Source organism: Schistocerca cancellata, chromosome 1 (genome assembly GCF_023864275.1).
Source record: "Schistocerca cancellata isolate TAMUIC-IGC-003103 chromosome 1, iqSchCanc2.1, whole genome shotgun sequence".
Lineage (NCBI taxonomy): Eukaryota > Metazoa > Arthropoda > Insecta > Orthoptera > Acrididae > Schistocerca > Schistocerca cancellata.
The window spans coordinates 44,459,824-44,531,912 of NC_064626.1; positions in this window are offsets into that span (position 1 = coordinate 44,459,824).

Genomic DNA, 72,089 nt, shown 5'->3' on the forward strand with positions numbered 1-72,089 from the left:
TCAACATTATATGTAGAAGCTTAGCTTCCCTTGCAGCTTATTAACCTTAGGGACCAGCATTATATGTGAAAGCTTTGCTTTTCTTGTAGCACACCATGTATATTAATTTAAACCATTAACTTCACCTGTTTGTGTGTTCATGCTACTTAACAATGATGCTATTGTCTGACTACATCACGTGTCCTATGCTCTGAATATCTGCTGTCATCGGTTGGTGAGATCACGTGACATGAGCTATGACTGGTTTACAAAAGTGCACTGCAATCTCAATTTCGGTGCTTCAGAGAGTAACATGCAGTGTTTGGTGGAATTAGAATTTATACTTTCATAATTCAAAAATATGCAGCATACATGTTGGTGCACATCACAGATCTTTCAATTTTTTTTTTCCCTGAGTTTCATTTCCTAAAGTGGTGTGGAATTCTATGCCTGTGTATAAAACTATAACCATTCAAAGAATTGATAAGTTTTCAGTTCCAAGGGGAAATATACCGTTACTTAACATGGAAAAATTGTGTTTTCACCCAGGAGTAAGTGTATTTTCAACCAGGAAATCTGGGAAAAATCTGGGAATTTTTAGTGCTTCTCCACATATACACCCTGATATTAGAATTCCATGAGAAGTTAATGGCTACCACTTTGATGTCGATCAGTGAGGAGAGAGTAATGGTTGGTTCAGTGTATAAAGTAAGTGCAGCACAATAAGATTTAAGCCACTTCATTACACAGTACCTGTTATTGTATTGCATTGTTATCCAGCTGACTGTTTGATATATTTTGAAATATTGTGGAAGCCAAATGATTTAGCAGGCAACAAATTAAAAAATTTGAAGCATACTGCCTTAAATGATTTGTTGGTTTTAAGTATGCTGTAAAGCATACTATGAAAATAAGAAATTGACTTGAGTAACATGAACTGGCTGGTGTTTTGCTGCAGGTACATGTTTGTGGCATTCAGTTAATGATCACATGTGCACATGGACAAGGTCTTGATGGACGGTTCTGGACAGAAGGTCCACATGCTGGAGGAAGTGTCGGGCACTACCTGTCTCTATGGTATGACAGCACCCTGGACCGAGTCTTCATGGCAGATTTGAGGACGAACACCATAGAAAGTCTTGCCTCTAATGGTAATAATAGCTAAATTGTTATTTTAGCTGCATAAATTAGCGATAAAACTATTCTGCAGATGCAAAAGCTTTTCCACTCTCCATAGCAATACATACAGCAACCAATATCTAGAGTGAGGAGAGTCTTGTTTGCAACATTGAAATTACCTGTTTTTTATTGATCAGTGATGTGTGTTTTGCCTAATTGGAGGCACTTTCCGATTTACTGATAAGTGATAAGTTACAGATATAAATAAAACATCCCCATGAAGGAAATTTTTTTTTATTTAAATCATAGGTATGTCCAACTTTCTTAACAACATTAGCCAATCTGAAAATGCCTGTGAGTCATTGATAAGTAAAGAAAAAGTAATTTCAACATCACAGCCAAGACTGCTTTCTTCTTCTTATTTGAAGGGTGTAAAGCTGAAGATATCTTCACAGTAAATTTTGTGCAGTGAGGCTGCAAGGTTTTAATAATTTTTAGGTGTTTCCTGTGACTAAACTTCAGTCACATTTAAATCTGTGGTCTACAAACCACTGCTAATAAATGCAGGGTAAAAAGTATGTCCCATTGTACTACTTTGACATCTCCCTATAGCATTTTCATGCATGTTTGGATGGATGATTACTTAAAGGCCTCTGTACATGTTGTAATAACTAATCCGGTTCATGTGGCCATCATTGGAGAAATATGTAGAGGACTATGACATATTCTTAAATTTGTCAGCCTGTATTCTTGAAATTACTTAAGCCAGTTTTTCAGCATCTTTGGAATGCCCTTGGGTGATAAAAGTAAACCTGTAACTGTTCATGCTGCCCTTCTTTGTGTTATGTTAGTGTCCTGCTAGTGCTGTTTAGTATGGGTCCCACATAATTGAACAATATTGTAGAATGTTTCTCAAGTATTCATAAGCAGTCACTTAAGAGACAGGCCCAATTGTAAGGTACAGGGAAAGCAGTGTGTGTTAATACTATTCTGTGTCCCAAAAAAGTTTACACCAGATATCTGAAAGAGTGGGCTAGTTAAAATGTTCACTCTGGCATTGTAATTGTGTGAGACATTTGCAGTTTGTGTAAAGTGCACAGTTCTCCAGACTATGTAAGCAATTCACTGTTGCTATTAAAATCTGTAATAAGGGAATTTAGTATTTTAAGTGCCACAATTCTGTTAATCTGAAAGTTGAAGGATGTTTCAATTGGATGTAAGTAATCTTTTTGTATACCCACATGTGTAATAGGTGGTTGAAAGGACTTCAGTCATTCAGTATGAAATGGAAACACCTGCAGCTGTCTGTGTGCATTTATTTATGCACCCAGTTCTAATGTTCCCTTACACCATCTTCAGATCCCTGGACAAATGTAAATTGGGAGGAATCCAGTCTTGGGTGCAGTCCTTATGGGAGCCACAATTGAATAACTGGTGTCCATAGATCTCTGGTTTACACAGCACTATCCCTCATGAGGCACGAAGATCTTGTAATGGAACACAAAAACTGGCTATGTAAATAAAATGCAGAAGAAGGGTCTGCAGTCATTTTAATTTTCATTTCTTAAGTTAATTTGGTTGCAGTAGCAGTTGTAGAGTTGACTGATAAAGCACTGCTTATTTAGATCGTGTCATAAATATGTACCACTAAGCTGACAGTACACTGTATACTGCAGTGGTTAGATAAAAATGCTGTATATCCAGTGGATCTGTATGGGCACAATTCTGCCTTCGATACCTGTGCATCTCCTTGTCATCCTTGACAGTTTGGAGAAAATCTGTTATGGTCTGAAAATTGTACATTTTGATGTGATTCTTAGTCTTGGACTGATGTTGGGCTGTGTAGAGCTTAATTGTTCTCCCTGATGAGATGTTCAATGTGGCAAGGTCTGGGCTTATGGGCCCATTTTAATGCAGCTGGAAATGAAATCCATTTGCCTGTTCCATGAAGAAACTTGTGTAAGTGAACAGTGAAGTATGCTGTTGTAACAATGACACATGGCTTCCTTGTCATTGGCCTGAGGTTTCAACAATGTATATTTAAATAAGAATTTCCATTAATGTAGACTTCAAAAGTCAAAGTATGGTCACATCCTAGTCCACATCATGAGAGGTGGGTTCCTCTTTAACTCTTGCACATAATGGTTGCCATTTGGCCAGAAAACATCATCCCTCCTGTGTGAATTGCAATAGGTCACACTTCTGTCAGAAAATAACACCATTGAGGAAGGCATGGAATTCAGAAATTATGCCAACAGACAACTAGATGCTGCAACTTGCTGCTCTCAAGTAATTAAAACACATTTCAGCATCCTTAGATTTTCAAATATTTAATGTCGCTTGCATTGTTGGCCTCAGTACTGGTTCAGTTGACATAGTAGAAATAGATTTCATTGGCAGCTGCTCAGCTGGTTGAGCAATGGTAGTACATGTTTCCCCACCCATGTCCACCACATAAGTTGTCCCACACTGCCTGAAACTAAAGTAGGTTTATCCAAATGGAGTACAGATAGTTCTGTGTGGTCCTGCCAAAGCAGTATCTATTAGCACTTATCTTCATTTGCATTTCTGTAGGTACTTGCACACTCACACACATGGCACTAGTGACTCCTAAAGAATGTAACTGTATTGGCTCAATGTAAATGTGTTGGCTGCATAACTGAAACAGTGAAATAAGCTAGAATACAATGATGCCCAAAATGCTTCTCCTAGCCTTCAGTGTTGGCGTAGCCATTAAAGACATATAAATTAGCACGTTTGTAGAAAATCAGAAGGGGACAGGGACTTCAGATATACTAAATTGATTACATATAAGTCGTATACATTGCAGTATCTGGGAAGGTGGGCGACAGGTGAATGATTATCGTGAAGAACCAGTAGTATCAGACTGTGGGACTGGGGTTCATCTGTCATAAGATTTCTCAAAGGCTTACATTCAGTGAGCACAAGTTTACTAATATAAGGAAACTTGCACTCTTTGTACACAGGAAGCTTTGCAGAATGTGTGCTTCCTGCTGTGCTTAGACCTGCACCACTTATTAATGTTAATTTAGTACCTTATCTGCAGCGTTGCATTCTTAACAAAAGTAGGACTTGCCTAAAGATTCCGTGACTTGAAGTATCACTCTCTGCTTCACATGTAGATTAGCCTTTTAGCATCGGTTATCCTCAACATGCCTGTTTACATCCCTACTTTGATGTAACTTTTGGGGTTCCATGTATGTAGCAGAGACCCCACAACTGAAGTAAACATCAGTGTAGATTGCAAAAAGGTGAGTTGCACAATGTTATCAAAACTGTGCAGTAGGCTCTTTCTCTGATGTATTACAGGGAGTAAATCACTACAAACAAACTGGTTTTAGTTTTTCAGCAATGTTCTCTTAATGATGTGCATAATTTCCTAAATCTTTGGTTATATTTAGAAATTCTCAAAGTTCCTAATGTTCTTGCCCTTCTAGCAGTGGGCTTGCAATGTCACAGGGCCATTTCTTACTGTTCAAAATATTGATATCTTTCATATCTTTTTCATCTGAAATTAGCCTTTTGCTTCATTATCACCAATGATCTGACAAAACCGTTTTCTATTACTCTGGGAAGTCATTTTGCTAATCTCAAAAAAAAAAAAAAAAAAAAAAAAAAAAAAAAAAAAAAAAAAAAAAAAAAAAAAAAAGCCAGAAGCAGTGAGTTGTTACACACAAACTTGAAGCTTGATAGTATTTTCAGCAAGCTGTTGAACTCTTCCCTCATGCTTCAATTTTACTCATCTCATTTGAACATCTGTTAAAATTTATTCACAGTGACATTTTGAAACTACTGATAATACTACATTTGGATCCAAATTATTTTTGATTTACTACACATGGAAACAACGAAAAATTTTCCATGTGCCTATATTTTTATACTGCATTGAAAAGCCTTCATTTTCCTATGGTCAATAATCATTTTTCCCAAAAACTATATAGTCATAATTTTTATCTACAGTGTTCAAATACTAAAATGCAACTATTTCCACACTCAATTCATTAAATAGTTTTGGAGGCCTTGTTTTTCTGTTTATTAACTGTACATGTCTATTTAACTATCCGAGTTTAAAGCATACTTTCTCTAAACTTTTTGGTGAATTTTGAGAATCATGCACACTGTTGTCCCACAAAATAGTACCTATAATTTTGCCATTTCTTAGTTGTACAGTTCAGAGTTAAACTTCTTTACCTACTGTATCTGTGGAACCTACAAGTTTGCTATCTTCTATTTAATAGCTAAAATGTAGTAGATGAGTATTTTGCATATTTATAATTTTTATAATTCATGCATCTATAAATAGGAATCATGCACAAAACATGTCAACACATAATTGTCAAGACACAAATCTGTCAGAGTTGGAACCTAGCAATGAATTTGTGCACAATCTATATTTCTTCACATAACTCGTCAGTGCCCCAGAATGAAATTTTAGACATGGAGTTTTCAGAGAATTTGAAGCTGGTATTCACTATGCAGCCTATCTAAGCCTCATAATGCCAGTTTTAACACTTTAAAAACCATGTTAAGCCTCTCAGAGTATGTGAAGTACTGACCTGCCATATTTTAACTGGAAAATACTCTACACAATCCAGTCTTAGGATTAAAGCACTGACGAATGAAAGTGAACCTGTGATAAGCTATTTTACGGTGAACAAATTTCTCAAGTAGCTAATAACTTTTCAAGAACAACAACAAGAAGTATGAAATGTGAAAAGTTAGCAATATTACAACATGAATCAGAAACATTCTGCAGTATCCATGAATTTTCAGAAAGTACCTTACTAGACTCTCTTTATATAATTTTCCAGAATACTAGATCTGAAACAAGTAAATTCCTCTTACCTGTAATGTTCAACACAGACTAGTTTTGACTTTTCCAGTATGTAGACAGATGATAGTGTTGTGTGTAGTGCCATAAATGCTTTCAAATATTTGCTAAAAGTCTCAGCCAAGTTATTATGTTGAAGTCTACTGTCAATTTTTAAAGTTATCCTTAGAATCATCAGTTTGTGTCAAGTGTAAAAAAAAACAAAACTGCCTGGACTGGTGACTTTTGCCTGTTAGTGGCTACTACATTTTGCACACTTCCTGAAGGCTCTGACTTCTCCTGGAAAGCCCTACAAAAATTAAGCTAAACCTACACCAGATGTGTTAAGGCCCAGTGTAAAGAAAGCACAAAATGCTATTTCTGTTGATACAAACCATAGCTAATACAAGTAACTATAAAACCTGCAACTCAATGATATATGTGTCAAAATTGTTAACAAAATGTATTTTATTATCAAAGAGTAACGATGCCATACAAAGACATTCTTTGTAACCATGGACATCTCATTAAAATTAAAAAAGGAATTGGTTCAAAGATTGACTACTACTTTTGTCTCTGCTGTTGAAGAATTAAGCTACTTAGCTACTCTGACACACTAGGTATTGGTGTACATATTTCCTTTTGTAGTGTGTGGTCAAAAGTGAATTTCTCTTGTCCCAATTCAAAATATATTCCTTTCTGTGGAAATATTAAAGTGAAAAATAATTTAAAGTGAGGTCTGTAGAAGACTGACCATCTAACTTTCTTTTGTTGTAATGGCGCACAAGCAACCATTATGTAATACTGAATTACATATTAAATATTTGGCTTCACTTTCAAGTTAACATTATAAATACTTTGAATAAGGAAACTTCCTGGCAGATTAAAACTGTGTGCTGGACCAAGACTTGAACACAGAGCCTTTGCCTTTCACGGACAAGTGCTCTACAAACTGACCTACCCTAACACAACTCACGACCCATCCTCACAGCTTCAGTTCTGCGAGAACTTTGTCTCCTACCTTCCAATCTTCCAATAGTGAAACTTCCTGGCAGATTAAAACTGTGTGCTAGACCGAGACTCGAACACAGGGCCTTTGTCTTTTGTGGGCAAGTGCTCTACTAACTGAGCTACACAAATACAACTTGCGACCCATTCTCACCACTTCAGTTCTGCCAGAACTTTGTCTCCTACCTTCCAAACTACACAGAAGCTCTTCTGCAAACCTTGCAGAACTAGCACTCCTGGAAGAATGGATATTGCGGAAAGATGGCTTAGCCACAGCCTGGAGGATGTTTCCAGAATGAGATTTTCACTCTGCAGTGGAGTGTGTGCTAATATGAAACTTCCTCACAAATGCTTGAATACTGATAATTTTCAAGCATTAATATTTGCAAAGTTCATTTTATCAGAATTTTTATGGAATTCTGTGGGTAGATTCAACTGCAGTAGGCAACAAGGATTAGGTTTGCTTCATGATATCTTTGGGTTTACAGTTGAATTTATTTCTGTCAAGGATACACTTAACCTCAAATGATGCCAGTTAGCTATCAATAAAATTAGTTTTCATAAGTACAAATCTGTAACCTACATAGGTGGTTATATCACCTTTCTTTGCAGCAAGTAATTTAACTGGCAATAACATTAATAGTTTCATGTTACTTCTGAATATCTTTGAGTTACCACAAGTTTTGGTAATGTAATTAAACCAATACAAGCACAACTGTACCCATTTTTACTAATATTTGTGCCTGCATAGCAACTTAGACTATTATCAGCATATATGGAAACCGTATTTATGGACATGCACAATATATATGACACCAAAAGTATATTAAATATCGTTTACCTTTTTCTCAGCAATTCTAACCACATCTTACATTGAAATCAAAACCTTTTAATAGCAAAGAAGGGAGAGGGAAAATATAAGGCTCTGCTTCATGATGAGATTTATGCAGTAGTGTTCAAGGAAATGAATGGAAAAAATACTGCACACGAGACAGTATGTTTCTTTAATCCTTCAGCAATAGATCAGCAGGTCCATATTGGATGGAGGAGTGTAGGTGGATGGTGCCCCCCACTTTTGCCAATGGGTAAACCAGCCCTTTGCTACTTTATATGGCGAAAATTTTCTTATTACAGTAATTACTTTCATTGCCTCTTGGTTTAATAATTCTGAAAGGTGAGGTTTAACTCTTAGAATATTAAGTGTTCAGTCAACTTAGCATTGTTTAAATGGCCCGGACAAACAAAAAAATTATGAGCATGAGGTGCACAGGGTCGGGTATATGCCAAGCTTGTGTACATTACCAGTTTAGATACTCATCATGAAACATGATCGATGAAAATGAATGACAACTCCCTTCTTAGTGCTTTCTCACACTGATGTTGCATTCTTTAATGCTATAATCTAACTTTACTCTTACCTGAGACCTTAGCAGTAAGAAGGCATTAGTAAAATAAAAATAATTCCTCGGGGCCTTTGCCTTTCGCAGGCAAGTGCTCTACCAACTGAGCTACCCAAATACAACTCGCGACCCATCCTCACAGCTTCAGTTCTGCCAGAACTTTGTCTCCTACCTTCCAAACTTCACAGAAGCTCTTCTGCAAATCTTGCAGAACTAGCACTCCTGGAAGAATGGATATTGCGGAAACATGGCTTAGCCACAGCCTGGAGGATGTTTCCAGAATGAGATTTTCACTCTGCAGTGGAGTGTGCACTGATATGAAACTTCCTCACAGGTGCTTGAATACCGATAATTTTCAAGCATTAATATTTGAAAAGTTCATTTTATCAGAATTTTTATGGAATTCTGTGGGTAGATTCAACTGCAGTAGGCAACAAGGATTAGGTTTGCTTCACGATATCTTTGGGTTTACAGTTTAATTTATTTCTGGCAAGGATACACTTAACCTCAAATGATGCCACCTAGCTAACAATAAAATTATTTTTCATGAGGACAAATCTTTAAGCTACAAAGGTGTTTATATCACCTTTCTTCGCAGCAAGTAATTTAACTGGCAATAACATTAATAGTTTCATGCTACTTCTGAATATCTTTGAGCTAACCACAAGTTTTGCTAATGTAATTAAACCAATACAAGCACAACTGTACCCATTTTTACTAATATTTTTGCCTGCATAGTAACCTTGATTACCATCAGCATATATGTAAATCATATTTACAGACCTGCACAATATATGTGACACCAACAGTATATTAAATATCCTCTACTTTTTTCCCAACAATCCTGACCACATCTTACATTGAAATCAAAACCTTTTAATAGCAAAGAAGGGAGAGGGAAAATATAAGGCTCTGCTTCATGATGGGATTTATGCAATAGTGTTCAAGGAAAGGAATGGAATAAATACTGCACAAGAGACAGTATGTTTCTTTAATCCTTCAGAATTAGATCAGCAGGTCCATATTGGATGGAGAAGTGTAGGTGGATGGTGTCCACCACTTCTGCCAGTGGGTAAACCAGCCCTTTGCTACTTTATATGGAGAACATTTTCTTATTACAATAATTAGTTTCATTGTCTATTAGTTTAATAATTCTGAAAGGTGAGGTCTAGCTCTTAGAATATTAAGTGTTCGGTCAATTTAGCATTGTTTAAATGGCCCAGACAAACAAAAAAATTATGAACATGAGGTGCACAGGGTCGGGTATATGCCAAGCTTGTGTACATTACCAGTTTAGATACTCATCATGAAACATGATCGATGAAAATTAATGACAACTCCCTTCTTAGTGCTTTCTCACACTGACTTTGTGTTCTTTAGTGCTGTAATCTAACTTCTCCCTTATCTGAAACCTTAGCAATAAGAAGCCATTTTTGTTGTTGTTGTGGTCTTCAGTCCTGAGACTGGTTTGATGCAGCTCTCCATGCTACTCTATCCTGTGCAAGCTTCTTCATCTCCCAGTAACTACTGCAACTTACATCCTTCTGAATCTGCTTAGTGTATTCATCTCTTGGTCTCCCTCTATGATTTTTACCCTCCACGTTGCCCTCCAGTACTAAATTGGTAATCCCTTGATGCCTCAGAACATGTCCTACCAGCCGATCCCTTCTTCTAGTCAAGTTGTGCCACAAACTCCTCTTCTCCCCAATCCTGTTCAATACCTCCTCATTAGTTATGTGATCTACCCATCTAATCTTCAGCATTCTTCTGTAGCACCACATTTCAAAAGCTTCTATTCTCTTCTTGTCCACACTATTTATTGTCCACGTTTCACTTACATACATGGCTACACTCCATGCAAATACTTTCAGAAACGACTTGCTGACACTTAAATCTATACTCGATGTTAACAAATCTCTCTTATTCAGAAATACTTTCCTTGCCATTGCCAGTCTACATTTTACATCCTCTGGCAATGGCAAGGAAAGCGTTTCTGAAGAAGAGAGATTTGTTAACATCGAGTATTGTAAAATAAAAATATTTCCTGCTTCCTTATCCTGATATTGCATAATTCATTACAGAATATTAAATGTCAAAAGTTAATCATCTACTATGATCTCTTGCAGTAGGTAGTTGGGCTATTTATTTTCAGTCATTGTGCCTTTCATTTGGGTATTTACGGTCTGATTAACAGCTTTCATCCTTAGTCCCAGCACGGCAGGATGGGATGAGTATTGTATCAGTTTTTTTGTCAGTAAAGAGATAGTCAATGAAGCAAACAGTTCTGTTTATTTATGTGGTTTTGTGTGTAACATCTGTGTTTTCAGCCCTGATGTATTGCTTTTTTAAGTGATAAGTGTATAAAATGTCCTAGTAATTGAAAGGTGATATTTTTCAGTGTGAAACAGTATAGCATATTATTTCAGTGAGTTAGTCTCAGTTGCAGAAAACTGACTTCACAGTGCAAAGAATGTGTAACTGATAACAGTGAACCTGCACCATATACAAACAGTACCACTGGAACAGGTGGTGTTGAATATACAAGCTAATCATATGAAGTAATTCCTTGATATTTGGAGTCTCAAAATAGCTACATATCCCATTCGTTTTAACAACAGTACATGCATAATTTCTGACAAAACGTGAGTTGGTGTGTAAAGAAGACAAGATGGAGTACTTAGCTTGGAAAGATTGTCACAATGTAAAATGAGTAAATCAGAGGGAGTGTACATGTTTGAAGAGTTGTGTATTTAGGTTGGTCCAACCTGTGGAAGTAAAGAAGCTCAGTTCATCACTGATTAAGATTCATAAACATAGGAATTCCAAAGCCCATTTAATTACATGCAAACAAAGAAAAAAGAATGTTGTAAAGAACCTTGTAGTTGAGCAGCAGAGAGACTGTTTTTTAAAAGTACAAGGAATCCTTCACACAACATATTTTGTAGCAAAAAGCTTAGCCGTATTTGGTCTCACAAAACATTGTAGATATGCAAATTCAAAATAGTCTCCACCTGGGCAAATTACTGTTGGATCAACAGTTTACTATGCAGTGATTGTATTGCAGAAACTGAGGAAGAAGCTCTCTTCACAATATCAAAGAAGTTCCCTATGTGACAATGTATGTAATTCACTGAAGTGCAGAAAAGATATGCAGAAACAGTAAACCATGAACTTATAAATTTTCTAAGTGTTTTATAACTATTCAAGCACAAGTACAACAAGCTATTCAAATGGCATTGTACAATTGCATTGAATTGATTAAAACAAGAAATTTCCTGTAAATATCGTGTATGTGTTGTTGACAAATCAGAAAAGGAAAAATTAAACTGTGATCACAAGGCCTATAAAAACTGGTAAGATGGTCCCACTTTGCTCTTGAAATTTCTATTAGCAGCATGTGACATCTGCAAGAGTATAAAAATTTCCATTATGAATCCCTCATAGGGATGCATAATCCACATGGAAATTATTCGGACTTTCGATACTCTGGTTCTGAATTGCACGATGCATTCCACAATTGGCATTACTGTTAACCACAAACATTAGAAAATGAACGAGTGGATTAACACGTACAGTAAATCTAATAATCTCCAGTTTCCTGAAGATTTTCTGAAAAATATTATCAACTGTGTTTATTTTTGTAGAATAAATCCTTCTGATCTAACTTGAGTTGTTTTAGAGGATAATGCTGTAAGGCAGAGTAGAGAGAAAGTTTTCTAGCAGTCAGTTTCTGCCCCCAAGAAATATTTAGTGTCAGGTGGCAGAAGTTCCACATGTAGAAACACATTGTAGTAGAGTGTCAACATTTGCAGGTTTTGACGACCACATCTTCAAGAGGCTTTCAGGATCTGCAACATCAGTAGCTGCTCCGGGGCAGGATCTATTCTGGGCCATCCATGGCCAGTGCAGATTGTACTGGGCCAACAAATTCAATGTTGCTTCCAGAGTGAAGAAGATTGACCTCAGTAAGAGTGCCAAGTGGTGGATGCCGGAGCACATTTTATCTTGCCATGGCTGTTTCATTGAAACAGACATAGTATTCCATAGGCAATTGTATTTAAAGCTAAAAATGTCATACTTTAGGGGAAAATGCATTTAAAATTTTTGATAAAATTTGTTAGCCTAAAATGCAAAGTTAAAACTCACCAGGTCAATAGTCGTGTTTGTTGTAGATTTCTGTATCCTCCAGCTGAAATTTGCAGACATTCTTCATATTTCTGGTCTTGACATTTTGAGGACACTTTTCTTAGCTTCCTGCACCTGCTGGTCAAATGATATATGCATTTGTGATGTTCACCCCAGGTTCTATGCCCATACTTCTGAAAACTTTCAGCCTGCTGGCTGACCTATTGCTGAAACACATGATACCAGTTTTTGGGGGTTTGAGGCCCACAAACACTGTTACAGACAAGCATACCCACACAAAGTTATTGAAATTTTGGTTGGGAATGAGATCTCCCACACTCAGTTTTATGGAGCAAGTTTTTGTTAGCTAAGTATCTATAGATAGCTTTTAAAACATTTGCTATTGACATTGGTAGGGGTGTGATTCTGTCAATATTCATCACCAGTTAAACTAGTTCTCTAATACATCACAACTAGAGGCCTCTGGACAGAGAAAATTATGGAGATCCTCTGTTAACAGTAGCAGGAACTGCTATAAACTTTAATAAGCATGAGAGATGGGCCTCTCATGAGACTTCATGCATGTGTATGATTTATAAAAACACTCCATTCTTGGTACAATTTATTGTAATAATTATCATAATAAGTAAACACCAAATGACTTATTGATGGCTAAGCATGGAAATACTTGTATTAAGACTTGCAGTACCCTGTTTCAAGGCAAAAGTGCACTGAAAATTTCAGACATGTCATGTTTGTTGCTAATGTCATCAGTAATACTATGATGACACAGGGCACTAATATCACATGATGAGGCACTAACATAAAGAATGATGTGATTTATGTAGCTGTAGATTCTTTTACTGCTGCATGAAATTGTTTTGTTCTTAGTATTAAAACATTCTGGGACTTTATTAGCCATGTAATAAAATATGTTCTGCAATATTAAATGTTATTTATGTTTCCATCTGACTTGAGAGCAGATGATGAAATAAATACTTGGCAATCTCAGGGTGTGGGGGTAGGCAGGAACCTGAGGACAGTTTAAATTGGTGTGAGTCAAAGAAAAAGCAATAAAATTTGTATTATTCCTAGTTATGAAGTAGATTGCAGCTCCTGCAGTTGTCAGTATTAAGTGTGATGTCATATTTGCAGAATGTCTTGTGAAATGAGTGCTACCCTATTTCATATCACTAAGATCTTTACTGTATCTGCACTAGCCAGTAGGTATTTATGAAAAACTGTGCAGTTACTGAGCTGTATTGTTTCTAACAGCATATCAACCATAATCTCATTTTCTCAGTGGGATTACTCGTGTATACAGTTATTTTCAGCAGAATTGTTACTCACATTTTTGTGCACAATATTCTGACGATGTAGCCATCTTCTTCAGATGCTGGGAGTCTGGCTGTTATGTGTGCTTGGCACCTGCTCCTACTAGACTGAACTATTAAACAGGCAATACAGTCAAAAGCAAGAATGCCCTGAGATAGAAGAGATGGAGACTGAGGAAGAGAAGCCAAAAATAATTCATCTGCCTCAGGCTTTCCAAAATGTTGAAAGAGATTTGTGGAAACAAGGCATCTAGTGTATTTCCCCTCCCTTCAACTGATGGGGAGAATATGGCAAGTGCCCTAATGAAGTTTACCAAAAACTTCATTCGGCATAAGAGAAGTCAGAATAAGCAAATGCGTATTGGCTTATGTGTAGATACCTGAACGTTTCTGAGAAAATGACAGCTGGAGAGGTAATTTAAATGTCGTTAAGTGCACTAGTCTCAGCCAAAGTAGTAACACAGTAGTAAGTATTGCAGCCTGTTTCCTACTCTGGGATTGAAACCAGATTTTTTCTTTACTTCCTTATTTCTCCCCATGTCCATGAGTTACTGCACAAATCGCTATTGCATTTGGGAATACAAGTTGCATTAATTGTAAAATTAAACTGGGTTTGTGTCATGCATTTACTATACTGGGTGTTCATTTTAACTGATGACATTGAAATATCTCAAACTACGCATCAAATAATAATAAAAAAAAAAGTTATAATTCCAGTTTGTCTGAGAGGGAACATCCAATGATACCACACTCAATCTGCCACCCTGCCATGTGTGGATGGTAAGGGGCAACTTTGAAATATTCAGTGGAAACCCTAGTTTATTGCAGATTAAGCTACTGAAGCAAAATCCACATACATTTTTTCTGAAGCATTTCCTTTGTTTTGCCACAGATGGCAATGTAATCAGAGGGATAAAAATGTGTAAGTCATAATTTACAAGACGCTACACAATGGCTCTTGGATATTCAATGGCACATAGGGCCCCACCTTGATGCTGTGGCGGTAGGACAGGCCAGTATTAATTTGTAATTGGTAACCCCATTTGCAGCATCGTATTCCTCAGACATAACAAACAAGGGACTACTTGATGTGTCACCATGGCTGTGTAGCAAATTAAGATGTATCATAACAGGCAGTAACAAGCAGTTAAATGTTAGTATGGTATTTACAGGGGTTACAACCATTTTGGTCTCATAATATTACAATGAAATAAGAATGAGATGATTTATTCTTACGTTTAGTCTTCAGCAAGACTTGGAGCATTCCCTTGGATGACACTGATCACAGAAAAATTTGAAACAGATTTTGAATACCATGAGCATTGCAAGAAGCCAGGTTTGCAAGTAACATTTCTCAATATGAACTTCACTTGGGAAACATCACTAAGATTGCAAATTTCACACTTTGGCAATAAATTGACTGCAAACCATGTGTAACTTTCCTAGAAACTTCCACTTATTATTAATCTTCAGTAGAGATACACAATAGATTTTACACTGAATAATTTCAAACAATTTTATCATTGATTTATTCTTCTTCCTCAAATTCATTCACCAGACAAACATGGCAATCGGAAAACATTTATGTAGTAAACTTCTATAGGCGAGGATAGATAAATGAAGAACAAAAATAAAAATAAGTGGTGTTTCAAACACTAGGCACAAAATGTGGAGCTGTGATACTGGCCACTGTGCCACCACTTCAGTTGTACTACTTACACACTAAAAGGCACATAAAGTGCCTCAAACTTTGACTGCCATTTATTCAGTAATGGTAGACTGTCAACACATAAGTCAAGTGTGTGGTTAGTTTGACCCTCTTCAAATGGAAAAAGATTGTGGGGAAATCAAGGCATGGCACTTGGTGTGTTCTCCTCATAAGATAAAAACTGTCATTAGTAATGTTGATGATGGCCTATGTCTTCAAAATCTGGGTGTACACTGTATTCCATGATAATGTTGCATCTTTTACGTGGGGCAGATTCTCTGAACAGTCAGAAACACCAGTGATATATATGAATAAAACAGAGCAAAGGAGCTGTCACCAAGCACTGCCTTGCATGTAATTGTGGATTCAAATATGAAACCAGTATGGTGGTGTGAACAGTCGCTGGGACCGCATAGCTTAGATATTGAAACAGACATCAGAAAACCTATTACACGAGACAGAATAATCAATTTAAATGATGCTTGGTGTATGAAAGTCAGTTTATTGGTGTCAGTAGCCATAATATTCTCCAGAGTTAAAAAATGCTGAATTTGCAGTTGACAGGATCAGGATAAATAATACATATCAAATGGCATAGTGTGGATCGGGAATATAACTTTGCTACAAGTAATTGAGACCAAACAATAATTCTGTCTAGTTGGAGTCCAAGCAGTGAGTGCACAACAGCAAAGCTTTAAGCACCTGAAAGACAGCTGGGTCTATCAACGAAATACCATGCACACAGTGGAAACTTGGCAAAACACTCAGAAGTACAATTAACCATAAACATTTGTGCATAGGAACATCAATTTTGTTTTGCTTACCTTGTTTTTATCACATTTTGTCACTTGTGACTTTCTCCTTGCTAACAGATTTAATGGCATTGTCATCACAGATCCTCACTGAGCAAGTTTTGGCATTGCTCTCTGTACTTTTGGTGTGTCAAGTCGAATGTGGCTGTATCTAGTTGTTGCAGTTCCAGTTATGGCCAGGCCCATGGTTCTTTTGGTTGAGTAATACATTAGAGTTCGTTACACTTAATTTAAGCTGCATGGTGTCCAAGTGATACACAGAAATTTTTTTCATGTCTCCACTTTGGATTTGGAAGTAGGACAATATTGGAAGTGCACTGGGGTGTAATAATAAAAATTGTGGCTGTGTTAAGCCCTTCCTGCTTAACACATGTTATATTGATATCAAAATATGAGGTTGAAAACTCTTTCATGACTGATATACTACCACCCACAAAAGTAAAATTCAATTCTGCAAGTTGGTAAGGTGGAACCAAAGTCCTACAATCTTAACCAACTCCATGCTTTTGTTTGAATCTAGAGTTTTCAAAGTAAACTTTTGCTTGGTAAGTCTTATCAGCACAACAGATATAGAAGTTTAATTATGCAATATTTACTCGTAATTGATGGTACATTCAAAAACCATCCTAGTCAAACAATCCGCAATTACCAGAAAATATAGGTCAATTTAACCCCCGGTGGGATCAAGTTAAGATACAGATTTTTTAATTTTGATCTGTCTGAGCAAAAGGTAATAAGACAAAATGTTCTACTACAGCTCAATACCTATGCTTGGAAAGGAAAAATAGTACAATAATATTTCTGAAACCAACAAATTTGAAGTCCAAAATTGGTCAACTTCATTCTGTTTGACAGTACCAATGCACACTCCTAGCAATGAAAACCATGAAATACTTCACACAAATTTTCAACGGATAATTTGGAGAACACTTTGATGTAACACTTTTGCAGTACATGAAGTTCAGTGGGCATCTGCATCACAATAATCAAAATAATATGCAAGCCTGAGGCATGACTGAAGAGTAGCATTGTTTGAAAAGTCTGTGATGTAAAAGGAAACAAAATGGCTTCAGTCTTGGATGGCAGACATTTTCCAGAGCTAGAGCCACATTGCCAGACATGCTGCCCCACTTTACTACTAACAACCATCCATAGATCCATACTCGGCCAATCACATTTTTTTCAGTTCATAAAGCTTCTCACTAAATACCAGACAGATACGTCCAATTATTCAAAAGCTATATGGTGTGGCAGGTGGCAGTTGATGCTAAATAATGAAAAGTGTAAGGTGATCCACATGAGTTCCAAAAGAAATCCGTTGGAATTCGATTACTCGATAAATAGTACAATTCTCAAGGCTGTAAATTCAACTGAGTACCTGGGTGTTAAAATTATGAACCACTTCAGTTGGAAAGACCACATAGATAATATTGTGGGGGAGGCAAGCCAAAGGTTGTGTTTCATTGGCAGGACACTTAGAAGATGCAGCATGTCCACTAAGGAGACACTTTCACTACACTTGTTTGTCCTCTGTTGGAATATTGCTGCGCGGTGTGGGATCCTTACCAGGTGGGATTGACATGACATTGAAAGGGTGCAAAAAAGGGAAGCTCGTTTTGTGTTATCACATAATAGGGAAGAGAGTGTAATAGATATGAGACATGAGTGGGATGGAAGTCATTAAAGCTAAGACATTTTTCATCGCGGCAAGATCTATTTACGAAATTTCAGTCACCAACGTTTTCTTCCGAATGTGAAAATATTTTGTTGAGCCCAACCTACATAGGTAGGAATGATCATCAAAATAAAATAATAGAAATCAGAGCTCGAACAGAAAGGTTTAGGTGTTCGTTTTTCCCGCACGCTGTTCGGGAGTGGAATGATAGAGAGATAGTATGATTGTGGTTCGATGAACCCTCTGCCAAGCACTTAAATGTGAATTGCAGAGTAATCATGTAGATGTAGATGTAGATGTAGACTGCATTACATTAGTGGGACATCTGTCTCATCAATAGTGAAAAGGTTAAAGTGCTTCATAAATTATGTACTATGGTGTACATGACAGTATGAGTAAGAATTGTAACGTCCTGTTTTGTCTTGTAGTGTGTCTGCCTCCTGAATTATCATGTACCCAGCAAACCAGTTGGATCTATTGGTAAACTAAAAAGTACCTCATAAAATAGTTTCATATATGATTCATTTCCTTAATACTGGAGGTCACCACAGAAAGATAGTCTCTGTTGGTTTTACAATCTTAATTGCCCACACATGAAGAATGTGTTGGCAAATGATCTTTCAATCATGCTGCACAGTTCTCTTGTGTGCCACCCTACCACTTATGCAGCAAATGTCACGTCCATTTACATTGGAAAAGCAACATCTCCAGTCATCATTTTTTGCAAATTAACGTGGCTCAGTTCTGGATTTCCAGAAATTAATTATGCTCCATACTTAAAGATACTGTAATAACATCTGGTAAGGTCATTCTGTGGGTGTATACTTAAGCTCTTTCCCATCGGGTGTGCTCAGATGGCACTGATAGGATTAAGCTTGTTACTTTTTCTCATCTCTAACTTATGAACTTCCAGTGCTGTGCATGCATTGGAAACATCAGGAAATACTTCTAGAGGTTAATTTTCGTTTTCTATGCTTTAAGAAACATTTAAAACCTGCCATGGTTCCTAGTGTTTCCTTGTTAGCAAGGTGTTAAAACTCAGAGCTGTGACTGGGAAGTAGGACAATATTATTTACTGGTTGAGTGTGTGACTGTGATGTATTTTTTACTGTACTTTGTACTGTGATCATCTCTGCCCCTTCCTCTTGCCCAGACTAAATGAGTAAGTATTATAACACTAGTTTTGTGTAAAGAATGTATGAAAGTGAATTTCATAGAACTTGGGATTAACTTCTGAGAGATTGTGGTCAGCTTATGCATTATTTGTTATGGTAACTTGTCTAGTGAGCAGTGAGTCTAGCCTTGATATATGTGTTGGCTTAATCTGTTGCCATAAATTTATCATGTGAGAGTAGAGTATGGTGTAATTATACATTAAGTGCTAGCAGTCTAAAATTTATGTTAATAACTTGGTTATATTTTCAAATTAATGCTTATGACTGTGGTAGTAAGTAAATTTCACACCATGGATATAATCAGAATTTTGGTTTCTGTGGTGAAAATTAAAGTTTTACTATATAAAATGATTCACAGCAAAACATATTTACAATTCTGCAGCGCCTGTGTTAAAAAATATGATGTGTTCCTTTAGACATTCTTGCATGTCTGTGAGGCTACAGCCAAATGTATTCAGAAGTGTAAATATGAGCAGCCATCACTTGTGTAATGGAATGACAAAGCTTGTGCTGGACCACTAACAATAAGTGGGAAATCCAGGTTTGCATCCCAGTCAACGATAAATTTTGACATTCCATTGTACAGCCAAAGCTAACCTGATTCACAACTGCAAATGTGCTTCATGTATATACTTTGCCAGCTGAGTAACAGTAACAACAAACATTTCTGAGAAGAGGGATATGTCATTAATTTTTCATACCTTGTAAACTATTATTGTAAATTAATGATTGAAAGTACCTGCACATGCAGAATTTGTGATTAAAAATGGTACATCACAAAGATACTATGTATCCTATAGCCTGTATGCCGAGAGAAGAGCTCTGACAGCTGGCAGTGCAGTTGCCAGTATTAAATGGGCATTGAGCCAGCAGCAGAGTAAGCACAGTGACAGACCTTCCTGTCCCACCCTTTGGCCCACGACAACATTCGGCTCCTTCATAGCCTAACAGTGCTGTGTCATTCATTGCAGCATTCCTGTAGGGACAACATTCTACTGACCGATGTGTTCCTTGATGAAATATTTTTTCACATGTGCTACCAGCTTTCAAAATGTGGTGCTACAGAAGAATGCTGAAGATTAGATGGGTAGATCACATAACTAATGAGGAAGTATTGAATAGGACTGGGGAGAAGAGAAGTTTGTGGCACAACTTGACCAGAAGAAGGGATCGGTTGGTAGGACATGTTCTGAGGCATCAAGGGATCACCAATTTAGTATTGGAGGGCAGCGTGGAGGGTAAAAATCGTAGGGGGAGATCAAGAGATGAATACACTAAGCAGATTCAGAAGGATGTAGGTTGCAGTAGGTACTGGGAGATAAAGAAGCTTGCACTGGATAGAGTAGCATGGAGAGCTGCATCAAACCAGTCTCAGGAATGAAGACCACAACAACAACAACACCAGTGTTTGTCATCTTACACAAACACACACACACACACACACACACACACAGCCATTTGACTGCAACAATTTTTATTTTATTGTAATATGGTTCAGATTTCACTCCATTTCATACAAGTCTGATGTCTTTTGACATATATAAGTTACTGTACTTCAAAATGGCCTATGGCCGAACTCTGGATTGTATAACATTAAAAAAATTATTTCTATCAAATTGCGGTAACATCATTAAAAAAAATTACTGTGACTATGGTTCCGGCCAAAATAAAAGTTAAACACAATCAGATTTTCAACAGTAATAAGGTAATGCAAATTACACAAATGTCAGGTGTAAAATATCGAATAAGGATGTTACCTGTATTTTTCGAGTGCGACAATGGAAACCCGATCATCATGATCTGAGTGATCATCTCTCATCACGACCACATAGTCTTCGGTATCTTGCACTGCTGCTGTCCTCATCGTCTGATAAAGAAATTACAATATTATGAACGGATTCTTGTCTTACACCTTCTTCTGTGTGTGACCTTGTAATCTCTTTCCATATGTGGTTCACGATGTTCTTCCAATTTTCTTGTGTTATTCATATGACAGACTCATTTAGCAGCCTCCCTGTGTCTTCCAACATAATGGTTTTGTTTCACTCTGCAGTGTCTGCTTTTATTTGAATCCAGATGAGTTCAGTTGCATTATAATGGCAGATGTACGGTGGAAGACGTATAACTTAGTGGCTGTGCTTCTCTGCTAATGTATCAATCTCATAATGCATCATCTGTGGCTTGTATTGTTCCACCAATTCCAGAAGTTGCCCTTTCTGCATATTCTGTTCAAATCCTATTTTTCAACCAGATGACTACTTTGTCCCTCCTTCCAGCAGCCATTGGTGCCTTATTTAACAGTACAGAATGGTGCGGCGCATTTTCCATTACAAAAACACTATGAGGACTGACATTTGGCAGTAAATGAGTAATGAACCAGTCTTTGAATGTATCTGCATTCATCTCCTTGTGGTAGTCAACTGTTTCTTTGACTGAAACATCATCATCATACTGGGCACAAAATCATTCATAGAGCCAGCATGAACCCTTACTAGTTGTCACACTCATTGTTCTGTGGCATGTGTCGTCTGTCCATGTGACAGAATATGCATAATGCACTTGACCCATGTTTTGTCAATACATACCACATTTTGTCTATTCACCGGTAGCAACTTGCACAGGAAATGAGATCATCATGTTACAACGTCTCCTTGCCGCCACTGTGAATTTTTCATTTAGTTTTCAGTTAAATTTGTTTACTGGTAACTACCAATACTTCAACAACAGCCAGATTGTTTTAGCCACTACCATACAATAATGCTGTAACAATAAAACATAAAAGAATAACACAAAAATAAAACTTTAATTGCAAAGAAAATATGCCATTTATTACAAAAAAACAATGTGGACACAAAAGCATCTGCTGACAGCAAAATGTCAAAGGCTTCATGATGAAGATTACACAGTAAATAGTAACAACAAACTGCTTGCTGTGAGATTGACAGTACAGACCAGAAGTTTTTTCTGACCAGTGTTATTCCTTTCCACAGGTGTGCCACCTGAAGGAGAAGCTCTGTGCTGTCACGGTGGTGGCCGAACATGGCAGCAGAATTGGCAACATAGCAGTCAATATACTTTTTTGTGAGTATATGAGAAGAAAGAGTAAATGCGTCGGCAGGTCTTACAATTTGTGTAAGATTGAGAATTAAAAAATTTCTGAAGGCTTTCAGACTGGTAACAAAATATTACTTCAGCCTCATTTCTTTATTAGGAAAAGTAGTTAACTTTCTTATCACTCAACTTGAGGTGAATAGTGGGTTGTCAGTGTTGTTAGGTGCCTTACGTGAAGTGTGCTTTATACTTCACAATTTGCCCTACGTTTAGTGTGATCATTATTTTACCCTAGTCAACTGTTCTTGAGACCCACCCAAGTGCAAAAATGTTTTTTGCCCATTTATTGGTGATGTAAGACTTGCCCCAGCAGCCAGAGACAGTGGTGTGTGTGTGTGTGTGTGTGTGTGTGTGTGTGTGTGTGTGTGTGTGTGTGTGTGTGTATTTTGGCAGAGGGAGGGCCTTCTGTCCAAAGGCTTACATGTTCAGTAGTTTTTGTTGTGTTTGTCTGTGACTCAACATCTCTGCCATTTGGTGAGCAGCATCGTACCCTTTCCATAATATTGTGATTATTCCACCCTGGATTTTCCATTGTTTCATTGTGTTCCCAAGTCCATGATTTAGTGTAGGATTTTGACTTTTCAGGAGATCGTAATATTTTTGGTATTTGTATCTTGTAGGGACAGAATTTTCCCTTAACATTTAAATTTGTATATGAGTAGTGCAATTGTTAAATTCTTCCACTCAGTGATTTTTTCGAAATGTGGGTATAACACAATACAACTTTCAATAACATTAGTGAAAGACAATGGGAAACAGTACACTGAAACTGTGGGAAGACATGTTATTCTAGATCACATTTCTACCATCGCAGTGGGAAAAGTGAATTTGTGTTCATTTGTTTCACTTTTCCAATCTACATAATATTCCATTACAAATAGAGAAGTTATGTATTTGAAAGCAGTTGTGAGCTATCAGTGCTGGAATTGGGAACATGTGAGGGGTGGTTACAGAATAATGTGACTATTGTTGTAACACATGTGGTTTCAAAAAGATAAAGTATTTAGTTGTCATCCGCAATATTCTCTCTCTCTCTTTCTCTCTCTCTCTCTCTCTCTAAAACACTGTGGGAATTTTCTGTTGATGGAAGGAGGTAGTTGTGTTAGAACTCTTCATCTGTGAGCTCCTTGACATCTGCTGCTGTTTTTTCACAGCTTAAAACGGACTGAAATTTTGTTCTTTCCCATGCAGATTGAACTTGGGAATAGATAAGTGACACAGTGTTAGGCCTTGCAAGCATATTAGGTGGTCTAGCACTGAGTTGCAGTATTTCGCTACAAACCTGTTAACCAGACAATGCAGTACAAGCCTGTGCACTATCTTGATGCAGAACCTGTAACTTGTTCTTTGACAATTCAGGTAGTTTATTTTCTCATGGAATTGTGCAAGGACCTCAAGCTAGTAATAGCAGTTAACAGATGTTCTGGAATCCAATGAAGATGAAATTCCAGGAATATCAAAAAGTCATTGCTTTGAATCTAGATTGCCAATTGAAGCTTTCTTTGCTCTTGGTGAAGTTTGGCCCTTTCAATGCACAGATTTGCACTTTGTTGCTAGATTGGAAGTGAAAAAAAAGAAAAAAAAGAGGTTAGTCACTTGTTATAAGCATTTCCAAGAAATTAGGATTATTTTGAGTGGTATTAAGAGTCAATATGCATTTTTACAAGCTTCTTTTTGTTAGATGGTGTGAATTTTCTGCACCAGTTTTGTGCACACACACTTTCCTCATTTTCAATTGGTTGTGTTAAACTTTCCTTAATCATTCTTCTCCAATTGCTACAATTTCAGCAATCAATTGACTACTCTAATTATGGTTGGATTGAAGAGGTTACCTGCTTTTTGATGTTCAGGGTGGTCCTGAGCATCAGTCATTTTAAACATTTTGTCAGACATCTTTGAAACCCTTCATTCATACACTCACTCATGTGAGTGGTGCCTTGGGCATACACTTCTTTTAGGAAGATGAAAAATTGTCCAAGTTTCATATTAAGCTTCATGACAATTCATTGCTCTGTGACTGCACATTTTGGTGCAAAACGAAATAACAGATTTTACACAAAGGTCACAGCCCTACAGATTTGTGTAGACATCACACTGCATTTCACTGAGAAGGCATTAAGCTCAGCTATTGATCATTTGTCTTTAGCTCATGTGTATTTTTTCTCTCTGACAGCATCACCCCCATTTTTGTAGCCACACCTTGTGTGCATCATAGAAGCTAACTGGATTTAGCTGCATTGGGAGTTGTTTCTAATTAGGGTGCAGCTGGTCAGTAACATTCACACAGTCATAAAGAGTTTGCTATAACAATTGTCAAAATGTTTTACATTTTGACAAATATTTTTTTGGGCACAACATTAGGCTGATACTACTTTTGTGTCACCATTCCAATTATGGTTAATCATGTTATGTCAGAATGCTGGGTATTACATCACAAGCTACAACAATGGTAAACACACATAACCTTCACTGCAACATGTGACTGGTGCATTTGATGCAGATGCGAATATAGGTCCTGGTACACTCGAAACCCTTATAAAATACTTGTCAGAAATGCCAATAAATATCATTTGTCACAAATCTCTAATGTTCAGCTGAGGGTCAACCGAGAGCAGTGGGGACTCACTTGGCAGGCCAATCTCTGCCTGAACTAGGCGTGCTCAAAACATGAATTCCCTAATTCTTACTATTAGTGCTGCTTGACAATAGATTTCCCCTATCATTGACCTGTGCAGGCAAAGAATATTTAACAATAGATAACATATTGTTCACCCCTTACAGATGTTGTGGCAGAAGTACCAGATGTAGCTGTGCTGACTGTTCAATAGTTCTGTTTTGGATGGAAATGAGCACTTTTCGTAGAAAAAGGAGAGGCTGGCAGCATTAGGATGGCACACCTTGAAGGACAGTTCTGCAGGACAGTTCTGGTGGCCTGGCTCCGGACACGTTGTGGCACTTCATCTACTGGGCAGATGACTCCTTTAAGGTCGTACAGTCGACAATGTGTGACAGTGCAGAGAGGACAACAGAGTTCATGTTGGAGGTGAGATTCTGATTACCCCATGCATTGGACACTTCATACAAGTAGTGTAAAGAGGCTTGCACATTGGGGATTGGCAGCAACAGGACAGTACCAGTGTTATACCAAAAGTTCCACATTATCCAGGTTAATGTGGACTCATCTGAATGGTTAATCAAAAGCACAGATAATCCAAAATATGGTCCCTCTGGCATCCACTGGTTAAAGTTTTTTTTCTGTTTTCATCTCATGTTTTACATAGTTCATTTGAAAGACAACTACATAACTTAATTTTGACTTGTTGGAAATTGAAAATTTATTCACAATATAAATCTAAAGCATGCTGTACTTTGTATCGCATTACCTTTAACTCACTTTTGTGGAATAATTGTCAAAAATGCACTGTTTCCCTTTGCACTAGACATTTGCTGTTAAAGCAAAAAGAAAATATCAGATGTAATGTTCAGGAGTGTGTGTGTGTGTGTGTGTGTGTGTGTGTGTGTGTGTGTGTGTGTGTGTGTGTGTGTTCATATGCACATGCAACAAACTAAAACTGACTGCATAATTTATTCTAAAGCCATAAGAATTTAAAGGTACCTTTCCGAATTTTACTCATGAGATACCAGCATAGTCTTCATTTAGTGTGTAGCCTTGAGGGAGAATTCCATTACCTTTTAAAGCAAGTGAACTTGTTCTGTTGCCCAGTGCAGTTATGAAATGACAGTTACGCTCTCATCCAAAACACAATACATAAGCACTATGCATTGCAAGATGATATGCCACACATAGTTATCTTTCTGATGACACATGTGAATAATTCTTGCTACTTGAGTGCTATTGTTAACTTTATCTGACACTAATTTCTCAAATCAAATATCCACATTGTCAGAATTGGGCCCAATTGCCTGGTTGGCAAAGAACTCAGTCTAATAGATATGGTTTACTCATACACACAATGGCCATTACATGGCATGTGTGAGACCAGAGGTGAATGTTTTGTTTAAATGACAAAATGCAACAGTGTTGGCTGAGTAAACTATCATAGGTCCTATTCCGAAAAACCTCTGTGATCACACAGCTAGGTGCTGCTTCGGATGCAGAATGATCCAAGTTCAATTCCTGGTACCTTCCTGAGGTTTATTCACCTTCCTGAGGTTCATTCGCCTTTGAGGCCAGATGAGCTGTTCTAATGCAGCAGCAGTAACATCTCCAGGATATGTCTGACAATGGCTGGAGGGATTGATAACATGTTGATCACACATCCGACAATCATAGATGTCTCCTTGTAATGCATTGCATGCAGTAGCCACAGAACAGGCTTAAAACTTAATCCATGAGTGGTGTGATGGTTAAAGTACTTATTCCCATTTCAGTTGATGTTTATGTGAAGTCTCAAATATCCTCAGTTCGTTACTGAAGCGTATGCATACTAGTCTTTTTCAACCCTTTCTTATTCCACAGCTAAAGAGACCCAAAAGGCTGGTGCTTTTTGAGAACAAGATCTACGGGCTGCCAGAGCATTCGAGCTTTGTGATGAAGTGCAAGCTGTTCACAAAGTGACAGAGATGTGAGACCATCCACATAAATGTCAACAATGGAGACTACCTCACTGTCATGCAGGAGTCACACCAGAAAGCTGGTTAGTACGAGGGCATGTGTGTGTGTAGATCACATCTACAGTCTAATTGCAAATGTAATTTGTTTACTGTATGAACAATACTGTCATACTTTTAATACTGTTAACAATAGGGAAAGGTTATATTGCTTCTCACCAGGACGAGAAGGCATAGTTGTGGACAGTGTAACGGAACATATTAAAGGCTTTACTGTACCGAAGTATGCGATACCCCCCAAATTCAACCAGTTTAACGAGTATTTATGATTATAGAAAACTTATTGTGTATGTTAACAATGATTGCGTAACATGTCTCCATAAACAGTCAACCCATTAAATTATACTGAATAACTAACCCACACAAAAGTTAATATCACTTGATCACTGATACAGCAAATGTCATCATGTAAAAACACTGAGTTCATCTTAAATAATTAATATGAAGTACGAAAAATAGTGTACAACTTAGGTATTTTGGATCTCCTTAAATAAAATTCACCCAGTGAAACCTATTTGTTCACTAGGAGCGGTTTCACTTAGTATTCACGAAAGCAATCCTTTTTTAGACGAAAACCAATGTATTTCTTAATAATTCATGTTAATTACTTATTTATGCAAATTAGAGAAGTCAATTGACAAACTTCTAGAAAACGGACTTTTTGTAACAAAGAATTATTCTGTCAAGTCAACAAATCTGTCTGTCATTTTAATAACATGTTAAATTTTGTCACTCGATGCAAATTAATAACTTTTCTGCACAAATTATGATAACAGATGTACATGTGACTTGTAAACTATATCTCTTTTTAGTAGTTCTTTGACAATGTTATAAATACGAGCAGCAAGAAGGGTCGAGAGGCAGTCGGAATGTCACTTTGGTACAGTGTGTTAGTGTGTTATTGTTTGAGGTGGATAAACAATGCAAAGAACATGTAAAGGAAGTTGTGTTGTGTCATAGTCTTTGGTGGGCAGTGGAATTAAGATGGCCACCAGAGAAATAAATATTTGAAGTTTACATATTTGTTGGTTTCGTTCATTCTTTATCATCAAAAGCACATAAAAAACACGGGACCTCATGTTTTTAACCATAGACAACCAGATTTAGAGCCAGCATCAACATCGAGACACAGCAGCGATCCAGCAAGCAGCAGTGATTACTACAATGCATTGTAATGGCGCCAACCTAACATCAAGTGCTAACAAGCTCCGTAAATGGGAGTGAAATAGTGCGATTATAGCAATTAGCAATATCTACGACCAGGCGACCATTACAAAAGTGGGGGCTCGTCCGGGATCTTTAGGTGCATCGATGATAATAGTGCAGCGATAAATTTCGTAAGTGCTTAGCATTCCAAAAAAAAATTTATTTGTGCAGTGTGGCAACAGTGAAAATATGTCAAAAATAAATAAATGAATAAAGTGTGTTTGTGCGACTACCAAAACCATCATCACACCGCTCGGAAGATTAACGTCTGGATTATGTCAATGGAATTCATCAATCAAGACTTCAGCTTCAATAAAACTGAATAGAAGTGAAGAAACCAACAGGAACACCGATCACGACATCATAGCATAAAGCAAGGTATTTTGTTGTTGTTGTCATTTAAATATAATTAATAGTTAACATGTCTCTACCTGAGAGTGATGAGATCGTAGGAAATGTAAAAATTGAACCAGGGGATGGTGAACAATTAAACTTAACAGAGTGGCTAGCAGGGTTTGCAACTCAAATAAGCTCGCAACTTAAACAATCCAGTGAAGAAATAAGTGTGAAACTGAAAGAAAACACAGATAGACTGGATAAGTTAAGTTTCAATTTTGATGTATTAAGTACTCATCTCAATGAGAAGTGTGAGGAAATTAAAACTACCCTCAGTAAGGACACTAGAGAACAGTTGATACACTTCAGAAAAGAATTTCAAGTTAAAGTTGACAGTTTAAATGAAAACATACAAGCTAACACAGACAGCATTGCTGTCATCTACAACAGAGTAGATACTGAAGTTGAAAGATTAGATCAGAGAATAGACAAAACTTCAGAAAACCTTAAACAAGAATACAACCTGTATACCACTAATGTAGATACAAAAGTAGAAAATATACATACTAAATGTACACAATTGGAGGACGCATTGATGTCCAAACAAACGATTTACAATCAAAATACAAAGTATGGGCACATCCAAGTGAAATGCTTTCCTGGTGAAAATCTGCACCCTATTGACTTTATTCACTAATGTAAGGATATGTTTGTGGTAGGAATGTCAGATAACATAAAAATCAAGTTAGTAAAACGGTTTCTAGAAGGAGAGGCCCTATCCTGAGCAAATGAGAATAATGATTCTTGGAATACTTTTGAAGAGTTTGAAGCTAAATTTATTTGCAAATTTTGGTCACAATCCGTACAAGCCAGATTAAAGTCAGAATTTCTAAATGGACCAGTGTATAGAGGGAAAGTAGGGGGAATGCAAAAATTTTGCAGAGATCAATTGAAAAAGCTTGCTCACTTGAATAACTCTTTTGATATTATGACACAAATTGATGTTTTAAAAAGAAGGTTACCAGAGAGACTGCAGTGGGAATTGGTCCATGGACCAGACGATTCAATGGAAGAGTTCCTGAAATTTGTAGATAGATTAGATAGGGCCTTGGAAAGAGAAAATAACCAAAGTTTTGGCTCTGGCAACAACCAGTAGGGGGGGTTGAACAGGAATGTAAATAGAGATTATTATGGGAGGAGAGACTTTGAAAATTCTGGAAATAATGCTCCAAATAGGGGAGATAGGAGATATGAAAATGATTTCAGAAACAATACACAGGAGGGAGGATGGAGGAGAGATAACAGGAATGATAGAAGTAGGTATTGGGGAAGAGAACAAGATAGAAGGGGGTTTGCTGAAACTAGTGAACAACACGACGACTACAAACGGAGACCGAGGGAACCACCCGGGAAACGGTGGACAGTCCCACTAGATGTCCGTAGTTTTGGGGCTAGACAATATTATGATAGGACAACACATAACCAAAACTGGAAAAGGAGAGGATACAATGTAAAGAGTAAGTACCATGAAAACTCTGATGTTGTTAGAATGAATAAATTAGAATTTAATAAAAGGTTTTGGGATACTATGAGTAAAAGTGATACAGTTAATAAAAACAGTGTTCAAGCACAGGTAGTTAGTGAAAGTGCAGAAGTTGAAGGTATTGCGGAGTTCCATAGTTGGGCTGAAAAAGATACTGGTGTTAATATCAAGTCAGACACACCACAAATAGAATCTATTTTGGGGGGTTTATTTGATAAGAAGGGGGATGACGAAGTGTTTAATGGAGCCAAAGACTCAATTGCTGAGATTCAGATACATAGGGGGGAAACTGAAGATGGGGGTGTTGCGGAGGAGGAGGAAGAACGAATAGAGGGACATTTAAATAATGATCCTAAATCAAGTGATGTTATTGATGAGAGTGTGGAGGAAGAAATAAAAGTATTTGTAGAATTGAAAAGTGATGATGAGGTAAAGGTAAGTGATGTGACAAACATGGGTAATAATGAGGTTAATGTAAGTGAAATGCAGACTAGGGAATGTGTATCTGAGGACAAGCTATTGCCTATTGGGAACTATGAAACACTAATCTATGAGAATGGTAATAATAATAACATTAAAGAAAATATAAAGGGATGGAATGTAAATGTGTGTTTTCAAGAGAAAGGGGAAAATTTTTTAGAAGTTTTGTGGAACAACTATGGAAACTGTATAAACAAAGATGCCTTTTGGAAAGAATTAGCAAAGGTAAGTGCAACCTTGTATCCTACATGGTGGACAAGAATCCGTAGTGGATTTTATAAAAAAGGGGGTGAAAACAGTAGTTTGTTAAGTGACAACACAGTGTTAAAAGGAACAGGTGAAAACAAAGGTTTATGTTTAATTCTCAATGCTTTGCAAACAGAGAGGGATGTGTCTAAGTGTAGGAAAGAGACATTAGACTTAGGAACTAAAGAAATTGAAAATGATCTATTGTTTGAAAATACTGAAATAGACAAAGATGTTGAGCTAGGTTGTCCATATGTTAAAGTAAACATTGACATTTGTCCATTTGAAATAAAAGAAAGCCCACATCCTAATGCGTATAGACTTATCTTTCCCAGATCAAGAAGGTTATTTGGATTAAGAAACATCACTGAATTGAGACCATATAAACATGGTTAAGCACATTTCCCTGTTTGAATACAGTTACTTACCCATTTTCCATAAAGCATGTTATCAGCAAAGTTTTTACTGGGTGTGTCAAATAGCAACTACCACTCATCCTACAGACCCTGGAGAAGTTCCAGATCTCTGAGAGAATGTTTTTATATTTATATTGTCACTATTAAATATTAAATTTTGAGACATCTTCTTTACTTGCAACGGGCAAGAAGGTGACAAACATGTATTACTTTCCTTTTGTATTGTTGAATATGGGACATACTTGCACCAAATAAAAGACAATGAAAAAATTGTTGTGCGAGACCCATCATTTTGTGACTATTGTGTTCTTAGGCATAAGATTTGTGTACAATTTTCTACAGTTAATCAGATGTTCACCAAGTGTGATGTTTGTGTTATGTTGTGACCAATTTAAGTGTCCAATTTTAGTATTAATATGTTCTTGTACTGTCTTGACTATGCGTCTCAATGGGAGACAAGTTTTTTTAAATATTTCCTTTTTTTGCAAGTACATATTATATTCATACATGTGACTTCTCTAGTGTTTGTGTTTATATATCATGTCCATACTTATATTTATGTTCTCTGTTTTCATTTCTTTTATGTGGCTCAAAAAGAGCAGACAGTTGCAATATTTTCCTATGGACATATGACCTGTCCATCTATGTAATATATTTATGTTCCTTCTATTATCTTGATTAATCTGTGACTCAATGAGAACTGACTTTGAAATAATTTACATATATTTTTGATATATCTTAAAATCGCATGTGATATATTTGTGTCTGTTTTTAATCATTTTCCATGTGGCTCACTGGGAGCAAAGATTAACATATTTTTTACTTTCATATATTACTAATTATTTTTATTATGCTGTCATACTGAATGAGATAACACAAAGTGCATTTGAAACAACACAACTAAAATAGTTGCGGGAAAAAGTCATTTTGGAACGGTGTAACAGTCATTGCATACATTCACATTATGCATAGTAAAACAAAAAAAAACCAAAAAATTTTATTAAAGTAGTACTTTTCCAAATTTTAACCATTTGACACATTTGTCCTAGTCGGCTAATATCATTAACATTCTGTAAATGATATTACCCGAGGGGGGTATTGTAACGGAACATATTAAAGGCTTTACTGTACCGAAGTATGCGATACCCTCCAAATTCAACCAGTTTAACGAGTATTTATGATTATAGAAAAGTTATTGTGTATGTTAACAATGATTGCGTAACATGTCTCCATAAACAGTCAACCCATTAAATTATACTGAATAACTAACCCACACAAAAGTTAATATCACTTGATCACTGATACAGCAAATGTCATCATGTAAAAACACTGAGTTCATCTTAAATAATTAATATGAAGTACGAAAAATAGTGTACAACTTAGGTATTTTGGATCTCCTTAAATAAAATTCACCCAGTGAAACCTATTTGTTCACTAGGAGCGGTTTCACTTAGTATTCACGAAAGCAATCCTGTTTTAGACGAAAACCAATTTATTTCTTAATAATTCATGTTAATTACTTATTTATGCAAATTAGAGAAGTCAATTGACAAACTTCTAGAAAACGGACTTTTTGTAACAAAGAATTATTCTGTCAAGTCAACAAATCTGTCTGTCATTTTAATAACATGTTAAATTTTGTCACTCGATGCAAATTAATAACTTTTCTGCACAAATTATGATAACAGATGTACATGTGACTTGTAAACTATATTTCTTTTTAGTAGTTCTTTGACAATGTTATAAATACGAGCAGCAAGAAGGGTCGAGAGGCAGTCGGAATGTCACTTTGGTACAGTGTGTTAGTGTGTTATTGTTTGAGGTGGATAAACAATGCGAAGAACATGTAAAGGAAGTTGTGTTGTGTCATAGTCTTTGGTGGGCAGTGGAATTAAGAGGGCCACCAGAGAAATAAATATTTGAAGTTTACATATTTGTTGGTTTCGTTCATTCTTTATCATCAAAAGCACATAAAAAACACGGGACCTCATGTTTTTAACCATAGACAACCAGATTTAGAGCCAGCATCAACATCGAGACACAGCAGCGATCCAGCAAGCAGCAGTGATTACTACAATGCATTGTAATGGCGCCAACCTAACATCAAGTGCTAACAAGCTCCGTAAATGGGAGTGAAATAGTGCGATTATAGCAATTAGCAATATCTACGACCAGGCGACCATTACAACAGGTACAGTGAAAAATAGATGTGGAGATCTATGCTTCCTGTGATGAGTAGCAGTATATCCTTCAAGTATTTTAATTTCATCTTGGACTTATTGTTGTTTGATTCTGCTGAGTAACATGTGCTTATGCCAGCTAAATGTAGCAAACTGAACTAGAGCGCAAGCTTTGTATCCTCAGACAAGTAATATAAGTTTGGTTTACATTTTGTTAGTAGCTCAGTGTCACTTCAAGTCTTTCACATTACTTTCACTTCAGTGTTTGTGAGGTCAAAGTATTGACTTAACAAAAGTATGCAGCTAGAGTGCTTGCTAAGGTAACATCTCAGAGTTGCATTTTCACTAATTCTTACTAGTCAAAACAAACTCCCTAACATCACTTAGCTTTCATGGACATCGGTTAGCTACAATGTAACCTGTGTCAGGGGAGGAGAGCCAGTCCACCTACATTTGGGCATTTACTAAGGTTACTGCAGCACCTGTGTGTATTAAACACGTACAAGTCAATGATCTTGACAGTCATTGTAGGGATATAGTTTGTCCATCGGTACTCCTGAGTCTCCCATGTTTGAAGAAGTTTCACACCAATGCAGTTTGGACATTCTTTAGACAGTTGTTGCAAACAGCCCAGTGCCTAGGGCATGTAGCATGCTCGTGTAGGATGAAACAGTACGGGTGAGACAAATGGGGCACATGGCCGTTGTTGTAACGTGGCCTGTTGCTGCTGTGGCCATAACTGACACTGCCCTTTGTGATGCTGAGTCAAAGGTTGTATGGCTGCCACAGCTCCCCATCACCCTGAAAAATTACAGTGTGCCTAACAGGGGACAGATGAGTTAGTTCAAATACCTCCTCCATCCCCCTTCCCTCCATGAGACACAGCAATCTGATTGCCTGTGGCCCATGACACTACACAGGACTGTGCTTTATTGAAAACACAGATTCTAACACAAAATGTGTTATCGCACACTTCCCTATCTGGGCAAGATGAATATCATGGACTGTTTAATGACTGTAGGATTCGTGATGTGTACTAGTGACAAATTTATGACTGTTGCTCAACCTGTGTAATTCTGCTGCCCAGGATTTGTAAGATTGGTTTGAGTATTACTGACAATGCATCACTATGACAGTGTTTTGTCACAGTAACATGTTGAGAGAAGCTGACACACTTTATCAAACAAGCCAGTCTGTTGTTGCAAAAGTGCAAGTTGGCACAACTGACAACTGTGCAGTGAAAACCTGGAAAGAAAGCCGTTCACAGGACAGTATCACCCACATGAAAAACCCAGAAATCTTGGCATAACAGTTTCTTGTAGAAGTCCCAGTCTTCAGGTGATTCTTCATATGCTGGACAGTTGCACCGATGGGAGAGTAACTTGCTGCAAACAAGAAGGTGCCACTTGAAAGCAGTGGTGAGAGCCTGCTGGGCTGCAGAAGCTTGCTGCTGGACAGTGATATGTTCAAATATTTCTTCCAGTGAGATGTTTTTCAGGTGACTCAGCATCAGCAGTGGTATGCAGAGATAACGTAACACTCACTTGTCGCCAAGTTTGTTATATTAAGAACACAAGCGATTTATGGAACGTAGTACTTTATAGAGCATACATAAGATAAAATGTACAGGTTGCGTGTAGCATTGAACACATTGACTGGACATTAGTAACACAGGTTTCAGAATAGGCTGAGCAGTCCTTTGTGGTCATGTAAAGACCACTGTTTCTTTAGTGGCTTACCAAAGTGCATCAGGGGGGCCAACCCAGGTGGCTTCTAAGCTGCCTGTGAACTGCATGGATGTGTTATCTCTGAAGTCATGAGTGAAGGAACATCATCTTGAATAACAAGTGTGAATTTAAGATGGGCTGTGAAATTTATAACCACAATACTGGATCTAAATGTATTTCAGTATAGAACATGCAGCTATACCTGGGATTTGGTGTGTATATTGTATTCCAATGCAAAAGTTGGTAACTGGTTGCTGGTAGATATCAAGGAGGAATTGAAGATTGAGAAACAAAGTAAAAGCCTTATTAACATCTGATTTATTGTAATACTTAGACTTGGGAACCTTTCGTAAATGTATTGTTTTTGTGAAGCAGATTGTGTAACTTGGACAGCTATCCATTTTGTCCCAACACTTTGTTTGAAGGGTTAGACAGCAACCGATTAATGTAAGAGCAGCAGCAGCAGCAGTGGCTTCTATGAAGTAGCTGTTTTGACTCATGCAAATACAAAGTAATTTAGTCGCAATTTTCATTGTTTGACCAAGTTAGTACTAATCGTTGTTGTATATGGAACAGGACAGAAATATCTGAGTGGTGATAAAACAAATACAGTCATTCCACTTTGTTTCACATTCTAAGACACATAGAAAGAAGGAACACTCTCGTGAACCGTGGACCGTGCCATTGGTAGGGTGGCTTTCGTGCGTCAGCGATACAGATATCCGTACTGTAGGTGCAAACACAACGGAGGGGTATCTGTTGAGAGGCCAGTCAAATGTTGGTTCCTGAAGAGAGGCAGCAGCGTTTTCAGTAGTTACAGGGGTAACAGCCTTGATCATTGATTGATCTGGCCTTCAAACATTAACCAAAACAGGCTTCTGTGCTGGTACGGCAAATGAGTGAAGGCAAGTCGAAACTACAGTCGTAATTTTTGCCAAGGGCATGCAGCTCTACTGTATCATTAAAGGATGATGGCATCCTCTTGGATAAAATATTCCAGAGATAAAATAATCCCCCATTCAGATCTCCAGGTGAGGACTACTCATGAGGATGTCGTTATAAGGAGAAAGAAAATTGAGATTCCACCGATTGGAGCATGGAGTGTCAGATCCCTTAATAGGGTAGGTAGGTTAGAAAATTTAAAAAGGGAATTTGATAGTTTAAAGTTAGATGTACTGGGAATTAGTGAAATTTGTGGCAGGAGGAACAAGACCTCTGGTCAGGTGAATACAGGATTATAAATACAAAATCAAATGGGGGTAATGCAGGGGTAGGTTTAATAATGAATAAAACAGTAATAGCATGGGTAAGCAACTACAAACAGCATAGTCAACATATTATTGTAGCCAAGTTAGACATGAAGCCCACATCTACCAGAGTAGTACAAGTTTATATATTCACTAGCTCTGCAGATGAAGAGATTGAAGAATATGATGAGATAAAAGAGATTATTCAGATAGTAAAGGGAGATGAAAATTTAATAGTCATGGGTGACTGGAATTCGATAATAGGAAAAGGAAGAGAAGTAAAAGTTGTAGGTGAATATGGAATGGGGGTAAGGAATGGAAAGAGGAAGCTGCCTGGTAGAATTCTGAACAGAGCATAACTTAATCATAGCCAACATGTGGTTCAAGAATCATGAAAGAGGGTTATATATGTGGAAGAGGCCAGGAGACACTGGAAGGTTTTAGTTTGATTGTATAGTGGTAAGAGAGAGATTTAGTAACCAGGTTTTAAATTGTAAGTCATTTCCAGGAGCAGATGTGGACTCTGACAACCAACCTATTGGTTATGAACTGTCAATAAATCTGAAGAAACTGCAAAAAGGTAGGAATTTAAGGAGATAGGTCCTGGATAAACTGAAAGAATAAGAGGTTGTAGAAAGTTTCAGAGAGAGCATTAGGGAATGATTGACAAGAAGAGGGGAAGAAATGCAGTACAAGAAGAATGGGTGGCTTCAAGAGATGAAATAGTGAAGGCAGCACAGGATCAAGAAGGTAAATAGACAAGGACTAGCAGAAATCCTTGGGTAATGGAAGAGATATTAAATTTAATTGATGAAAGGAGAAAATATAAAACTGCAGTAAATGAAGCAGGAAAAAAGGAATACAAACATCTCAAAACTGAGATTGATAGGAAGTGCAAAATGGCTAAGCAGGGGTGGCTGGAGGTCAAATGTAAGGATGTAGAGGCATATCCCATTAGAGGTAAGATACATACTGCCTACAGGAAAATTAAAGAGAACTTTGGAAAAAAGAGAACCACTTGTATGAATATCAAGAGCTCAGATGGAAAACTAGTTCCACGCAAAGAAGGGAAAGCAGAAAGGCGGAAGGAGATATAGAGGGTCTATACAAGGGCGATGTACTTGAGGGTCATGTCATGGAAATGGAACAGGATGTAGATGAAGGTGAAATGCGAGATCTGATACTGTATGAAGAGCACTGAAAGACCTGAGTCGAAACAAGTTCCCAGGAGTAGACAATATTCCATTAGAAATGCTGACAGCCTCGGGAGAGGCAACCCTGACAAAACTCTTCCATCTGGTGAGCAGGATGTATGAGACAGGTGAAATAGCCTCAGACTTCAAGAAGAATATAATAATTTATGTCCCAAAGAAAGCAGGTGTTGACAGGTGTGAAAATTACCAAACTATCTGTTTAATATTTCACGGGCGCAAAATACTAACATGGCTTCTTTAGAGATGAATGGAAAAACTGTTAGAAACTGACCTTGGGGAAGATCAGTTTGGATTCTGTAGAAATGTTGGGAACACGTGAGGCAATACTGACCCTAAGACTTATCTTAGACGATAGATTAAGGAAAGGGAAACTTATATTTCTAGCATTTGTAGACTTAGAGAAAGCTCTTGACAATATTGACTGGAATGCTCCCTTTAAAATTCTGAAGGTGGCAGGGGTAAAATACAGGGAGCAAAATGCTATTTACAATTTGTACAGAAACCAGATGGCAGTTATAAGACTCGAGGGCATGAAGGGGAAGCAGTGGTTGGGAAGGGAGTGAGACAGGGTTGTATCCTATCCCCAATGTTATTCAATGCGTATACTGAGCAAGCAGTAAAGGAAACAAAAGAAAAGTATAAGAACTAAAATCCATGGAGAAGAAATAAAAACTTTGCCAATGACTTAGTAATTCCATCAGACAGCAAAGGACCTGGAAGAGCAATTGAACAGAATGGACCATGTCTTGAAAGGAGGATATAAGATTGTAACAATTCATGTTGAATGTTACTTAAGTTTCTTCTGCGTGGTCCATTGATGAATGAATGCAAAACTTTCTTGCTTAACAAGATTTATTCAAATTACTTGACATCCGTACTGCACACTTGTCATGTAAGCAAAACATGCACATACTGATCTTGTTGTGGGTTGGCAGGAGAGCCAACACTGGTATGAGAGGAAGCCGAAAGGCACACGTTTTAGCTCACGCAGGCTGGCGTGAGGTCTGGAACAGGACAAGGAAATTAGACTGTAGAAAAAACTGATGTAGCTGGTGGAATAGTTAACTTTAATCCATAAATGGTGAACGTTGCTCTTGACGGTACATTATAAAATCTCAATAGTAACTGGTAAGGGCGCCTTGCTAGGTCATAGCAAATGACGTAGCTGAAGGCTATGATAACTATCATCTCGGCAAATGAGAGCGTATTTTGTCAGTGAACCATCACTAGCAAAGTCAGTTGTACAACTGGGGCGAGTGATAGGAAATCTCTCTAGACCTGCTGTGTGGCGGCACTCGGTCTGCAATCACTGATAATGGTGACACGCGGGTCCAACGTATACTGATGGACAGCGGCCGATTTAAAGATTACCACCTAGCAAGTGTGGTGTCTGGCAGTGACACCACAGATCTCTTTGACTTCCAAAAGTAACTTCCAAACTGACTTCACAAGTTGACTTTCAAACAGGCTCTCTAGCAGACTGACTCACGGCCTCACTGCTTTCCCTTACATAGAATCTTACCGACTGCTCACAACATACTCCATTATTAATTTTGTATAATTTCAATATTACAATTAAAATTTACAAAATGTAAAAAAAAACTGTTCGAACAGTCAAATTAGGTATAAAATTCAATATTTGAGTAACAATATTTTCTAGTAATTTCTTTAGTTTTCCATAAGGGAATCATTTTGAACTTTAATTAAATAATGTCTCTTGTATTATTTTAGTTACTTAATTAATTACAGTTTGGATTTGGTTCCTAACATGTAATGGTAGTACAGAGCTCATGCTTTATCCGATTAAATACATTGAACGTACAAATAAGGCCTCAATCTCTGCAATTGGAAAACTGTGAGATGTAAACAATTGAAGAGTTAATTGGAAATGTAATTAAAAAGAATATCAATTTCAGAATAGGACATAAGAATAGATAACACATGAAAAAGTGTCACTTGCTAATAACTTTCAAGCCATTTCTCAAGATAGTAAGGTTCTTTCTTTTAACTCATTACTTGATTGTATTTATGGTATTTAGAGGTGCTGGTCACCTATGCCAACACATCCATAGCATTTTAATATTTTCTGCCCAATATTTATCCCTTCAATTTCCTTGCTATACATTCAATCCAGCATTTGTACATAATTTTGTTAATGACAACAATCTCTTGATAATGATGACAATATACATTCCTCTAAAACATTCCATATGCCTTTGCAATGAATATCAAGTTTTTTATCAAATAGGACATAATGATACATAAAAATACACAAAAACAAGGTCTTAATAAGCAGTGAATTGTCCGATAACTATCTGGATGCATTTAAAATGAAGGTGGTATTAGATATTTCATACGAATTTTGGGGGAGACTGTATCATTATACACCCTGCCCCCCCCCCCCCCCCCCCAGCTACTCTTAAAAGTATTACTTGTATGATTGGATGATAAATACATACACAACTTTGAAAAAGAATTAGAAAAGTTTTCTTTTCTTAGCTGTCACTCCAGTCACTGGTTCACATTGCACATCTTAAGGAATTGGCAGCTCACAATAGTCTGTCCTTTTGCACTATCTATCTTATGTCTGCAACCCCTCTCTTTCTGGCAGTCTTTACACTGCAATAGCAGAGTACACTATCAGTTTCACAGTTTTTTAATTTTCACTTCCAGGTCGGGTAAGGATCTTGGATACAGTTCTCTAGGTAGGAACAGGGATGAACTCATTACTTAAGGTACTCATGCAGGTTACAATTAAGGCCACATCAGGTATAAATATGTCAAAACCATTCACGTAATATCTTATACTATTAGCATATTTACAAACAAAATCACACAAAATCAAGCATCTCTAAACTGTAAAGATTTAGCTATATACAGATTAAAGTCAAAGAACAAAAATAAATTATATATGCATCCATTCATTTTGATTCATATTTCAGTATATTCCACTATACAGTATATTTGACCCCCAGATCTCAATTAACTCTTTATCATATCAAACAAACTCACAGACTGTTTATCATCACATGATCTTGTAAGAACAAACTTTTCACAAAATGTCATTTGTCACAGTACGACTTGTCCATTTTGTAACACATGCATATTTTTAACATTGTCCATTTATATATCTCATTAGCAAATTCATAAAATCACGACCTCATCTGTAATTCTCAAAGAAGTATCCACAAATCAAATACATTCTCTACAGAGTATAACTACAATAATTTGTCAATCACTACTGTAGGAAAGTCAAATTTAGTATGCAGTTACATTTTTAAATTGTTCTTCAAATAACATCACTCAGTAGTCATATTACATACAGAAAACGTATACTACAGAGAATAGATAGTATGTTCAGTAAGAGACAACTTCATTACAGGTTTATAGATGAGTAAAAGATGTAGCATCTGAAAATGAAAATAAGAAAAATAGAATTCTACATAGCTCGGAGACCTAGTGTTTCCCAAGCACTTGACACAAAGATGTGACCTCCTGAGGGCTGTTACATCTTTTTAATTTTTCTTGGTGTTTGACACTTACTCCATATATCGTGTTCCTTGTAGCTGCGGCATGGCATACATTGGTCAAACTATCAGGACCGTAGAGGACCGATGTACTGAGCATAAATGGCACACACGATTACAGCAGCCAAATAGATCTACTATTGCCAAACATTACTTGGATACTGGTCACTCCATGTTATATAATAACACTGAGATATTGACATGCACGTCCAGCTATTGGGACAGTGTTATTAGGGAGGCAGTTAAGATCAAATTAGCGAGCATCCTCGTTAACAGGAATGGAGGTTTCTGCTTAAACTCTGTTTGGAATCCGGCTCTCTCTCTTGTCAAAAAACAGAGGGACAGAGTCAATGCTACCTCACCTGCGAATTCATAGTCTCACTATCGATAGCTCTGGCTTTGGCCATCTTTGGTGGCACTAGTGTTCAGTGTGTGTGTTATCTTTCCTGCTTCAGTACGAGAACCGAGGTTTTAAATTTGCATGTATGCTGCTTGTCCATTGCAGTTTGCCTTGAAAATGGTGGGGTGTTCTCCCGCCGAAATATCAGTGGTAGCTGAAAGTGTTACCTGGCTGAATTCCCAGAAGTTAGTTGAAAGACTTACTCCATATGGTTTGATAAAAAAATGGTTAGTGAGGTTTTAGATTAAGTCTATGTTCACAGTTTTTCACTTTTTCAGGTTTCTTACAAAACACATCTTTGTATTCCCACAACAAACTACCTAATTGATCTGGCTGTTCTTCTTGTAGACTTCCAGCTTCTTTTCATTTGGTGAGCACAATTCAGCATAATTGTCTTCACTGCATTCTTCTTCATTGTTTTCCTTGTTAACATCAATCTTTTCATTTGCACAAATCACTCTTCTAATTTGAAAATTGTTCTCTATGCAATTTTGGATATTTAGTTCAGTCATGTGTGTTACATCTGTCTTTACGTTGGTGAGCTTAACTTTTTGTTATTCCAGTCAAAATCTGCATTTACTTATCCAGTTCATTCCAAACAAAATATTTTCGTTGAGGTCAGGTACTACTAAACATCCTTGGTTACACTGTACATCATTAATTGTGAAAGATATTAAGGCTTGCCTGTTTACAACTTTGCTGTGCCTACCAGTTGCTCCCTTAACTTTGATTCCAATAACAGGATATTCTTCAAAGTTACCACTACGTCTTATCTGGTCTCTAAATTTTTCAGAAATGTTACACACAGGACTACCTGTGTCTAAGAGGCAAACTCCCTCATAATTTGCAACTTTTTTATGTATATATGGGAAACCTAAAACTTTTTCCTTCCTGCTTCCCTATTCTTCATGCAACAAATCACCCTCAATCCCTCTAAAGTCCAAGTTGTTTATGCCATTTTTTTCTCCACAATTCTTTTACTTGTCTGAATTTTGCTTAGAGTTACACCAGATGATTGCTTGATGTCATGTCTCTCTTTTATTATTATTATTACTATTATTACGATTTTCATTGTCACTCCTGCCTTGATTCCTGCTCTGATTTCACCCCCCAGATGGTTTATTGCCAACTCTGCCATTACTTAAACTCTCATTTCTCTCAAGGCACTATCCAACTTGCCTACACGTCTCAAGAACTGAGTTACAGAGTTGTCTAATCCATAAATCAACTCCCACTGTACTCTTTTCGGTAATCTCCTTTTTAAGGCATCTATTTTTATTAGTTTGTCAAAAGGTTTGTCTAAATGTACTAATTTCCTCAACTGGTTTTCACAAAAACACTTCAAGCTACCATCACCTTCCCTATACATTCGACCATTGAAAAACTCATTCTTAATCCTAGCTTGCTGAGATTCTGACCAAAACTTTTAAAAAACTTTCTTTCAAATTCATCATATAACTTGGTAGAATGAACATTCTGATTTGCCCATGAGATTGCTTCTCTATCTAAATACTCTTAACAAATTTAATTTCAACATTTTCTGTCATGTCATTACTAAAATTATCTGGACAATGCTGTAAAAAATCAACAGGATGCAATTTGCCATCTCCTGGAAAGCATTTTAAAGGCATGCTACCCTATACACAATTAATATTGCTAACAAAATTTTTTTGAGCTACACCCTCTTGTAATTCTACAACTTTCTTACTTAAATCTACAATACAAATCTATTTTGCCATCACACTGACACTTCAGTTCTACACTATTTATTTGATTAGTAATGTCTATAAGTTTTGACTCTGCGTTCCTTTTGCAATATTTTAGTTTCTCTTCCAAAATTCTATTAGTCTGGACAACCACTACTTTCAGTTTAGAATTTTCTACTTCTACATGTTTATCTAATTTTTTGAATCTCTCCTCGTTTTTGGACAAGTCTTGTGTGAAATTAGTTTCTAATATCTCTAACTTCCTTCTACTGCTCCTACCCAAGTACTGAGTTCACCCTGTCCTGCCTCAACAGTAATTCTTAGTGCTGCCAAACCATCCTGGATTTCCCTTGTAATATTAGTATTCTGCCTAATCTGTCCCATCTGTTCCTTCACTTCTTTCATATGCTGCATTAATAACTTTAACAAATCATCTCCACCTACTCTTCCCTGTGCAATTGGAGTACTCGTGGTGACATTTTCACTGGAACCCTCTCCACCAAACCTTCGATATCCACTTTGGTTACTACTGGGCAATAGTTCACCAATACTTGATCCTAGGTCCGAAGTGTTTTCTACAGATTCACTACTTACAAGTTTTTCCTCACTCATTTTTACCCTGTCATTGTCGGCTACAGTAAATTATAAAATATAAAACTTCCCACACAAATGTTTGTCACTTCACAAAAACACTAATTAAGAAAATTAACTGTTGCTCATCTGATGGTTGACAGTGCTGTCCGAGAATTTGATCCTTTTTTATCCACACCAACTTTTATCATGCGGAAACATCCATTCGTTCTGTGTGTCTATAACACAAAATTTTTAGAGGCAATTTATACTTGGCCTTCGTCTTACGTTCACCTGAAACAGTCACTTGTTAAACATGTTTCCACAATAGGTTGGCATGGATTCTTTAGGATTTAATAGAGACCCAATTTCTTTGATAAATCGTCAATGTGAGGATGCGAGGGATACAGTAAACTGACAGTGGTGCATCGGAAAGAAAGATACTTGATTCCCAGGAGAAGATCCTACATGCACCGTAGCCGCGTTTCTCACTTGCGTAGCAGTTGGCATGGATCCTTTAGTATTGAATAGAGATGCAATTTCTGTGCTAATTCGTCAATGTGAGGGCACGAGGGTTACAGTAAACTGTCAGTGGTACATCAGCAAAAGATACTTGACTCCCTGGAGCTGATCCATACCTTGACCGTAGCTGCATTACTGGCTTGATGAAAAGTCTACATGGATCCTTTAGTATTTAGTAGCGACGCAGTTTCTGTGTTAAAGCGGCAATGTGAGGGTGCGTGGGACACAGTAGAATAGCAGTGGTGCATCGGAAAAAAGATACTTGACTTCCAGGAGAAGTTGACCGCTGCCGTGTTACTCACGTGGGGAAAAGTTGGCATGGATCCATTAGTATTTAATAGCGACGCAATTTCTGTCAATGTGAGGCTGCATGGGATACAGAAAACTGGCAGTGGTGCATCGGAAGAAAGATACTTGATTCCCAAGTAATAATTTATACGTTGACCGTAGCCATGTTAGTTCATCTACATCTACATTTATACTCCGCAAGCCACCCAACGGTGTGTAGCGGAGGGCACTTTACGTGCCACTGTCATTACCTCCCTTTCCTGTTCCAGTCGCGTATGGTTCGCGGGAAGAACGACTGTCTGAAAGCCTCCGTGCGCGCTCTAATCTCTCTAATTTTACATTCGTGATCTCCTCGGGAGGTATAAGTAGGGGGAAGCAATATATTCGATACCTCATCCAGAAACGCACCCTCTCGAAACCTGGCGAGCAAGCTACACCGCGATGCAGAGCGCCTCTCTTGCAGAGTCTGCCACTTGAGTTTGTTAAACATCTCCGTAACGCTATCACGGTTACCAAATAACCCTGTGACGAAACGCGCCGCTCTTCTTTGGATCTTCTCTATCTCCTCTGTCAACCCGATCTGGTACGGATCCCACACTGATGCGCATTACTCAAGTATAGGTCGAACGAGTGTTTTGTAAGCCACCTCCTTTGTTGATGGACTACATTTTCCAAGGACTCTCCCAATGAATCTCAACCTGGTACCCGCCTTACCAACAATTAATTTTATATGATCATTCCACTTCAAATCGTTCCGCACGCATACTCCCAGATATTTTACAGAAGTAACTGCTACCAGTGTTCGTTCTGCTATCATATAATCATACAATAAAGGATCCTTCTTTCTATGTATTCGCAATACATTACATTTGTCTATGTTAAGGGTCAGTTGCCACTCCCTGCACCAAGTGCCTATCCGCTGCAGATCTTCCTGCATTTCGCTACAATTTTCTAATGCTGCAACTTCTCTGTATATTACAGCATCATCCGCGAAAAGCCGCATGGAACTTCCGACACTATCTACTTGCTTGGGGAGAAGTTGGCATGGATCCTTTGGTACTGAACAGCGGAGAAATTTCTGCGTTAATCCGTCAATATGACAGTGCGAGGTTTACAGTAGATAGGCAGTGGTGCATCAGAAAAGGATACTCGACTCCCAGGGGAAATCCATAGTTGACAGTAGTTGTTTTAAATATGTCTCTAAATGGAAGAAATGACTGTTTACAACAGGCAGTGCTGAGAAAGGCGTGGAATACAATGTGCATGAAATTCGTATGTTTCCACAGTATATATTGCATTAGTTACCAGAGAAAGTTTATACACTAAATTCTTAATTTTTCAATTGATTGTTCATTGGTCGGTAATATAATATGAAACAATTAGGTAATTGGTAGAGTTGCATGTGTGTGTGTGGGGGGGGGGGGGGATGGGGAAGGGAGAGAGGGAGAGGGAGAGAGAGAGAGAGAGAAGGAAGAGATAATTCCTTTGAATAAGAGACAACACAAAGACGTACTGTATCGTAAATAGTCTTCACGGGTTTTTCCACCGGATCACGTTGTGCAAATTCCACAATACTTACTTCGACCAACTGTCCGACATCTTCAGGTGGTTCAACCTTGCTGGTTGGTAGGTACGGCTGATGGTATCCTCACGTCGACGCCCCGCTTCTAGAACACGTGCGCGGGGAATGCCCAGGTGCAGAAATCGTACATGCGCAACGATTTGCAGATAGATGGCCCCATATTCAAACTCCCACTGACGAAGATCGCAGAGCGGCTCTCCTGCGCTTGACTGTACCCTGCGTTTGCCAACAGAGCCGCCAGGCGTTACTCACCAACGGCCGTACTAGACCAATGTTATGACGCGCCTGTCATCAAAGAATCTGGATTTTCGCGTTGTGATTTTGTAGCAGCCAATGCAGCGTTCCAGGCTGTGCTCAGTTGAAGTCCCGCATCCCTAATGTTGAGATTAAGGGCTGTACGGATATGTATTGCTTCCCTAATGACGCAGTCCCAGAAAGATGATGCCGGGGATAAAACTTCAGTCTTTTCATAAATCATATGACGTCCTGTATTCAGGCAGTGTTCCGCAACTGCCGACTTTTCCGGTTGACGAAGGCGTGTTTGATGCTGATGTTCATCCCAGTGTTCTTGTACTGTGCGGCATATCTGGCCTATATACGCTGCCCCTCACTGACACGGAATCTTGTACATACCACATTTCCTTAGGCCAAGGTCATCCTTAACCAAACCCAACAAGTTTCTCAGTTTTGCATATGGTTGAAAAACACATTTAATTCCATATATCTTCCGAGGACTTTCCCGATTCTTGACGACACTGCCAAAAGCGGTGGGTGTTTTCGTATCTTCATTCTGCTCCACTGATTGAACTCTCATGGGCCTGAATGGGTTACGTATTTGTCTCTCAGAATAACCGTTTTGTCAGAACACTGTCTTGAAAGGTTGTGTTTCACTCGACAGGCTTTCAGGATCAGATACCACATGTGCTCTGTGAACTAACGTACGTAATGCACTACCGCATTGTGCAGGATGATGACAGCTTGTGGCCTGCAGATATAGGTCTGTATGCGTTGGTTTGCGGTAGACGCTGTGTCCCAAGGTTCCATCTGCTTTTCTTCGTACCACAGCATCAAGAAAAGGTTAAGTACCATCTTTTTCCACCTCCATTGTGTAGTTTATGTATGGATGGAGCGAATTTAGATGCTGAAGAAACGTAGGTAGAGTATCAACTCCATGTGGCCACACCACAAATGTATCATCCACGTACCGCATGAAAAAAGAGGGTTTGAGAGTGGTTGCCTGTAGTGCTTGTTCTTCAAAGTCCTCCATAAAATAATTTGTCACCACAGGAGACAGAGGGCTTTCCTTGGCGACACCATCAACTTGTTCAAAATATTGGTCATGAAATAATAAATATGTTAAATAAGCACGTGTTTAAATGATGCTACTATATCCTCCTCAAACTTGTTGCTAACGAGCTCCAAAGAGTCGTACAAGGGCACTTTTGTAAATAAAGACACAACATCGAAACTTAATAAGAAATCCGATGACTGCAATCTAACAGTTTTCAGGCGACGTATGAAATCTTCAAAGATTCGAAAGTGATGGTCGCACTTGCCTACGAGAGGTCCCAATAGTGATGTCGGGTATTCGGCAACAAAATAAGTAGGTGCTCATATGTTACTTACAGTGGGACGGAGAGGCACCCCATTCTTATGGATCTTGGGTAGGCCGTAGAGTGTAGGAGGAACTGCAACCTGTTGACGCAAACCCTTAGCGACTTTCGCTGGAATCGAGCTCTTCCTGATGAGTTCCACAGTCTTTCTCTGGATCTTACTCATCGGATCACTTTTTAATTTACTTTATGCAGGATCGTCGAGTAGTTTGTATATCTTGCTGTTATATTCTGTGTGTGAGAGAAGCACTACCATTTCCTTTGTCAGCAGGTTAGATGACGAGTATGGGTCTCCTCTCAATTCTCGTAGGGCATTTCTTTCAGCTGAGGTGATGTTAAAGTTGGACCTCTCAGATGAAGCTTGAGTCAAGATGCGGCATGTGTCACGCCTAATCTCTTCAGCAGCATCCTTAGGAAGTTTCGAAACAGCCTGCTCTAGTCCACCAATCACATCTTGGATGGGAATGGTCTCTGGTGTAGGTGCAAATTTCAGACCCCTCTCTGCCACCGATTGTGCAGCGGCGTCCAAAGTCTTCTTTGTGAGATGAAACACGGAACGTCTTCTTGGTAAGTCTTCTTGCGTTCGGGCTTCGAGTCGATCGTATTTAGTCATTTGACCAACATTATTAGCTTGTCGTTCAGTCCATTCAGGGACCATTCCCACTCGAGATGTGATTAGTGGAACAGAGCAGGCTTTTTCGCAACTTCCTAAGGATGCTGCCGAAGAGATTTGGCGTCACACATGCCGCATCTTGACTCAAGCTTCGTCTAAGAGGTCCAACTTTAACATCACCTCAGCAAAAAGAAATGCTCTACGAGAATTGAGAGAAGACCCAGTCTCGTCATCTTACCTGCTGACGAAGGAATACAGAATATAACAGCAAAATATACAAACTGCTCGACGATCCTGCACATAGTATACTAAAAAGTGATCCGACTTGTAGGATCCACAGTATAAATTGCAGTAGTTACCTGAGAAAGTTTAAATAAAATAAAATTCTTCGTTTTTCGATTTATTGTTTATTGCTCGAAAATATATGATGAAACAATTAGGTAATTTTTATAGAGATGCGCGCGCGCGTGTGTGTGTGTGTGTGTGTGTGTGTGTGTGTGTGTGTGTGTGTGTGTGTGTGTGCATGGGAGAGAGAGAGAGAAAGAGAGAGAGAAAGACAAGAAATTATTGCTTTGCGTAAGAGACAACACAAAGATGTACCGTATTTTTGACATAAGAGATACAGATATAAGGGTATTTCTGTACATAAATAATGCATGGCTTTGACCCTGAAATCACTTTTTCATATTATTGGAGAGGTATTCTCATGTACATAATCAAAACCGTCTTTCGCAAAAATAATTCAAGCAACATTTAATGCATCGTATATTTCGTAAGATCTGTACTTACAAGTGCATATTGCAATACTGCTTAGCTTTCACCAGTAAGCGTTAATGGTCAGCATTTAGCGTTCACCCTTTAGCGTTTACTCTTTATTGTTTACTGTTAGTTGTTCAGCGTTTATTGTTTAGCAAGTAACATTTACCACCTAGTGTCTACCATTTATCTGTTTTTTTTTTTTTTTAGCTGTTTGGCATATAAAATCTAGCATTTAGTGTTTACGATTAGCATTTAGCATTCACTGTTTAACGTTTACCACTTAGTGTTCGCTATTCAGTGTTTACTGTATAATTTTTACTGGTTACCAATATATGTTTAATGTTACCGTTTCGCATTTACTGGAGATTGGAGGGGGGTGGGGGGGCATAAAGCGCAAAACTCATCTATTTCCATCATCTTGGAATGTTATTACTTCCATGAGATTGGTTACAGAAAACAGAGGATGTATACTATAAAACACACAATCACTCTGGTCTGTAGTTATGTAACTTGACACCATTTTTATGCTGGAAATAATGTGTATCTTTCACTTTCAAGTAAATAACGAATATTTTTGACGTGAAAGTGTAGGCTGCATAGTTTTTACTACAGCCCTAGCACATCATTTAAATACATTACTCTGATTGCTTTGTAGGATGAGAGGGATTTTTTTTGAGGGGGGGGGGGGGGGAGCGAGGGCTTAAATCACACAACTGGTGTGTTTCCATCGTCACGGTTGGGTGGAGATGCGGAGGGGAAGAGGCGTGACTTGATGTGTGCATCTGAAATAACGTAATTTGGCACTATTGCTTTACTGTGGCTGGTTGGATATAGAGAGACGTGGCGCGCAGTGTGAAGAGACAACCAGTCTGGACTTGTAATACTCTGCTATGGTTCGTTAGAAATAAGGAGGGGAGGGGATGAGTAGTAGTTTTTAATTTCCCAGTAATAAACCTGGTCTAATCTCTAGTTCTACCCTCTGATGGGTTGGAGAGATTAGAGGGATAAAAAGGCATTAACCACAGCCGGCCTTAGTGGCAGAGCGGTTCTAGGCGCTACAGTCTGGAACCGCGAGACCGTTGCGGTCGCAGGTTCGTATCCTGCCTCGACCATGGATGTGTGATGTCCCTAGGTTAGTTAGGTTTAAGTAGTTCTAAGTTCTAGGGGAGTCCCATAGTGCTCACAGCCATTTGAACCATTCTTTTTGCATTAGCTACAGAACTAGTATGTTTCCATCATCATGGAGTTTTGATTTTGTGATGGTGATAAGGAGTACTGTGCCATGAGTCGTAGGAAATACAATGGGTAGGGGAGGTGGGTGGTCAGGGGGAAGGGAGGGCGTTATTAACTCTCTGTTAACAGAATGACTTCTGTCAATACTTTTCTGCGATTTCTTGTGAAAAGAGAGGAAGAGGGGCGGAGGAGGTGGTTGGGGAAAGAAGCCCTGCTGAGCTAGTGGCTTCGTTCCCGGTCGCACTGTGTTGCGGTGTTAGCTGTTCCATGGGCTTCAGCCGCGACCGTGTCGGAAACCTCACATGTGGGCAGTGTTTCGGCATAATTTCAAAACTGCTGACCAATGGCTTACTTATGTAGCACGTCGGTGCTGTGCTGGTTCCTACTTTCTGGTCGCGGTTGGCGAAAACTTCAAAAAAAGATACATTTCGCACGGCGAACTTATTAGAGGCACAACAACAAATACTTTCATTTTTTGTGCTCAGAATATCACGTTTCACAGACCTCGATTATCTTTGTACCTCATTTGACCCAGCAAGCACTAACCTTTCTACCGAGAGTTCGTAGATCCTTTTGTGAGTTCTTAATAAACGCTACTGTGCCGCTGTGATCACTGAAACTGCCAGAGAAAGACTACGGGTAGGTGGCTTTGTATGTTGGGAAAGAGAGACAAACGGAAATGCATTATGAATGTATGAAAATTTAAACTGTGGTGGTAGAGAAAGGTCATCTGATAAAGACGGCTGTCGTTTACTGGTCTTCTAACAAGAAAATAATTAATGCGCATCCGCTTATGGATAGAGATTCACAATGCAATGGGAAACAATAACCAATACTGATGAGATGTACGAGAATTCCACGCGTTAATCCATCATACACTTTTTCTACATTCATACAATGAGTTCCATACGCTTATTTTCTGACAGGGTTTTATGGAGGTGTAATATTTTACCGCTGTCCGCACTCTTTTGTAGATTAATGTATGACAAAGAAATATAGCGCCATGACTAGGTATGGGAGGTGATCACCATGGAAATATAATTGCATTGGAAATTACAAACGGTTCCGTTTTTGTGCTAAAGAAGACAACAGGAAGCATTGTTCATTAGAGATAATACATCAGTGGCAGTTCGAGAACATGAACCGCGTCACTGGCTATGGTCAGAACGTAAACAACAAGTTTATTTCAACCTCGAAGCTGTTGCACACAAAGGTTTAAGTGGTTCTATAATGAAGGTAGTAAACTTTGCCTTACTGTCCTCTTCCTTGAAAACTAGATGTGGGCCTTGTAATGGTTCTTTATTTACGTGACCATTACGGCACTCCAACCCCGGTTCTCGATACCAATAATATCGTACTACTTTTCTGCGAAGTAACAGATATATTTTTGTGACAATATTCACATTTACTTTAATTAATGTATAGGTACTCCGATGTATCGATAGTTTACAGTGATATGGTTCTTGTGTGTATTCATTTCTGTGAGACTGTCGTAATCTCTGAGTTACTTGTAACCGTTTTGGCACGAATGCGCACAGAGCAGTCTTTGTTTCATTTTGCAGAAGTTGTTATTTCGCTTTGTAAAAGAACAGTCAAGTCTTGTGTTTGGTTAAAGTGGAAATTAAGTATATGAAGATTGATACAAAACTGTTTTCTTGGTGATGTGACAATTAAGAAGAAGTATATGTGAATTTACAAGAAGTTTAATAAAAATGTGGATCGTGAACACCAAGTCAAAAATTATTTCTACCATACCATTGCTCCGATCTGGGATTTTTTGATCATTAAGAATTTCCTGAAAAACGCATTTGTTAGGTCTTCAAATATTGCTAAAATGCAGTTCTGGACCTTCTAGCAGTGAAAGTGGAATCACCATAGAATCAACAAGATGAGCCATAACAACTTCGACGAAATCTATGTGGGAATCCATTCAAGATAAGTGCCAAAATTAGTGACGTTTTTACAGTGACTTCATTATTCCTATTCTGACGATACCATCCACAGCCAATAACTTTGTTGTTGCCCGTAATGTGAACATACGCTGCGTGAGCAAAATTAATAATCTGATTTCTAACTTACTTTGCAAGTGGTGGTATTGTTAGAGCCTCCAGCAACGTACAGTCGTCAGTTATTCTGCAATTACTAGATCCTCTGCCCAAATGGCAGTCAAGTTCTAATCTTCTGTAAGTATTACAGACTCAAGGAATCTTGCAGGGCTTGTGGAAGAATATTGTAAGGGATAAAATGCCCCCACATATCAAAAATGAATTGACCAACGTACACTACTATCACATTCAGCGAGAGAGTGAAACCTTGCAGAAACATGTAGAAGGGGTGTAACGCAATTATGGCTTTGGAGGTTGATGTGAGTAAGGAGGAGGCGAGCGAAAATACTATGTTCTGCAAGGGGTTAAGCCCAGAGATCGATCGCGCTTGATGGTTTGTAATAAGCTGGTGACTTTTGCGGAATTGGATTATTGCTTGCGATTGACTGTATTCATTTTGCCGATCGAAGTGGGGAGGTGCGAGGGGATTTCTTAATAACCGTCCGTTGGACAGGGAGCCAGGATAGTCGGGATGCCACGTTGGTTGAGACCAAGCGGTGTTTTCTTCGCGGTGGTCCTGGACAGTTGGTGAGTCTGTGTCCAGCGCCGCATCAGGAGCGTCGGGCCAGCTGACGCCAAAAGTGTGCGTGAGCGTTGAAATCTTCTGTTAAATGCTACAGCTTCATTAGAGCTTCTGTAAATTTGTTTTTACCCCTTGTTTCTGCTGCAGTAAATCATGAACTCGCGTGTGCCCTAATTTATTCAGGCAGTGGCCTTTAATTACTTGATTATTATTGGTATATTTGCAATCGCAGCAGTTGTAATTTTGGTAGCGTAAAACCGGTCTTCAGGAATGTCGTACTGCGAATAGGAAGGTTTTGCTTCTGACTGGTAGCTGTAAGGTGTGTATTTCTGTGCGACGGTTTTCTTGCCCCATTCAGCTCGCCTTTGTCAAGAAGTTTGGCGATGATATGTGTCTTTTGGGCTGCGACTGGATTAAGCATACTGGTTTTGTCTTGAATTATGTGGGTAGGACATTTTCTTGAAAATTTAACTCCAAAAATAACTTCAAATTGTGCCAGTGGATTCCGGTCGCGGCGGAAAACGTAGTTACTGCGCATGATGGTAAACTTAAGGTAGTTCATCTTAATGATTCTGAGGCTGAGGTAATGTTGCTCCTTCTGAGTGATTTATCCGGATGCCTTAACCGACAAATTTGGTGTTACCAACAGGATATAATACAGGATCCGCCTTAATGAAAATCTTCAGTTGATCAGCCGCTTTGTAGGTTGACACCAGCTGTGTCGTCAGCACAGTAACAAACAGGAAATGGAGGAACCAGAATGGGTTGCTTTTCTGCAAAACGCGGTTCTCGAGCCATCGAATAATTTGGGGCAAACATACGACCAAGACCCTGCTCTGTGTAAAAATACGATGTATTCAGCGGCAAATCATTGCCAGGACGTAAATTTCAACAGGGAGTACTTTGTTATCTGCATTTCTTCTAACACTAGCACTGCTCGAAAGTAGCGTGCCCGTAAGATGGTGTAAAGCACACCAGATTTATTCTATGAGCATAACATGGGGTCATGGAAGCAATGACATACATGGCATAAAAGTAATCCGTAAAATATTTAAAAATCTCCTGAGGCCAAAATTGTACTATCGTACTTGAATCAAAAAGAACAGTAGCTGAAGGCATCACGAAATCTTTCAAAAAATTCTTCGCAGCTGCAAACCCTATCGCACTGAAAATTATGGTATGGTATAGTCGGGGAGTGAGTTATCACATCGTCGAAGCAGAATCTTTTAAGCTGTTATGAGAGGGAGGCAGGAGAGTTGTTGAAACTTCCCGGCAGATTAAAACTGTGTGCACCGACCGAGACTCGAACTCGGGACCTTTGCCTTTCGCAGGCAAGTGCTCTACCATCTGAGATACCAAAGCACGACTCACGCCCGGTGTTCACAGCTTTACTTCTGCCAGTATCTCGTTTCTCCCCCCCCCCCCCCCCCCCCCTCATGAACCATGGACCTATGGACCTTGCCGTTGGTGAGGAGGCTTGCGTGTCTCAGCGATACAGACAGCCGTACCGTAGGTGCAACCACAACGGAGGGGTATCTGTTGAGAGGCCACACAAACGTGTGGTTCCTGAAGAGGGGCAACAGCCTTTTCAGTAGTTGCAAGGGCAACAGTCTGGATGGTTGACTGATCTGGCCTTGTAACGCTAACCAAAACGGCCTTGCTGTGCTGGTACTGCGAACGGCTGAAAGCTAGGGGAAACGACGGCCGTAATTTTTTCCGAGGGCATGCAGCCTTACTGTATGGTTAAATGATGATGACGTCCTCTTGGGTAAAATATTCCGGAGGAAAATAGTCCCCCATTTGGATCTCCGGGCGGAGACTACTCAGGAGGATGTCGTTATCAGGAGAAAGAAAACTGGCATTCTACAGATCGGAGCGTGGAATGTCAGGTCCCTTAATCGGGCAGGTAGGTTAGAAAATTTAAAAAGGGAAATGGATAGGTTAAAGTTAGATATAGTGGGAATTAGTGAAGTTCGGTGGCAGGAGGAACAAGACTTCTGGTCAGGTGACTACAGGGTTATAAACACAAAATCAAATAGAGGTAATGCAGGAGTAGGTTTAATAATGAATAGGAAAATAGGAGTGCGGGTAAGCTACTACAAACAGCATAGTGAACGCATTATTGTGGCAAAGATAGATACGAAGCCCACGCCTACTACAGCAGTACAAGTTTATATGCCAACTAGCTCTGCAGATAACGAAGAAATTGAAGAAATGTATGATGAAATAAAAGAAATTATTCAGATAGTGAAGGGTGACAAAAATGTAATAGTCATGGGTGACTGGAATTCGGTAGTAGGAAAAGGGAGAGAAGGAAACGTAGTAGGTGAATATGAATTGGGGATAAGAAATGAAAGAGGAAGTCGCCTGGTAGAGTTTTGCACAGAGCACAACTTAATCATAGCTAACACTTGGTTTAAGAATCATGAAAGAAGGTTGTATACATGGAAGTACCCTGGAGACACTAAACGGTATCAGATAGATTATATAATGGTAAGACAGAGATTTAGGAACCAGGTTTTAAATTGTAAGACATTTCCAGGGGCAGATGTGGTCTCTGACCACAATCTATTGGTTATGGAATGTAGATTAAAACTGAAGAAATTGCAAAAAGGCGGGAATTTAAGGAGATGGGACCCGGATAAACTGACTAAACCAGAGGTTGTACAGAGTTTCAGGGAGAGCATAAGGGAACAATTGACAGGAATGGGGAAAAGGAATACAGTAGAAGACGAATGGGTAACTCTGAGGGATGAAGTAGTGAAGGCAGCAGAGGATCAAGTAGGTAAAAAGACGAGGGCTAGAAGAAATCCTTGGGTAACAGAAGAAATATTGAATTTAACTGATGAAAGGAGAAAATATAAAAATGCAGTAAATGAAGCAGGCAAAAAGGTATACAAACGTCTCAATAATGAGATCGACAGGAAGTGCAAAATGGCTAAGCAGGGATGGCTAGAGGACAAATGTAAGGATGTAGAAGCGTGTACCACTAGGGGTAAGATAGATACTGCCTACAGCAAAATTAAAGAGACCTTTGGAGATAAGAGAACCACTTGTATGAACATCAAGATCTCAGATGGAAACCCAGTTCTAAGCAAAGAAGGGAAAGCAAAAAGGTGGAAGGAGTATATAGAGGGTCTATACAAGGGCGATGTACTTGAGGACAATATTATGAAAATGGAAGACGATGTAGATGAAGATGAAATGAGAGATATGATACTGCGTGAAGAGTTTGACAGAGCACTGAAAGACCTGAGGTGAAACAAGGCCCCCGGAGTAGACAACATTCCATTAGAACTACTGACGGCCTTGGGAGAGCCAGTCCTGACAAAACTCTACCATCTGGTGAGCAAGATGTATGAAACAGGCGAAATACCCTCAGACTTCAAGAAGAATATAATAATTCCAATCCCAAAGAAAGCAGGTGTTGACAGATGTGAAAATTACCGGACTATCAGTTTAATAAGTCACAGCTGCAAAATACTAACGCGAATTCTTTACAGACGAATGGAAAAACTAGTAGAAGCCGACCTCGGGGAAAATCAGTTTGGATTCCGTAGAAATGTTGGAACACGTGAGGCAATACTGACCCTACGACTTATCTTAGAAGATTAAGGAAGGGCAAACCTACATTTCGAGCATTTGTAGACTTAGAGAAAGCTTTTGATTATGTTGACTGGAATACTCTCTTTCAAATTCTGAAGGTGGCTGGGGTAAAATACAGGGAGCGAAAGGCTATTTACAATTTGTACTGAAAGCAGATGGCAGTTATAAGAGTCGAGGGACATGAAAGAGATGCAGTGGTTGGGAAGGGAGGGAGACAGGGTTGTAGCCTCTCCCAGATGTTATTCAATCTGTATATTGAGCAAGCAATGAAGGAAACAAAAGAAAAATTTGGAGTAGGTATTAAAATCCATGCAGAAGCAATAAAAACTTTGAGGTTCGCCGATGACATTGTAATTCTGTCAGAGACAGCAAAGGACTTGCAAGAGCAGTTGAACGGAATGGATAGTGTCTTGAAAGGAAGGTATAAGATGAACATCAACAAAAGCAAAACGAGGATAATGGAATGTAGTCGAATTAAGTCGAGTGATGCTGAGGGAATTAGATCAGGAAATGAGACACTTAAGGTAGTAAAGGAGTTTTGCTATTTGGGGAGCAAAATAACTGATGACGGTCGAAGTAGAGAGGATATAAAATGTTGAGTGGCAATGGCAAGGAAAGCGTTTCTGAAGAAGAGAAATTTGTTAACATCGAGTATAGATTTAAGTGTCAGGAAGTCATTTTTGAAAGTATTTGTGTGGAGTGTAGCCATGTATGGAAGTGAAGCATGGACGATAAATAGTTTGGACAAGGAGACAAAAGAAGCTGTTGAAATGTGGTGCTACAGAAGAATGCTGAAGATTAGATGGGTAGATCACGTAACTAATGAGGAAGTATTGAATAGGACTGGGGAGAAGAGAAGTTTGTGGCACAACTTTACTAGAAGAAGGGATCGGTTGGTAGGACATGTTCTGAGGCATCAAGGGATCACCAATTTAGTATTGGAGGGCAGCGTGGAGGGTAAAAATCCTAGAGGGAGACCAAGAGATGAATGGCTAAGCAGATTCGGAAGGATGTAGGTTGCGGTAGGTACTGGAAGATGAAGAAGCTTGCACAGGATAGAGTTATATGGAGAGCTGCATCTAACCAGTCTCAGGACTGAACACCACAACAACAATTCGTCTCCTACCTTCTAAACTTTACAGAAGCTCTCCTGCGAACCTTGCAGAACTAGCACTCCTGAAAGAAAGGATACGCGGAGACATTGCTTAGCCACTGCCTGGTGGATGTTTCCAGAATGATGTTTTCACTCTGCAGTGGAGTGTGCGCTGATATGAAACTTCCTGGCAGATTAAAACTGTGTGTACCGACCGAGACTCGAACTCGAGACGTTTGCCTTTCGCGGGCAAGTGCTCTGCCATCTGAGCTACCGAAGCACGACTCACGCCCGGTCCTCACAGCTTTACTTCAGCCAGGAAGTTTCATAACTGCGCACACTCCGCTGCAGAGTGAAAATCTCATTCTGGAAACATCCCCCAGGCTGTGGCTAAGCCATGTCTCCGCGTATCCTATCTTTCAGGAGTGATAGTTCTGCAAGGTTCGCAGGAGAGCTTTTGTAAAGTTTGGAAGGTAGGAGACGAGATACTGGCAGACGTAAAGCTGTGAGGACCGGGCGTGAGTAGTGCTTCGGTAGCTCAGTTGGTAGAGCACTTGTCTGTGAAAGGCAAAGGTCAGTCTGGCTTTAGCTGTCGCAGCGGTCGAACGCTCCTCAAGTTTGCTCCGTGAACGTTCAGTGCTTACGCCAGTGTTTTCGTGTTTCGTGATCGATTATCGGCGTTTTGCACGTGAATTAAGCGTTATCAGTTTAGTATTTGGTCTTCGTTCGTGTCGTCTTTCTATGTAGTGGCATTGGGATTTCGGCGTTGTCCGAGATTTCTTCGCTGCATAACATCATGGCAAACTCCGTGAGAAGTAACACCGTGATTTTCACCTTCGACTAGTACACCCGTCGAGTACAGCCCTCTGCACTTGAAATACACGACTGGATTACCGAGGTAATTGGCCTTCATTCTGAATCTGTTCATACCATGCAGCTAAACTCTGATGATTACTGCATTTTTGTAAAGTTTAACGATTCCGTGAGTTTAGACCGCTTTCTGGCAAAATTTGGTTATGAAACGGAATTTATACACCGTGATGGTACTAAAAGTACTGTGAAACTCCTGAATTCCGAGTCTATAATTAGGAATGTTAGGGTTTTGAATATTCCCATAGAAGTAGACAACTCTAAAATTAAAGATGTCCTTTCAAAGTATGGGGTTTGTGATAAACCTTTAGCATTTCCTTTATGTTTTCGTCTTCTTTAAAGGCAAAGAGGCAAGATGAAGCGGTAGCCCATCATAGAACCTATGCCTACCGTCATGTATTTTTTGACTTTCAGTTGTTAAAAACAGAGGATTTTTTCTGGTACCAGTAGGAGGAAGGAAGGATTAGCGCTCAGCTAGTGAACGAGGGAGAAGCACGCCATTTTTAGCGAGTAATTGTAGACCGCCATTTTGGGGTCGCTATGAATAAGTGAGGAGTATGTATTTCATATGTGCACCGTTCAGAAAAATACAGTATAGTTTTATTAACAGAAAGGTCGTGTGAGTTGTTATTTCAAATAGTACAATAATTACAAGAACTGAAGCCCACCTGTGTACTTTGGAAAATTACGAAGATCCGATAAGCTTAATGGGAACACGGTCAAGACTTCAAAGGTGAACACGGCGACCAAACGTAGCATTATAAAGAATGGTAAGCACAAATCTACAGCGGAGAAAGAAACTACTTCGCCCTGCAAAATAATATGTACTAATACGAACTTATTTCCAGGCATAGGTCAGCTTATTGTGCTTGTCATTCATGCCGAAAAATTAATCTCATTAATTCAATACATGTTAAAAAGCCACGCATTTTATTATCATCTATTCCATTATTTTATTATATTATAAAGTGGCGACACGTGACAGGCACGATACGCAGTGGGCAAAACTGTGAGTACTAGTATTGTTAGGAAAATGAATATACATCTATGTTAACAATTTCTTTATGTTCCATGTACGCTGATGATGTGACGGAGACGGGGATGTGATACTGAAGAAATATTATCAAAAGGAAATAATAAATAAATTAGAAGGAAAAAGGCGACAATACCAAGAGCACACAACAAAGCACAATAGAGGAAGTACCATTTACAAGACATCAGATAGGACCGCGCAATGCATATAGAGAATGCGTTCCCAGTAGACCTATTAGAAAATCCATCTACCTATTTCCTAAATTCCAGAACCTAAAGCTTCAGATATTAACGCTATTGTAGTCAAGTGGAGATAATGACATTTCTTTATTAGTACGGAAAATATATTGATTGAAGAACAGTTGAGACTACAATTACATACAACTGTATATGCATTTTTTCGCGTTAGAAGTAGCGCGGAAGTAAAATCTTAAAAAAGAAAATTTTTATTTTGATAACTGCAGTGGTATAAGGATTTCTATAATGGAGGGTCAAAACAATAAGGAAATGTCATTCGAAAATCATAATGCCAATGTAGTGGATGTTCATTTGCAAAATGCAACAATGAGTGGTTTGGAACCGTTTAGCGGTGATTATTTGGATGCTGGGCGCGACATGCCATTGTTGCATTCGATGCCCGTGAATACAGAACATTTAATTACAAGCAATACGTTAATTACAGTAGACGTAACTAATGGCACCTCGAGGCAAGAGACTATTTTAAATGAGAGCAGTACGCGTAGTACGGACACAGATACTGACAGGCGTAGGCCGGAAGTGAATATGGAAGATATGCAAGCCTTATTTCGAGCCTTAACAGAATCCATACAAACAAGCATGAATGCAATGAAAGCAGACATAAATTCAAAAATGTCGGGCTTACAGACTAAAATGTCAAGTTTACAAACGATACAAGCAGACATGACCACAGTAAAGTCCGAGATCGAGAAGGTTAATACAAACATGACACACATTTCAGACGACGTAAAAAATTTGCGCACAGAACTCAATAGTCTGGACACGAAGTTCACACAGCAGATTTCACAAATCTCCACGGAGGTGGATAGTAAAATTAATGAACAAGTACAAATTTCGGTTCACGATATGGGTGAGAAATTAAAAGGCATAATGGGCGAAAAATTTGAAACACTAACACACACGTATCGACAGGAGCTATCCGGAATTAGAGAAACCCAAGAGAATTTACAGGCAATGTAAAAGAATACGCAGGTCAACTTAGACAATGTACAATCAGAAGTAGCGAAACTACATTCTTTCTGTAACGACTTGCCAGAAAATGTAGAAAAAATCACATTGGAGGTAGGATTACTCAAGTTAGAACACAAGAGGATCAACTCAGACATTGTGCACCTTTATGAATCGGTAAAGAGCAATGCAAAGGACGACAATACAACGTTCGCAGAAAAATTCGTACGTGAACAGCGTACCTATGTGGAAGCGGTAAAGGAAGTAATGGGGGACAAGGAAGAAGAAATCTTAAAACGCGTAGAACATGATATCAGGCAGTTAGAACAACGGTTAAGAGACGAAATAGTTAACAAACAAAGTACGGTAATATCATCGCCTGGGGCGGTAAGCGGAGCGATAAACAGCCATCCGCCAGTGGGAGAAATCACTGGCGCGGACAACAATGCCCAACCCAAGCCGCGCGACCGCATGTCGACGCGCGACGCGAGCAGCGGGCAAAACTTTGCTGAAACAAATATACCATCACCGCAGGGAAATGCTGTTCCGTCGTGCTGGACAGCGTTGTTAATGGATGAGAGCTTAATAAAACATCGACAGTTTCCCGTATTCTCAAATGAGAAAAAGCGAACGCACCCAGTAGTGTTTGTCCGAGCCTTTAGAAATGTACTGCCCAGGACTTGGACAGAAGCTCAAAAGATTAAATATGTAGTAGGACACACCGAGGGTGATGCCCTTTTGTGGGCTACGGAGATGTCAGAACTTTGCGAGACATATGAGCAGTTTGAGAATGCATTTTTAGATAAATACTGGTCAACAGCTATCCAGGAGAGGTTAAGACGAGAGGTACTAATATGAGCGACTTAAACACTATAGCGAACAGGAACGGAAAGGAGGAAGCAGACACTGAAACAAACCTACACATACAGCATATCCGGAATCTATTTTTAAGGTATGATAAGGACGCAGAAATGAAAGAAGACTTGTTTATCGAAGAGAAAGAAACAACACGCAAGGTAAGTGAAATTATTCAAGCAACAATAAAGGTAAAGGTGGGAAACATAGATGTACTAGTTGTTTTGGATACTGACGCGTCGACAAGCCTAATGTCTACTAGCTTGTTCAAAGAGATAGCGAGGGAAGTAAATGTTCCCACACTACCTGTAGAGAACTGTAAGATCGTAACGGCGATGGGAAGTAAATCTAAAGTTATAAAATTACAGGCCAGCATACCCATTAGCATATGTGGTGTAATTTTGCAGTGTACTTTCTTGTTGGTAGACAAACTTATAGTGAACTGTATACTTGGTATGGAGGTGTTCAGAAGATATGGGATAAAAATAGATATCGGCAGCGGGGAATGCCAATTTCATGTAGGGGAGCGCACACTGACTATGGACTTAATAAGAACTACAATGACAAATCAGGTTAGGCCGATACCAGACATTAATGTTAAATTTGTCTACCCTCAATCCTTAATGGCAAAGGAAATGGAACTTGATGACTCTGGTAGGGAGATCCTCGATGAGCAAATAGTAGACAGTAAAATAAATAAATCCACTTGTCTTAACAATGAACAGCGAAGTGAACTGACAAAATTAGTCTTCAAATATCATAACATTTTTCGTAAACAACCTAGTGTTATTAAGGGATATGAGTATAAAATGGAAGTATACCCGCATGAAACATATTGTAGAACGTCATATGGCACCCCTTGGTCAAAGAAAGAGGCAGTAAGAAAAGAAATAGAGCGTATGATTAGGTGGAGGGTTATTGAAACATCGCACTCACCTTACTGCAGTCCGATTCTCGCAGTTGGTAAAACTGACGGAACGGTGCGGTTGGTGTTAGACGCGAGGGAAATGAACAGAATCATCGTTCCTATAAGAACAAGGCCAGAGAATCTAGAAGAGCAGCTATTAAAGTTTCACGGCGTTAAGTATTTAACATCTCTTGATTTGAAAGCTTCGTACTGGTAAATTTTATTACATGAAGAGAGTAGAAAGTATACAGCTTTCATAAATGCCGGGAGGAGCTACCAATTTAGGGTGATGCCTTTCGGATTAAATGTGAGCGCTGGTGGATTTATTGAAGCATTAGACAGGGTACTTGGACCCGAACTGCTTAGCCAGGTTACACTCTACGTTGATGATCTATTAATTGCAACTCAAACATGGGATGAACATGTAAGTATTTTGAAAAGGATTTTTCAAAAATTTGATGAATACAATGTCACAGTTAACTTTAAAAAGTCTGAATTCGGAAAGGAAAAAACTAAAATTCTTAGGGCATATTATTTCACCAGTAGGAATTCTACCTGACCCCAGTAAACTAGATGCGATACGGAATTTCCCAACACCCTATACTAAGAAACAATTAAAAGGTTTTCTAGGAATGGCCTCGTTTTTCAGGAAGTTCCTGCCACAACAATTGTTGAACAGTAGTTCACTATTAAACTTACTGCGTAAAAACCACAGTTGGTTGTGGACTAAAGAATGTGAAAATGATTTTCAGCAGATTAAGCAGGCGCTGATTAACGCGCCTATCCTGAAACACCCAAATATGGAATTGGATTTTTGTTTAAGCACCGATGCTAGTTATCAGGGGCTCGGTGCGTGCCTGTTTCAAATAATAACAAAGGATGGTAAGGAAGAAGTCAATGTAAACAGTTTTGCCAGTGGAACCCTCACAGTATGTGAAAGATCTTATTCCGTAACTGAGCTAGAAGCGTTAGCAGTAGTTTGGGCGTTTCGTAAATTTCAATATTACCTTTGGGGAAAACATACCAAAGTTTACTGTGATGATCAAGCCTTGTCCTTTCTTCTGACGTGCAAGTTGTTACATAAGAGAATAGCGAGGTGGTGCATGTATGTCCAAGAGTTTGATTTTGAGATAGTGTACATAAAAGGGGAACAGAATGTTTTGGCAGATGCACTATCACGGTTACCTCAAGGTCTTACCGATTTCCACGAGTTAGAGGAACAAACATCAGACTTCAAGGTCCTTTTAATAAATGATGGAACTTTTAAACCATATTACATTAAAATGTGCAAAAACATGCAACGTTTACAGGAAGAAGACCCGAGATGGAGCAAGGTAAGGAAAAAATTGCAGGCTAGAACACACGAACGTTTAGAGCAGTATTACATTGTACATAATGGCGTCCTCTTTCACAGAAGAGATCGACGAATGGATAAGTGGTGTGTGTGCATACCTAAGGAATACGTGGAAAACTTAATTCAACACACGCACCGCACATGGGGGCACTATGGAGTGCTAAAGTGTGCCGCCAAAATTTCTACGTATTGTTATTTCCCTAATATGAGGCGACGTATAGAGCAAGTAATCACACGCTGTGCGGTGTGTCAAAAGGTCAAACATCAGAATAAGACATGTCTTAACGTACTAAACCCAATCATACCAAAGCAACCAAGAGATCTTGTATCTATTGACGCCGCAGGACCTTATCCCCAAGCCCGCGGCGGAGTTAAATACATCGTAGCCCCATATGATGTTTTTAGTAAGTATCTCCAGCTGTACGCAGTCAAAACAGTTAGGTCAGGGCCAATTATAAGGCGAATTCTGGAAGACTACATACCACGCATCGGGAAACCACAAGCAGTCCTAACTGATAACGCCTCAAATTTTACATGTGACCAATGGAAATCATTTTTAAAATCACAAAACATACGTCATATTTTAGTATCCAAGTTCCACCCGGAAGCAAGTCCCGTCGAACGGTGTTTCCGTGAATTTAATAGGTTTATCCGCAGATATATACCACAGAACCAAAGGAAATGGATAGAATACCTGGGTCCGTTTCAGCACATAGTAAATCACCTACCACACACATCCACAGGACACACACCGGCCGAACTAATGTTTGAAAAGGTGGAGCTAGATGAACGGGCAAAACCGATACCTAAATTGCGGCACAAAGACGTAGTCTTAGATGAGAAAGTACGGCGAGCGCTAATAACATTGGAAGAGCAAGCTCAAATAAGGAAAGGAATTTACGACAGGAAATTGAAAAACGTAACAGAATTCCAGATTGGACAGGAGGTACTACTAAGAACGCATCCGAAATCATCGAAATTAAAGGCATTGAATAGAAAATGGCAATTGTTATATGTTGGTCCGTATATCATTGTTGACAAGCCACATCCGGGGTGCTACTTGATAGGAAATATAAAAAATGGTAAAATAAAAGGCATGTATCCACATAAAGATTTGCGGAAATTTATTAAATGAAAATTCAAATCTCATTCTGTCCTTATCTGTTGCATCAGTAAAACGCAAGAAGGTAGGAGGTTTGTCGCTCTTTGACGAATAAACCGAATGGCGCTCGGTTCCTCTCCAGCTAGGGGGTACAATATTTATACTTCCGGTGCCCTCTTCCTCTTCTACTATCCTGCTTAATCAATAAGGAATGTTCAATTTTCTTTTACTATCTAACATGCAGAGAGTGAGATGCAGCCTAGTGAAAATAAACTTTTCTTGTATTTTGATATTGTACTTTCTTAAGACTTAATTCACAGCGCGCGAGCTTTAAGCGAGAGGCATGAGCGATGAGGTATACTGAGCCGTGCTGCCGCGCTTAAAGCAGAGCGTACTTCAACAATTATATACGAAGCGGCTTAACAGCTGATCGTAGGGGCCAAGTAGGCAAAAAGCAAGGTTGAGTTCAGTGTCCCCTGTACGATGCGCAAAGACACACTGCGCACCGCGACGGAAACCATTCTAGAATTTAAGCGAATCGGCATCCACACCGCCCAACCAGCTGGACAAAATAGGAGCAATAGGAAATAGAGTACCTATCAGCTAGTTACTCTGACGTAGATGAGCAACACAAACTAAACGAACAGAGACATTTATTCCTAAGTCGGTGACTATACTGTAAAGAGCATTAATGTTAAGAGTAAATCATTAGTTTAAGCATATGCAGCTTTAAGAAAATGAGCGCATTGACGCAAGTAAGCTATAAGGGGAGTAGAATACGCTAAATTTGTGAACTCAACATATTCTATTGAATGTACATAGCTAGAAATAAGTATAAGTATTCGAAGTAGAAGAGAATATATACAGGAAATGACCTATCCGACTATATACAACAGGACTAAGACAAGTTGAAAATGGAAGTAACAACATGTACACTTGAAAGAACGCGATTAGCACATAACTTAAGAACTAAGCGACTTACATACAACACATAAGTGAGCGACGATGTGAAAGGTAGAATGAGATATAAACATAGAAAAATGCGTGTGACTGAGACGTAAACTATAAAATTATATATCGTACAAGATTTAGCGAGAGGAGCAGCTGTGCACTTATAGAACCACACTTCTCTACAGACAACATTATAAGTAATACATATCCACAAATTTGTTATTACAGAACTCACCTATGTTAGTTGCTATTAATTACACGATACCTTATAGTATAAGCAGCAAAATAAAGCTGTAAACATGAATTGAACAACACGCGGGAGATAAGCTAAGTAAATACAAAAACCAACCAATACGCACACAACGTAATTACATGAACTTAAAACAAAAGAACTGAGGTAAGTACTGTATGTTTACAAAAGCGATATGGAGAAATAAATGAAATTTCACTGCTGGATAATATTTTGAAGTAGAGAGAGTGAAAGGTTTTATTAGATTCGATTGAATGTATTAATTAGTTAATCTATGTTTGTGGTGACGTACCGTGCATGGAGTGAATCTAGGAAGAGAATGAAAGTGTATTAGAGTAATACGAGTATATTTATATTTGTGGGAAGAAATAAATAGGGCGTTGGTTCTAGTGTGAGAGCCCTGTTGGTAGTACACGAGTATAAATGGCGATTTACGTGGAACATTTTAATGAATAATTATATGCGTATACGGCGATGAATATGAAGATAAATATTACAAGGGTACCTAGGAAAGGGCCACGAAGCTGACGTAAGAAAGAATACACTATATAGTTTTAAGTCTTAGAATGAATGGTTGTATGAGTGTGGAAAACAAAGTAAGATGATGCATGTACGGTAAGTAATTATGAAAACGAACATCACGAAGAAGCAGTGAGGAGTATAGAAGAAACAGTGAAGTCGATAATAGCAATGGTACATGATAACATTTAAAACACACCACAGGACAGTGATTGCTACACAGACATCAGAATGTAAAACAACCTAGTATGAAAAATATTTCCTTAGCGACTAACTGTTACAGCTCGAGAAACTATAAGGTTACTATAAATGAAAATATGATATACCATTCGTATGAGGAATGAACACAAAATGCAGTGAAACAATATTTTCTACACTGAGTTCTTGAAGCACGCAGGAGCGAAAGCATTATTTTAGCACATGCGCGTTCTTATTTAGCGATAATGAATTATGAGTGGAGCTACACATGACAAAAATACGGTAAAATTATCGGTCACACGTCACAAAGGTAAACATGTACATGTCGTCGAATCAATAAGGCTTGAAATATGTGTTCACGAATGTGGAATATTACGACGATTAACAAGCAGTGATGAAGTCAGGATTGTCAAGGGATAAAACATCCCCCACACTCGCTCACAAACGAGCACTTGTAAATATTATACATACTATGAAGATTTATCAAATGCCAAGGATAGAATAAGTACACTAACGACGCACTACAAATAGCAATCCTAGAAGTAGCTTGATCTCTGAAGCAGACCTTAGCGATCCTGTTTTCCATGTAGTGAGTAGTGCTGGAACGTATTTTCTGTGTGTATTTGTGATGGTAAAAACGCGCAGGAGGTTAGGCCTGCAAGTCAAGAGAAAATCAAAAATTCACAACAAATGAGAGATTCCTTCTAATTTACTTATTAGTGTGTAAGATGGATGATGCCTAACATGGAACCCATATAGGAAATGTGAATGTGATGTCGATGTCTATGAAAATATGTATGTAGTATTTTGTATTGTAGTTGTGGATGTAAAAACGCGCAGGAGGTCGGTCCTGCAAGACAATATCAAGAAAGAGCAAACATTCAGAACAATTGCAAGATTCCTTCTGATTTACTTATTGCTGTGTCAGATGCTGCTAAACAGAGTCCATGTACGAAATGTGAATTGGACATTTATTTGCCAACTATATTATTGTTAATGTCGATGTCTATGTAAAATGTATGTATGTACTCTTTTCTTCTTTTCTATGTGTAGTTGTGGACGTAAAAACGCACAGGAGGTCGGTCCTGCAAGACAAGAATAGAAAATGCCAATATTCAGAATAAATGAAAGATACCTCCTGATTTACATATTAGTGTGTAAGAGGGTGCATGTCATGGAGTCCGTATATGAAATGTGAATGTGAATTGTAAATTTATGTGTCAACTCCATTATTGTCAATGTTTGTGTCTATGTATGCACTATTATCAATTTTATGTGAGATTTTATACTTGAAGAAGAACAACTTATGTATGTATGTGAAGTGCAACGCGACGATCGAGTAAAATACTCGCACGTGTGAAGAGATACAAAAATATTAAGGCCTAATAATATTGAAAATAACGGCTCAGCCGTAATATGAGTAAACGCTACAGTCTAGCAAAGTGAATACAGAGAGTGTGATGCGTGTGCGACGGAGATATCAGAGGAAATCCGTATAACCACGAGTTGAGGTGTGAGAACCGCTGAACTATAATGCACGACGGAAGATAATGCCGTATCCTGCAGTGCGGCTCTTACCTTCAATGTCACTGGCCGAAAACCTCGCCCAGGCGCGAGATGAGGTACTGGTGTTCTTCGGGTTGAGCGTTGGAGCTGAATCTGTCGTATCCAGTCTCCGGACTGGAGGGCATATACAACACCGACTTCATGAGCCTGGAACATTACAGTGTGGGCGCGGGCAGTGCTGCTGCTCACGTGGCGCTTGCGTCACTGAGTCGGGCGCGTTAAACAATGAGCTGCTGCTGGCCATAAGTGCAGCGAACAATGAGCTAACGTGTGCCGAAAGGACAGCTTCTCAGAATGGCTAATGAACCAAACACCAAGGAGAAAAACAATTATTAAAATATAGTGAAAGGACAATTTAAGAAATGTAACATTTTCCTCCTGATAATACTGCTTAACAAATGTAAGGAGAAATAAGAGACTACGACGTTAGCACGCCATGGACGTGCGATATGTAATATGAATACATGTGAATGTAATTACGTGATATAAGTGTATGTGAATGTATTTATATGTATGAATTTGTAATGGCCGAGAAAATGAACTTTGTAGATTTACTTGTAGTAGCATAAGGGTATTAAAACTCCATTGACGTGCACCAAGTGACTGAACTATGAGCCCCAAGGTTAATAAGGCTACTGTATACTGTCTCTCTAAATAAAGAGACTTATTTCCGACAGTATACAGTAGGGGGGCATTTGTGATAAACCTTTAGCATTTCCTTTATATTTTCGTCTTCTTTAAAGGCAAAGAGGCAAGATGAAGCGGTAGCCCATCATAGAGCCTATGCCTACCGTCATGTATTTTTTGACTTTCAGTTGTTAAAAACAGAGGATTTTTTCTGGTACCAGTAGGAGGAAGGAAGGATTCGCGCTCAGCTAGTGAACGAGGGAGAAGGACGCCATTTTTAGCGAGTAATTGTAGACCGCCATTTTGGGGTCGCTATGAATAAGTGAGGAGTATGTATTTCATATGTGCACCGTTTAGAAAAATACAGTATTGTTTTATTAACAGAAAGGTCGTGTGAGTTGTTATTTCAAATAGTACAATAATTACAGGAACTGAAGCCCACCTGTGTACTTCGGAAAATTACGAAGATCCGATAAGCTTAATGGGAACACGGTCAAGACTTCAAAGGTGAACACGGCGACCAAACGTAGCATTATAAAGAATGGTAAGCACAAATCTACAGCGGAGATAGAAACTACTTCGCCCTGCAAAATAATATGTACTAATACGAACTTATTTCCAGGCATAGGTCAGCTTATTGTGCTTGTCATTCATGCCGAAAAATTAATCTCATTAATTCAATACATGTTAAAAAGCCACGCATTTTATTATCATCTATTCCATTATTTTATTATATTATAGGTTGTCAGGCAAATAGTCAACGAAAGGTGGGCTTCGCATTTCAAGCTGCAGTGCTTTAACGGCATTCGCTCCGTGGAGAGGGAAGTGAAGGCGAATATTCCCTCCCACATCTTTGTTGACGGGCACAAGGCGTATGTTATGTACTCAGGGCAAACCCCTACATGTCATGTATGTAACGAGTCTGGTCACCTCCGTCAGCACTGCCCTCGCCGAGTTTTTGTGCTAACAAATAACCTTACGCAACGCCGGAAATTAACACTCAACGATTTGTTGCAGCCAGTAATACAACAGAGCCAGCGGCTGTCGTGGATCCTGTTACTACCTCTGAAAATGTTGCACTTAATGTTAATGACTTTCCGTCTTTAAAACCTGCATTAACTGCTGAAATTCCGTCCCGTGACAGCGAGATTCCCACTAGAGGACACTGAGAAAAATGTTGATGAGGACTCTTCCTGTGAAATACCCGTTGCCAGGAAGCCGAAGCCTAGTCCTGAAGATCTGTTGGAAGTGAAAAAAGGAGATGAAATGCAGGTCGATGTTGCTCCCACTTCCGCACAAGGACATATACCGCCACGAACAGATGGTGACACAGCTGGTAGTGACCTTTCACGGAAATTTGACCCTGAGCCTGAGGTCACAGCTGCAATAACCGCATCAAGTGCACAGCCCATACAGTGCGAACAGTACGAGGAAGTACCAAATAAACAACCTGCTGACTCCGAAGCGCAACGCTGCGCCGAAGGAGGAAATAAACAAGCATCACCGCCTCGCCAGCAAGACAACACAACAGACACCACGCCGGAACCAAATATTGACGACTCGCAAGCCACCGCCGTTGCGCCAGACGGCCACCGCCGGCGGCTACGACCCAAACCGGGTCTTGCTGTCACGCGTCATCAAGCGAAAGCCACACCAGAGAAGAAAGACATCAAGAAAAAGAATATTAAATATGAAGTCATCAGGGGCAATACTGAAGAGGAGCAAGAAGAGGGCCACAGTGACTTATAGTAATGCAGGATTTCAGGATACTTTTCTTCTCAAGTTCTTTGTTTAAAAGCAGTGAAAATTTTCTAGGAAGTTAGTACATGTAATGGGCACACAGCTTGTAAAGATCGTGACTTGTAGAGAAGCACGTTGCTGCTATAATTATACCGATCCTCATCCGCCGGCCGCGGTGGCCGTGCGGTTCTGGCGCTGCAGTCCGGAACCGCGGGACTGCTACGGTCGCAGTTTCGAATCCTGCCTCGGGCATGGGTGTGTGTGATGTCCTTAGGTTAGTTAGGTTTAAGTAGTTCTAAGTTCTGGGGGACTTATGACCTAAGATGTTGAGTCCCATAGTGCTCAGAGCCATTTGAACCATTTGATCCTCATCCAAAATAGCTTCTTCTGGCATGTCTGTGATGCAAGCTTATAGCATTACTACTTTTAACATTAATAAAATACAGTCACCCTTGAAATTGGCAGCACTAAAAGAATTCTTGTACCAGTCTGCGACAGATATCGCGTTGCTACAAGAAGTTGCGACAACGGAATTTCGGATACCTGGCTTTTTAGAAATTGTAAATATTTCTACGGGAGCCAATATCGGTACAGCCATTCTTATAAGGGTGGGCATTCCGGTGACTGAAATCGAACGACTAGTATCAGGAAGAGCCATAGGCATAAAAATTTTCGATGTGACAGTGATTAACCTTTACGCTCCATCAGGACATTCCCACAAATTGGATCGTGCGAAGTTTTTTCAAGATGAACTGATTTATTTATTGAGGAAAAATCCGTGTTCTCTTATACTAGGTGGAGATTTTAACTGTGTTTTAAACCAGAAAGATCAACAACCCAGTTTCAACTACTAGCCACAGTTAAAAAAGTTAGTAAGTGATCTACACCTTAAGGATGTGTGGGAACTTCAGCACCCGACGTCAGTCGGGTTCACGCATATAACCAGCCACTCCCGCAGCAGACTAGATAGAATTGACGTGTCACCAGATTTGCAAAATTATTTATTAAACGTTGAAACTATTCCCGTGTATTTTAGCGATGACAGTACACTTTTAACTTGCTTTAATTTAAGTGTACAGCCAACCCGCCGATTCAGAGGCCAATCGAATTTAAATATCTCTGTTTTAACTGACGAGGAACTGGAACAGGAAATAAGAGTAGCGTGTACTATGTGCCACCGCACTGTAGACAAGCACCCAACAGTCATTGACTGGTGGACTAGGAGGAGTAAACCAAGGCTGCGGAAAGTTGTCATGCAGTTTAGTGCA